Source organism: Festucalex cinctus, chromosome 12, assembly GCF_051991245.1.
Source record: "Festucalex cinctus isolate MCC-2025b chromosome 12, RoL_Fcin_1.0, whole genome shotgun sequence".
Lineage (NCBI taxonomy): Eukaryota > Metazoa > Chordata > Actinopteri > Syngnathiformes > Syngnathidae > Festucalex > Festucalex cinctus.
The window spans coordinates 8,875,630-8,946,864 of NC_135422.1; the positions used below are offsets into that span (position 1 = coordinate 8,875,630).

At 39.2% G+C, this 71,235-nt stretch overlaps 4 protein-coding genes across 10 annotated transcripts in view; 3 read left to right on the forward strand and 1 right to left on the reverse strand.

Annotated features, from left to right (window-relative positions):
• The first annotated feature begins 2,493 nt into the window (after positions 1-2,493).
• LOC144031790 (rho-related GTP-binding protein RhoV-like) lies at positions 2,494-3,404 on the forward strand. Its single transcript, XM_077539214.1, has 3 exons — positions 2,494-2,755; positions 2,822-2,880; positions 2,955-3,404. The coding sequence occupies exons 1-3, from the start codon at positions 2,596-2,598 to the stop codon at positions 3,402-3,404; spliced, it is 669 nt and encodes a 222-aa protein (XP_077395340.1). The 5' UTR covers positions 2,494-2,595.
• A 1,112-nt stretch (positions 3,405-4,516) lies between these two features.
• LOC144031625 (zinc finger FYVE domain-containing protein 1-like) lies at positions 4,517-17,204 on the forward strand. Of its 2 annotated transcripts, XM_077538942.1 has the most exons (11): positions 4,517-5,807; positions 5,880-6,384; positions 7,801-8,015; positions 8,148-8,254; positions 8,338-8,446; positions 8,561-8,658; positions 8,844-8,961; positions 10,418-10,588; positions 10,825-11,005; positions 12,532-12,636; positions 15,625-17,204. In XM_077538942.1, the coding sequence occupies exons 1-11, from the start codon at positions 5,301-5,303 to the stop codon at positions 15,855-15,857; spliced, it is 2,349 nt and encodes a 782-aa protein (XP_077395068.1). In that variant the 5' UTR covers positions 4,517-5,300; the 3' UTR covers positions 15,858-17,204. The 2 variants fall into 2 exon arrangements, with proteins under 2 accessions (XP_077395068.1, XP_077395067.1); XM_077538941.1 differs by having other exon boundaries at positions 8,338-8,658.
• A 468-nt stretch (positions 17,205-17,672) lies between these two features.
• Positions 17,673-42,312, forward strand: LOC144031851 (zinc finger protein DPF3-like). 4 transcript variants are annotated; one of them, XM_077539324.1, is made up of 11 exons: positions 17,673-17,758; positions 27,163-27,323; positions 28,618-28,725; positions 33,043-33,167; positions 34,098-34,193; positions 34,309-34,369; positions 35,463-35,504; positions 35,592-35,726; positions 36,189-36,302; positions 37,770-38,463; positions 39,857-42,312. In XM_077539324.1, exons 1-10 carry the CDS (start codon positions 17,727-17,729, stop codon positions 37,934-37,936), a joined length of 1,041 nt encoding a protein of 346 aa, XP_077395450.1. In that variant the 5' UTR covers positions 17,673-17,726; the 3' UTR covers positions 37,937-38,463; positions 39,857-42,312. The 4 variants fall into 4 exon arrangements, with proteins under 4 accessions (XP_077395450.1, XP_077395449.1, XP_077395451.1 ...); XM_077539323.1 differs by lacking the exon at positions 17,673-17,758 and adding an exon at positions 18,017-18,500; XM_077539325.1 differs by lacking the exon at positions 17,673-17,758 and adding an exon at positions 21,935-21,972.
• Positions 42,313-44,707: 2,395 nt separating this feature from the next.
• LOC144032164 (regulator of G-protein signaling 6-like) overlaps positions 44,708-71,235 on the reverse strand; it is a 33,829-nt gene continuing 7,301 nt past the window's right edge. For 2 of the 3 annotated variants that reach the window (XM_077539871.1, XM_077539870.1), the window contains exons 2-16: positions 56,647-56,746; positions 54,978-55,028; positions 54,798-54,904; positions 53,714-53,765; positions 52,716-52,780; positions 52,156-52,232; positions 51,037-51,118; positions 50,369-50,443; positions 50,174-50,275; positions 49,057-49,229; positions 47,970-48,095; positions 47,676-47,862; positions 46,616-46,705; positions 45,310-45,372; positions 44,708-45,092 (exon numbers count right to left, since the gene is read on the reverse strand). In XM_077539871.1, the coding sequence (XP_077395997.1) occupies positions 45,042-45,092; positions 45,310-45,372; positions 46,616-46,705; positions 47,676-47,862; positions 47,970-48,095; positions 49,057-49,229; positions 50,174-50,275; positions 50,369-50,443; positions 51,037-51,118; positions 52,156-52,232; positions 52,716-52,780; positions 53,714-53,765; positions 54,798-54,904; positions 54,978-55,028; positions 56,647-56,746 (1,401 nt within the window). In that variant the 3' untranslated portion in view covers positions 44,708-45,041. Of the gene's footprint in view, positions 45,093-45,309; positions 45,592-46,615; positions 46,706-47,675; positions 47,863-47,969; positions 48,096-49,056; positions 49,230-50,173; positions 50,276-50,368; positions 50,444-51,036; positions 51,119-52,155; positions 52,233-52,715; positions 52,781-53,713; positions 53,766-54,797; positions 54,905-54,977; positions 55,029-56,646; positions 56,747-71,235 lie in introns of all 3 variants that reach the window. The other variant, XR_013287700.1, reaches the window with a different exon arrangement.

Below are 71,235 nucleotides of genomic sequence, written 5' to 3' on the forward strand. Positions count from 1 at the left end.
TGTATTGCTTTTGCATACAAACAAGGCATATTGTTATAGTAGTCAAACAACATTTGATCACATTTTTAAATCAAAATAGTGCTCACAAATCAAATTTCAATGATCTAAAGTCTAATGTTTTTCAATGAGCGGAGTGGGAAATCAGAATGATCCCATTCGGATTGTGTCAGTTCCGACCTCAAAGCTTTCACGGCAAATGTAAGACATGTTCACCTGATGTGATTTGGAATGACTGCGTTAACCAGAACGACAAACAATTTATCAGAATCAGACATCTTTGTTGTTTACGTTTGCCTCGAACACTTTGAGGGCGGAACTGAAACACTTCGAGTGGGCTAAATCCAACTTCAAACCTTCCTTGAATGCACCATAAGACCACCATTTTGACTTGTGACGTAAGCTCAGAACTGTCAGTTAACTATCTGTACTTTCTACGTGAGATGGCCGCATGATAGAGCACAACAGTGGGTTGAAAAATGACTGTTTTCAGAAACAAAACAAGCGGCACATCTTGAATTTTAAATTTTATTTTTAGAAAAGACTTTGTTAGCCACGTAGCTCAAATAAAAGTCAAGTACAGTCATGAATACCAAGTTAAAGTCAAGTTGACTACTCCATATTTTTTTTTTTTTTTTTTTTTTTTTTAGCTGAGCAAGTCCCAAGTCCTGAAATTGAAGACTCGAGTCAAGTCATGCGACTCAGTCCCCTCCATAGCATACAATGAGGGTAAAGAGTTCTCTTTGAGAGGGGTGGGATGATGGTGGTGTGAGCGTGTATTTCCTGTGTTGGACGTTTACCTTGAATGAAGGAACAGCATTGTAAGCAACAGCTGGCAGGGGGGGGGGGGGGGGGGGGGGGGGGGTGCGGCCCATGGGAGCCGAGCTGGTAACATGATGGGCGCCAGGGGACCCAGATGTTGCCCTCCTACCTTTAAAAGTGTGTAACACCACAGGTGGTGGGAAAGAGTGGGAGAGAAAGGGGCAAGAGAAGTATTGAGTTTGAAACAACGGCCTACAGGAAGCAGAGACCTTACAACACAATGCGCGCACAGTTTCCTGGAGTAGACAGATAAGGGACAACACTTTGTTTAAAGTCATATTTTCAGCCCCAAACATTTCCCGCTGCTCTAAAAGCACATTTTACAATGTGTGCACAATTCCCAACCATATGGAAGTGAAACGACAATTAGTTATCCATCAAGAAGAAACATTCACGTAGGCCTTGAAGACTAATATCCACCACCGTTTGTGCGTCTGTGTGTGACAGGTATGTGCGATAGGTGAATGCCCAAATGCAAATATGCAGGGATCTTTCCACATTCTATTTTTTGGGTTGGAGGGTCGCATATTGTAACAAGCAGTCACGTGTAATAAATAAATTCTACTATTAAATTGTTTAACTGATGTCCAGTAGCAGTTGCTGTTAGTTATCTATAAATAAAGTTGAATTAAGCTGAGTGATGAGTATTTAAAACTGAACATAATATCAGGAATACTGCTAACGTGTCAAATACAATACAGTGAAGCACAACCACCATAATGTAGATGAAGTGTTAACATATAGGCCAATGGCTTCAATAATTGTGAACTAGACAATACATCTATCAAGCAGTGCAAGGGAGTAAAATGCTGATGACTGTGTGGTTGACCAAAGACATTTCAATAATAAATATTGTTTTGGGGAAAAGGGGGCAGAGGTTATGTTATTATGAATTTGTTTGTTGTTACTGTACTGTCTCCACACCAGAGCAACACTTCCCTCTGCAGGCCAAAGCTGGCATTGCATTGTGGAAGTAAAGCCAAACGTAACCAATTTTTTTTCCTTCTTCTTCTTCTTCTTCTTCTTCTTCTTCTTCTTCTTCTTTTTTTTTGTACCACAAGCATAACCAATGATTTGTTTTGAAAAATGCACATTTGTGTTTAAAATATTTTCCTAATATCTGCAACATGTATTACTCATTTGTTGTTCTACTAAGTCATCCTTCATACATATATATTTATTTGTTGAATTAATACTGTTGTTTATCAGTGTACAGTGAGGAAATTTTTCTTGAAAGTGATCTGAGAACCACATGAATTAAAATGTGTTTTTGACCAACCAATCTTATCAGTTGAGGTTTAAGTGAATATAAACCGTTTATTTTACATTATTTGTTATTCTGTTAAACCTTCCTTAATATTATTGATTTATTTGTTTGTTTGTTCATTTATGCGTCCATCTTTATGTTATCCTCACTTAGTTCGCATGTGTGCTGGACCCTATCACAGCTTATGTTATTTATCTATGTATGTATGTATTTATTTATTTATTTATCGATGATGAAAATGAATAAAAGAAACATCTGAGAAATGGTGAAAGTGGGTGTGACTATGCAAATGAGCAGCAAACGGACTCGGACAGTGACTGTTGGGCATCACTCATCTGATTGGCTGCTTTTGTTCTTTTGAAATGGAATTGTCCCGCTTCCTTTTTGGAGGGGCCACTCATGGGGAGAAGACCTCTTCATTACAGTTCAGTAATGTGACCATGCTGTGCGGACTCTTGAGTGGTGTGGGATGCCGATGATGTGTTAGACTATAAGAAGAAGAAAACGTGATGGCTCCTCAGAGGCATGAGAAGTCCGGCTGGCCAAGGGAAGAGTTGAGCTGCCTCCTGGTTGGTGATGAAGCTGTGGGGAAGACGAGCATGATCATCAGCTACATCTTCAACGGGTACAACAGCGAGTACAGGCAGACGGCTTTCGACGTGTTTACTGGTAGGACCATATATATTTTTTTTTAAATTTGATAACGGAACACAGCTGATATTTATGAATTCACAGGTTTGGTTTATGTGAATGGAGTGCAAACACGACTTAAACTGATCGATACAGCTGGACAGGTAAGTACATCACATGGTGACTGTAAAACATTTTCAAAAATGATTTTTGAATTTGTGTTTATGATTGTCAACAGGATGAATTTGGCCATCTTCGCTCTCTATGCTATGCCCACGTGGACGTCTTCATCCTATGTTTCAGCCTCGTCAATCCTGTCTCCTTTGACAACATCTCTTCCAAGTGGATCCGGCAGATCCGCGCACGGAACCTCACGTCTCCCATCGTCCTGGTGGGTACCCAGTCGGACCTTTGCCATGACACGAACGTCCTCGTTCATCTGGCCCAGCGGCGTGCCAAACCGGTAGCACCGGGCCAGGCCGAGAGGCTGTCACGCAGGATCCGAGCTTATGGCTACATGGAGTGTTCGGCTCTGACCCAGCACTGGCTCAAAGATGTGTTTGACTGCGCCATCTTTGCTGCAATGAAACACAAGCACAATGCTGCAAAAAACAAAAAGCTCGGTTTGGTTAAATGCTTTCAGACGTTTTGTGAATGTGGCTGGAGGAGAATCTTCAAATTAACGTGAGGCCACATTTCTTCTTTCTTGTTTTCTTCAACTCCAGTCTTGTCGCTATTTTTGTCGTTCGTGTTTTTGTATGTGTTTATGTATTTAAGTGGAAATAAATGCACTACCGAGCAGCACGTTTAATTCCCATTGTGCTTCTTTTTACTCACAAACATCCCATATCAAAAGAACATGTGGCGTGAGATACTGTAAGAAAATGGAGGGAAAGCAGCAGCAAGCAAGTGTTATTTGGGACAAATGGTCACCTGCTGACACTTTGAAGTGCTTGTTTGCAAGACAAAGGGCATTTAATGTCATCCTCTGTTGAAAAGATTACGTTGAGGCATGTCCTCCAGTCCCTGTTAACTGTTACACTGGTTAAAATGCTTAACTAGCAAAACCTTTTTTTCAAGCAACATTCATTTTTTCAAATCACTATTAGTTATTTTAAGTTATTTTTCATTTATTATAAGGCTATGCATCTTGTTAGACCTATCACCTCTGCACAAGTGATTTTAATTGTACTTTCTTTTTTTAAATAAAACATGATATTTTAAAAACTCTTTAGCCATTTAAAAAATATATACTATTACTAAGGAATAGAGCAGGGATGGGCAAAATTCTTTAATCCAGCCCACCAAAAATTTACATGGTCAATTGTCCTGTAATGTTTATTGCATTAATTTAGCTAATCGTTCCTAAATTGATTAATTACGATGTCATATATGTCATTAACACATTGGCTAGGTGATTTATACTATGTTATACAATCAAGTAAAATAAACAACGGTATATGTTTTACAATACCTTTAATTTTTAAACAATTGTTTGATTAAAATGTAATGAATAAACAATACGATTTGAAATAAATTATTTTATTAAATAAACTAGTTGACATATTTGACAACTAGATCACTTTGTATTTTTTTCAGTTATTAATTATTTAATTGATTCATTTGACATAATGTATGAATGGTTATATATATATATATATATCCTTTTCGAGAGTCAACTATGGCCTGGAGCTGCACTTTCAACTATTGAACTACGGTTCCCATGATGCAACAGCGCCCCGCCCTCCACTGACCCTGTGACTGAAAATTATCTGATCAGCTGATCTGTCCTGGCGTCAACATAACGTAGCTAAAGAAATCTGATGGGGAGGGGACTCAAGAACAAAAACAATGACACGGCTCGGACGGATTTAAAAAAAAGAGGTACACTTTTTTAAAGACTTTTAAAGCGACGTCGTAAGGACACCCCTTCCTTGTTTGATAGTGTCCGCGGTTATCCGAGCTGTTTGACAGCGACTGACTGCAGTTTTGTTGATGTTTTGAAGTGTCTCTCGCTAGCTGCTAGTTTTTGGCTGCTGCTTGCGGGGATCGCTTGCTCCAAAAACGACCGCGTTGATTTAGACAAAGATTCGATACGCACACAACCGCTAGCTTGAAGCAAAACATTTCTTGTTTGGATGCCAGATAATATCGGCCGTGTTATCCGGCAAGCTATTTTTATGACTAAGGGTCAGTCTGATAGGTAGCTTGTTGTTAGCATTATTTGCACATTCATCATAAACAACCAAGAGTTCGTTCACTCAGTTTGCTAACGGAATCCTAAACATCTTTCTATATTTTTTTTCTGTTCGTTTTAATTGATGTTAATGTGCATTCTTTGTGTTTCGTGATAACTTTTATATGCTTGAAATACACGCTGACTAAAGTAACTTATTTTATTGTTTCCAAATCAACCAGCAACTTTGTCAGAATGCAGCTAATTTAATTTTTTGTTGTTGTTGTTCAATTAGCCAGTATTATCACAAGTTTTACTTAAAAAGTGCTGTTGGAAATCGCTGGTGCTACAGTTAAAGCTTTACCAAAAGGCAAATAACTGCATTTTTGAAGTGACAGAAAAGAAACGATGAGTGGGCATGGCTCATCTTCTTCAGAAAAGGGAGTCAATACAAGTCTAACATGTCAAGAGAGTTACGCCTGTGGGGGCTTTGAGGAGGCCTCCTTTGAATGTGAAGAGTGCAGGACCTTGCAGTGTGTTCGCTGTGATCTGGAGCTTCACAGTCAGGAGCACCTCCAGAACCACCAGCGCCTCCAGATAAGCCCGGGCCACATCCCTTACTGTGACAACTGCAAAGGGGTGGACAATGGCAAGCGCAGCAGGTCGGTGGTCCGCTGCCAGAACTGCAAAGTGAACTTGTGCCAAGAGTGTCAAAAGCGCACTCACAGTGGAGGGAACAAGAAGAAACACCAGCTCATATCGTATCTTCCGCCACCAAAACACGTGGAGCTCAAGTCTGTTCAAGCTTCTGTTCAGCCTGCCGTCCAAACCGTTGATGAGAAAAAGTCACTGAAGGAAAAATTTCTGGCAAATGTCTCCAGTTTCCTCCTAGTTGATGAAAATGAGGAAATGCAGGTATGCTGTACAAAAGTAGTGCATCATAGAAGTCAATCAAAGTCTTAATTATTTGATTTTAAATGTTCTCAGATAGAAGATGACTCTGCATTTGTGAAGAAGCTGAACTGCGGCGCCGGACAGCTCCTAAAAGTGGTGTCCATCTTTGGTAACACCGGAGAGGGCAAATCCCACACCCTCAACCACACCTTCTTCATGGGCAGGGAAGTGTTCAAGACTTCTCCCACACAGGAGTCCTGCACGGTCGGTGTGTGGGCGGCCTTCGACCCCTTCCATAATGTGGTGGTCATTGATACGGAGGGGTTACTGGGGAACAGTTCCAAACAGGGCCAGAGGACCCGTCTCTTGCTCAAGGTGCTCGCCGTCTCTGACCTCATCATCTACCGCACCCACGCAGACCGTCTCCACGACGACCTCTTCAAATTTCTTGGGGACGCCTCGGAGGCCTACTTGAAGCATTTCACCAAGGAACTGAAGGCCACCACGGCCCGCTGCGGTCTGGATGTTCCCCTCTCCACTTTGGGTCCCGCTGTGATCATCTTCCATGAAACTGTCCACACTAAGCTTCTCGGTACAGGTAGGAATTCTTAACCTTGCTCTCGCAAGATGAATTCTCGCGGTATTTGTGAGTTCACAAACTCCGGAGAATACATCTTGTACCGCTCCCGCAGACAACCGCCGTTCCCGAGCCGCTGGTGGTTCAGACCAATCACAGAGCGACATTGTGTTTGGGGGGCGGGATATGCAACGATGACGAAACCAGGAAGTCAGACGCAGGGGCTACCAAACAAACCCAACATGGACGAATGGATGCTACAATTATTTCTGTTCTTGCAGAATTACTCACCGTTTCCTTGTTGAATGTTGAACAGAACACAAAATTTTCACCCGTGGCCGTGATTGGTTTAAACAAACGTGTAGAATGTTGCATTGTCCAATCAGCTCGAATTACTGTACAGAATGTCCCGCCTTTTCCCGACGAAATTACTGTGGAGAGGTACCAGATGGAAATGTAATATCCATCAGATGGATATTCATCAGATGGGTAATATCCATCTGGCTATCGCCAGGTTAAGGAATTCTGAGAACTTAGCTTATATAGTCCCCTCCAAAGGTATTGGAATGGCAAGGTCAAGTTTATTATTATTATTTTTTTGTTTTTTGTTTTTTTTTAATTGTCTGCTAAAGGAATTTGGGTTTCAGGTCGAAAGATGAATATGAGACAAAAGTTGAGAATTCCAACTTTTATCTCATTGCATTAGTTATTTATTTGCACAGTGAAACAAAATTATAGGCCTATTATGAAATGTTCCACTTAAAATAAAAAAAAGACAAATACCTCATCTAAATGAAAAAGTATATGTATAAAATAATACTATAATAATTATTATTACAATAAGTAATAATAATAAAACACTAAAAAGGAAGAATAAAAAAAGTGTATACTTGAGTCTAGCGTAAGACAAGAAATGCATTGATTAATAGATTAATTAATTATATTTTGTCTTCATTTCTGTGGCCTGACTGATATGGATTTTTTTTTTTTAAGCTGATACCGATTTTTGGCACGAAAAATTGCTAATAATCTAATAAAATAAAAAATAAAACTAAGAAAATAATAATAATAATAATTGACCTATTATACACAGAATTACACTATTCGCGGGCCGGCCTAGGTCCTATTCACTGCAACTAGCAGGGGTGAACTGTCAATATATATAAAAAAAATAATAATAACGTAAATCTTCGGTTCCCATAATGCATTGTGAGGCGCAATGCATTTAATTGATTGTTATGTTATGGTAATCCTTCTCACACAGTATGTGTGTTTGTGTTATCAGTAGTTGAATAGTTAAACACATTTATGTTTGATTTATATTGCACTATATATTTGATTTAATTTTTTATTTTTTTTAACATACCATGACTTGAGGTTGTGTTTAAACTAGTGACATACAGATCAATTACTTGCTTAACTTGCTTTTTGTTTTAGATAAATCCCAGGAATCCCTTGACCGGCTGCTGTTGGATCGTTTTAAAAAGGTTTCCCGTTTCCCGGAGGCTTTCAGTTCTGTTCAGTACTTGGGCACGCAGACTCTGACCCCGCCCACTGACTTCTGCGGCCTGCAGAATAAGCTGGAGCAGCTCCTGGACAACAACGCCACGCGTTCTCCGCGCACCCCTGTGGTCATCTTTAAAGCTCTGCTGGTAGGGCTGCAACAAAGCAATTACAAAGTTGAACTACTCGTAAACCAGTTTACAACCTTTTTTTTTTGCTTATGTTCGAAAAGTAGCAACTTTGAATTGTTTTGTAGTATTTTCTGTTTGATATCCTTACAGGCGTTAAGCGTGCGCTTCAGTGGGGAAATTGGAGACGAGCTTGTAGCTCACAGTTGCTTTTTCCCTGATGAGTACTTCACTTGCTCCAGCTTGTGCCTCAGTTGTGGGTCAGTGTCTGTTATTAAATCCCACCCTCACTCTCCTCCTGTTGGTACTTGTTTAACGTCCTGACCCGCTGATGTCATCGCAGATCTGGTTGCAAGAACAGTATGAACCACCTCGGAGAGGGAGTCTGCCACGAGGCAAAGCATCGTTGTCGCTATTCTCTGCAGCATGATAATCGCATTTACACCTGTAAGGTAAGTACAGTGGGTTTATATGTTTTCCGTCACGTTCACGCAAACGAGTTCTTTGCACACAATTTGGATGTTAGTATGTCGGTCAAAAAGTGCAATGATTGTTGCACCCCTCAGGTTTGTTATGAAGGAGGCAAAGAAGTGATTGTCATCCCGAAGACCTCAGCCTCCTCAGACTCTCCTTGGATGGGCCTCGCCAAATACGCCTGGTCAGGGTGAGTTAGGAGGGGAAGAATCCGCAGGGTCAGGCATAAATGAGCTTAGTCAGGTCTATTGTCACCCTGCATGAACTTGTGTTCCAGTGACCTTAATGCAGTTCTTGCACAAGCATGAACCAGTGGAGCGTTACTTAACTCCACATTGTCATTTTTTTTTTTTTTTTTTTGGTATTCATGATCAGGTATGTTATCGAGTGCCCCAACTGCGGAGTGATCTATCGGAGTCGTCAGTATTGGTATGGGAATCAGGACCCAGTGGATACAGTAGTCCGCACCGAGATCCAGCACGTTTGGCCAGGGGTAAGAGGAACATGTTGCAGTCTGATTACTGTATACCTCAAATAGTAGCCTTCACTACGAGTGACATCTCAATTGCACGGATGTGTCAAAACAATCACATTTTGAATTCTGAACAATTAGTCACATTTAAATCAACATTGCAATGTATTAGAATACAATTTTTTGGGACACTGCTTCATTTTGGTCACTGGCAGGCTTTATGTACATTTCATTTATCTATTTGTATAGATGGGTTTAATGCTTCAAAGTGAAAAAGGCACATATGTGTTTGTTATTGTTGTAATCTGATTTATATTGATTTGTGTTTACTTGTTTGGTAGAATTTTGTGAAGTCAGCAAGTCAGATTTCATTCATTTAATTTAAGTTAATAATTCATGGTTCATTTGCCTTTATTTTAGCCCAGGACAAACCTTCAACACCAGACCAAAATATTGATATGTAATAAATCAGATTTTGTTTAATGCAGATTATTTTATTGTTTGTGTGAAGATGAATGAGATTAATTCAATTTATTTTTTATTTAAGGCAATAGCAAAAGCAACAAGGTCAGTGTTGTATTTCAACAACAACAACAAAGCAAAAATGGTAACATAGTTCAATTCTGCCTCAAAGGGAGCGGGAAGAAGAAAACATATTTAATCTTTTGCTCACACTCATTATTCTCATTATAATTATCACTTCTATAGAAAATGTTGGTATCATCTGCTAAAAGAATGAATTTTAGTACTTGGGCTACATTAACCATGTCATTAATATAAAAATTAAAGTGTTTTGGCCCCAGCACGGACCCCTGGGGGACGCCATAAGAATGTTTTATTTATTTATTTATTTATTTTTAATGTATGCTGCCCCATGTTGACATTCTACACCCCATCCTTTAGATAACTTTGTAACCACTGTCAACTCCCCGAATTCCATATTTTAGAGCTTATTGAAGAGGATTGAATGATTAATTCTGTGAAAAGCTTTTCTGAGATTAAAAAAATAATAATAGCAGCAGCATATTTTTTTTTAATAAATTGCATTTGTAATTTCTTCAATTGCTCTGATTATCGCCATCAAGGTCCTACTTTTGAAATGCAATTGTCTTTACTATAGAAAAGTTGTACATCAAGTGGTACAGTTTGGTTTAGTACACGACACTCCTGATTGTCGCTATGAAGGCTGGAACCAGATAGCTGCATTAGATTCATAAATAGCAATATATCAAGCAACAGGCCAGTGTAAAACACAATCTTATCTCCAAATATTGAAAGAGACAAAAAATTAAAAATACAAAAATAGAAACGGCTAATTTAATGCAATGACCAATAAACAGTGTATTTCACCACAAATATTTGTACAAATGAAGACTTCCTGTCTCTGCATTTGAGCTAACATTTGAGGAAATATGATAGTTGATGAAGCTTAAATTGCAGGCAGAATTTTGTAGAATTGAATGTCTGTGTCATGCAGTCGGAGGGCTTTTTAAAGGACAACAGCAACGCAGCGCAGCGGCTTCTGGACGGAGTGAACTTGGTGGCCCAGTCTGTGTCGGAGCTCAGTGTCAAGCCTGCCAAGGCCGTCACCTCCTGGCTGACAGACCAGATCGCCCCCACCTACTGGAAACCCAATTCCCTTATCTTGGTGAGCGACCCATAACGGCCACGCCCCCCCCCCCCCCCCCCCCCCCCCCCCCCCTGCCACACGACACCAGCAGCCTTAGTCAACACTTGTTGTCCCGAGGGATGTTTATGTGCTGTTCCTTGCCTGTTACACAATCTTTATGCATGCTCACAAGATAAAGTGTGGACATTACGCCAAACCGACTTTACAAAACAGGTCTTAGTCAATAACAGTGGCTTGTTTATCTTTCCTGTAAGCTGTGCCATAAGTGTCAAGCGGTCTTCCTGGAGAACGACACCAAGCACCACTGCCGTGCCTGTGGGGAGGGCTTCTGCGACGGCTGCTCTTCCAAAGCTGCTCCCGTCCCCGAACGCGGCTGGGGTCTCGGCCCCGTGCGAGTGTGCGATGTGTGCTTTGAGCAGAGAGCCTCACACGCAGGTATAACCGCACTCATTAGTAGGGTTACAAATATCGGCATCGGCCTTTTTACGAATGAATGTGAAGGCTGATGAAGCTAGTATCTCATTGCGCGATGAATGCTTGCGAACGCAGCGAATTTAGGGTTTTCATCAGTAAGATGTTCACAGTTTTTAATTGTCGCAAAGACATTTCGGATATACTCAGACAATTGTTAACTGTCTGCGAAGATCGTTTAAAACCTTTTATGAACCCTGACGAAAACCTCAAATTAACTACATTTGTATTTCGCATGCATTTGTCGCTCAGTAAGATGCAGGGAAGTTTTCATTTATGGATTTATTTAAATCTCCACTATACAAAAAAAAAAAAAAAAGATGCTGACACCTGGTACTCCCTACACGTTTTATTTAAAAATAAATAAATTAAGAAATGATGTTGAAATTTTGTGAAACTTTATTTACAGTAAATTACTTTAGGGAACCATTTACTTGCTTTGTTTGACACATGCTGATGACGAAGCTCCCTGCAATTTTTGTTATAATTTTTAAACAACGCTGTCAATTCTTTATATACTGTATAAAAAAAAAAAAGAAAGAAAAAAAAAATTCAGATTTACTTGGGGGCAAGTAAAGTTTTTCTTCACTCAAAAATTAAGTACATTTTACAAGGAATAAATAAATTAAGAAATTATGTTGAAATTTTGTGAAACTTTATTTACAGTAAATTACTTTAGGGAACCATTTACTTGCTTTGTTTGACACATGCTGATGACGAAGCTCCCTGCAATTTTTGTTAACATTTTTAAACAAAGCTGTCAATTCTTTATATAGTGTTAAAAAAAAAGTAGGAATTTTTACTTGAAAAAAAAAAAAAGCATTTTTTTTTTCTAAAAAATTAAGTGCATTTTACAAGGATCTAACCGGTTGATTTATAAAAATAAAAAAATCAGGTACTCAAGGGTTGAGGAATAAACCCCCAACCTTCAGGCTGGGTGACAGCCACTCTATCACCTGAGCCATACTGCTCCTGCTGTGTGTTAGTATATTGGTGGTGTCAGGTGGAATCCTCGTACCTCGAAGAGCCAAGGTTTTGCAGAAATGCATTATAGTAGCAAACAGCAAGAGTGGCATGGCTCAGTTGGTAGAGTGGCTGTCTACCAAATTGAAGTTCATAAGTTTGTTCCTCAACCTCAACACTTGAATATTTTGGTTTTAAATAAACTGGTAAAATCTACTCAAAACTCTCCTTGTAAAAGTGACTTAGGATTTCTGAATGGAAAAAAACAAAAACAAAACTATACTAGGTTTTTCAAGTAAATATCACTCCACGTTTTTTACAGTATATGTTTAAAATTAAAAGAAAAAGTTAGTTTTTTTTTATTTTAATTTTGACGTATATATTTTCTCTTTTGCTGCAAATGAATATCGGCATGAAATATCGGTTTTTGGTCTCGGTATCGGCCTAAAAAAAAAAGAAAAAACATTGGTCTATCACTACACATTAGTCACCTCACTTGTCCAAGTAAGAATTTTGTCTTTTTGCAGCTCACGAGGAGGAGGAGGAGGAAGGCGGAACACTCGCCAGGAAGGTTGGCGAGGCGGTGACCAACACCATCGGGGTTGTAGTCACCGCTATTGACATCCCACTTGGTAAGTGTTGCCCAAAGCAAAACCTTGAGAGGATTGTTGTGTAACCCGAGTCAGTCACTCTGTAAACATTGCCGTAGCAATGCATTGCCCTCTGGTGGCTGAGACGTATCATCTTTACACTCGAGTAGTAGGATCCCTTTCCAGTTTCATTGCTCAAATATGACCAGCCTGCAATTCTGCACTGATAAGAAATATTTTCATGAACAGACTGCATTTTACATATTTGTAAATGGAAATGTCCCAAATGTCAACACTTTTAATACCAATATGGTCCCTAAAGTCATTAATTGACACACCCTGGAAGATTTTATGTTGCTCCATAGCGTCAGTGCTCAAGCTCGGCCATTTAACAATCAGCGCTGTCATTAATTGCGCAGTCTTATTGTAATCGAGAGACTCAGCAGATGCTCAATAGCTCAGTTAATTTCATTTTAAGGGCCCTCGTTTCAAATTCACTGTCGTCGTACATAATTTAAATGTCACCGATAATGGTGGTTGGAACTGCCTGTGAAACAATTTCTTGTAGTATATTACATTAGGGTGTTTGCTGTTTCGAGTTTCCCACAGGAAACTTCCCATTGCAGTAAATAATTAGCCAGTAAATAATCAGCCATCTTAAATGTATTGTATCAAATATTATAAACCTCTCATTTTGATGTGGTATGGTTCTACACCAATGCAACTCAAAATCATCATCAAGAGGAAATCAACAACCCCAAAATTTAATGGCAATATGTTACATGCAGCCCCACTATTGGGGTAAATATTGCGTTAATGGAATATGAGTTAAGCAGAAAAATCCAGCAGTTTTTAATCAGTATCAGAAGGCGGCCATTTTGCCACTTGCTGTCAAGTGAAAATGACATCACAGTTGCTCAGGTCTCAGATAACAACCAATCACAGCTCAGAAAACAGGTGAGCACAGGTAGACAGGTTTGAGCAACTGTGATGTCATCTTCAGTGGCCAGAACTGGCAAAATGGCTGCCCCCTGAGATGGATAAAAAAAAAAAAAAGGGGGGGTTGGCTTTTGCTGCATACCTCATATTCCATTCCATTAATCAGAATGACGTGTTTACATTCGTGAAGTCACATCCATCCATCCATTTTCTTAACCGCTTACTCCTCACAAGAATCGTGGGTGTGCTGGAGCCTATCATAGCTGGCTTTGGGCAGTAGGCGGGGTATACTCTGAACTGGTTGCCAACCAATTGCAGGGCACACAGAGACGGTGAAGTTACATATAATATATTATTGTCAAGAAATGTTGAACTTGAAGGTTGACTTCCACTGTGTTAGACTGTGCCTTTCTACAAGCACCGCAAACACTGCATTGTGAGTGGTTGTCAAGAAAAAAGATGAGGAAGAGGTTAATAGAACCCAAGTCAAAACTATCCAAAGGAGGTTTTATAGACACCAAGCCTTAAAGGAACGCTTTTCCACTATCAGAAATGTACTTTACAGTATTTGCTGGTGTAGTGTGCGTTATATCAACAGGCCTCCAGTTACAATCCTGAAAGCCAATCCATCTTCTTTACTGAACGCAATACTCTTTTGCACTTTGGAACGACGGAATGAGGACCTCAAATGAGACAGGAAATAACATGGAGTCAAGTATTTCAGTATGACACGCTGCTGCTGCTGCTGGTGTTCTGCCATTCCCCTCAGAGTGAGCCAGCTGTCACAGATGCTACAGATGATGTGCGAAAAAGCCGCCACCATATGGAGATGATGGCAGTGGGACACTTTCAATAAACAAACAGTCGAAAATGATCATGTTTGATGAACACTGCACAAAAAGTTTAAAAGTGGGCAAACAATAGGAAATAATAAAGGAATTTATTATCAATTGGGGGGGGGGACCTTGTCGCTCCGCTGAATTTTAATTCTTCTTTATTGCCATTTATATGCTTTGTTTGAGGAAGGCTGTTTTCTTTTCCAGCATGACTGCAGCCCAATTCCCAAAGTAATAAATCCCTAAAGTGAGGCTAAACAATCAATGAAATTCAAAACAACGTTGCAGTGTAGTCAAATGCAATTTTCAAATTGCTAATGCAATAATAAAACAAAAATAAAACAAAACCTCTGCTATCTGTGGCTCTCATGGTTATCGTAGTTTAGTTTATTTATTTATTTTTATTTTTTTAACATACTTATTATTTTTTTTTATGTTTTGGATTTTTGTTTTTTTAAATTCAATAAGTTTGAATTATTTTTAGAGCAAGTTTTACGATTTTATTTTGGGAAAAATGCTTCGTTTCAGATTAGTTTTTATATAATTATTATTTATATATATGGTGTATTTGTTGAGTGCAATAGAGTAAACCACTTTTCAAACTTTATTTTATAATTACAGATTTACAGCAATACCAAAATAAAATACATTAAAAATGAACCCATAAAGCTTATGTATGTTGCTGAAAAAAAATAAAACAAAGGACTTTTTTTTTTATTTTTTTTAAATATATTTATACTTATTTTTCGTTAGTTTTATAAACGTAAGATGAAGTTTCAGTCAATTTTTTTTGGGTAAAAGCATTTATTTATTTTTTTTTAAATAAAAAGATTTTTATCCATTTTTCCCACCATAATAATCTTGGTGGCTACGCAGGTTTATTGTACCGTTTCGTATTTAGTGGAAGAGCACTGAATTATTCTGCCTGTCACCATTTTTCGCTGGCACAAATGGATGAAAAAAAATATGGAATTTCTCATGTTACACCCGATGACCTCTCAGAGCATGATAATGTGCCACGACAAAGTGGTTGGGAATCACTGAACGAGTCCTCAGTGCTGCCCACAATTGCACAAATGTTCATTATTATATGAGCAGCATGTAGATTAAGTGCTTTTGGACATTTTGTAACAGTTCCTTTGAAATGACTCATGTTTTTAGAACTGCATGGCTGCCTGGATCCAATTCTCGTGTGTCGCATATTGCCCACAGCCTTTCTGTTGATATTAATATCAATTTTGTATGCCCCTTGAAGGCCTGGTGAAAGACGCCGCCCGTCCTGCTTACTGGGTGCCCGACCAGGACATTCTCTCTTGCCACATCTGCCGACGCGAATTCACTGCCAAGCTGTCCAAGCACCACTGCCGCGCCTGCGGCCAAGGAGTGTGCGCCGAGTGCTCCCCGGAGCGTCGAGCGGTGCCGTCGCGCGGCTGGGACCACCCCGTGCGCGTGTGCGCCAGCTGCAACCAGAAAGCCGGAGAACTTTAACAGAGACGATCTTCCTTGACGCAGAAATACTTGGACGCAACCGCTCGCTCCTCTGCTTCCCCAGTGGTTCTGTCCTGTATCTGTGGAGAGGAAGTGCTTAGGTATTACTGTACATAGGACACTTAACAAATTTTGGAAGGTGAACGTTCATGTGGCCTTTGTAGATCAGCCAGAATCTGTGAGTTATTTGACAGAGTGTAATCTGCATTTCCACTCTTGATTATTCAATGTGTATATTGGAACTCATGTTGACACACGTCCTCATTTCTATGATAGATAAGGCTGATGAGCTATTTTTCTACTGTGAGAAAATATTATTTAAAAAAAAATGTATCATTTAAAAAAAATGCTAGCTAGTTGAGCATTCTTAGATTCCAGCCATTCTTATGTCGAGGAGCATTGTTTATTGTATGTGTAATGGCAAAGAGATGTTTTATATGTGTGCTGTGTTGCAACTTTTTAGTTTTTGCACTAAGCCTTGTTTTTTTTTCCCAGCTGTTATAGGCTGTTGCTTACCATGGCCAAAATAACGGATGTCCAAAGTTTTGGATGTATCTGCCGTGCCAAATCATTCAGGTCACTGTGTCCGTGCTGGTATGATATTTATATTTACCAAGTCAGTTGTGGGTGTATGTTGATGACGTAGAACTGTTAGCAGCTTGCAAATGTGTTTATGTTTCAGAATTGATAAAAAAAATTAAAAAAAAACATCAGATATGCATGACAGTGTATGAGAAACTTCTGGCTTTTACTTTTTTTTTTTTTTTAATTGCTCTCTGAATGATGTCATCGGAAATATATTTGCCATTACCAGTATTTTTATGAATTTGACATAATTACTGTAAACCATTTCAGTACAATGTAGTGACTGCCACTTGAACAATATGAAATGACTGAGATGTCATGAATCTGTTAAAAATGTGTTTTGCATCACTACATGTCCTCTTCCTTTACCGAATGCGTAATGTCATGAAAGATCAACGCCTTAGAAATGCTTTTATTTTATTTTATTTTTAATTGAACAAAACAGTCAGCTACACATAGACATATAGGGGACAAAGAAATATAATACTGGTAAACCTGTATCAATACAAATCTTTGCCCCTAAAGTTCTCTGGTTTAGGAAGACCTCATGTGTGACTCTCAAAAATACATTTGACAAAATGTGTCGCGCACACATAATATAACGTTGCACAGGATAGAATAGGAACTACATGTCACATTACTGGAGTTCATTCCTATTAAAAGAATGTGCAATCTGTTGCTTCACATATCTTCTATGTGTTTTATAAAAACGTGTGTACGGATGAAAAAGATCTGACAAAGATAAAAGGTGTCAAACATAAAGTGGGACTCTCCTATGTGTCTTTGATGTGTGTTTTGGGGCGTTGTATGTGTAAAGCCACTAACTGCAGTTCTACGTGGGAGGAGAAGATAGTGTTTGCATTCCTTTCTGTACTTTTCTCTCACCGCTGCAGCCTCAGATAAAGTGAGGAAAAGCATCCCATTTGAGCTTATTGATGAAACCATTAAATAATTAATAATTAGTTGAATGAATAATTAAACACAGCTAACCGTGTGCCCAATCTCTGGCGTGGTTACGTGCTCCTGGAGACCCAAAACAAATGTTCAGTCATTGAAGTTGCGACTCTAGCTATACATTCTGTTGCTCAGTCAGTTGGGTAAAATATATAATGTAGGGAAAACCCTTTAAAATTATTTTGACAGTTTACCACCACCAAGCCACGCCCCATCCGCTCATACCGCACGTCTATTGGTCAACGAATTCATCCCGAGCTCTGATTGGTCCGTTTCCATAGGTTTCCCTCAGAACTGCAAGACTCCGATATTGCATTACATTGTGGCAAAATGGCGGCTGTCATTCAGAATCCACTAAAAGCGTAAGTAATTTAGACGTTTTGGGTAAACTGTGACTGATTACTTTATTACCAACTCGCGTGGTACAGCTAGCTGTTCATGCATGCGAACCTCGGCCGCGAATGTTCGGCCGCTACGGCTGTCTAATTTCATGTTGGTGTACTTCTTGCATGGCAAAGTAGCCTCGGTATAGTTGTTTTATTTTCTCAAGATTTCAACGTGTCGCCTGCAAACGTGACATTAGTTTGTGACGAAACAGTCTTTTCGGAGAATGTCGCCTTCCTCGGCTATATTTTAGTTAGCGAAGCAAAGTGTCGACACGGTGCTTCGCTGCGTTCGGACGAATTGAAAGGCGAATTTTTTTTCTTTCTTTCTTTCTTTTTTTTTTTGTACTCGGTTGCTTTTTTGTCAAACGACGCGGTGGACTATCAGAGTGACATTCCGAGAGTTCTTTCTACTTTTGCAATTTGTCGACATGTCAACTTTGGCTCGTCGGAGCGCAGACGTGGTCAGGAGCCGGCGAGGGGGGAGGAGGAGGAGGAGGAGGAGGAGGAGGAGGCATTTTGTGTTTGCATGCTTGCTGGCCAAATCGACTAAAGTGCCAGCACAGACACTGGGGGGAAAAGACTGAACATTTCTGCCACAACAATATGTGCAATTGTTTGCCTGTTTAGTCCTGCAATGCTACAACGCTCCACCTTATTTCCTCCATATATCCTTTGTTCACATGATGCTTCCCTGTTGCAAATACAATCGAAAAAGCAGGTCTGTTTCTTCTTTAACTATGATGATTTGCACACTGAGTCAGTCCATCCTCCTCCTCCTCCTCATCCTCGTGCAACTAAAGCAGGCGTGCTCCACTGTGCCTTTAAGTGGAGGAGTGCGAGAGATTAGCCTGGTCTGGTCCAGGATCCTGGGCCCATCTGTCAGAGAGATGCTCCAACAGGGAGGAAGTGTTGGGCACAAGCAGGAGAACCATCTGCTCCTCCAGAAAGAGGTCCCCCTCTTTGCTCCTTCCTTCCTTCCTTAGCCCGGAGCTAGGTGGGCCTCACCACACCTCGCCCCGTCACCATTGTTGCCAGTGCATGTTTCCTTTTTTGCCCAGTGCTTTTCCAGCGTCCTTGTGATTGGATTGGGAATCGAATGCATGCGGCTCACACAACATATGGGATGGATGCGTGTCGTATTCGCCAGTTCACATATGCAACTATGGGGGAGATGAGACAGCGACCGTAATTCAACATATAATTTATGGCTGAGTGTGTACAGCCTGTGGCCTGTAGGCGCGTTGCGTGCTGTTCTGTGGTCATTCTTTAGCATGGCAAGTTAACTATGACCTGTATTACCATCGAGCAGGAAATCTCACCTAAATCTGAATCATGGGGTGTGCATTTAATACTAGCTGTGCTGTACTTGTTTTTCCATGGCTGAATTTGAAGCTGTGCTGGTTTTAAAGAATAAAATTCCCCCTTCCTAGTGTATATATTATTGTCAGATGTATGGATAGTGTATGTATGATGGCCACAAACATGAAAGGATTAAAGAAAATAAATACAAAGTCTGGTTGCAAAGGTCACTTCAATGCAACGCAGCAAAAATTTTGAACATCGTACCAAGTGTTCCAGAGAAATTGAGATTTTTGTGTGGTGAAACTGATAATATGGCCCTTTGAGGAATGTTTTTGTGTGATATCGCCTTTTAAAAACTGTCAAAGAATTTTTTTTTTTCAACATTCTCCTCATTTCCTCCATTTTGTCTTCTACTCAGGGGACCCACTTCTCCGGGTGGCAGACCTGTTTCAGTTAAAAAAAATATTCACCAAACATCAAAGTTAGACATCAAAGTTAGTGTCATGTTTTAAATGCTTGCTCTAAAAACTCGATTTAACTCGCGCAGATGGAAGATTATTGGTGAGAAAAGCGGTGTCGGCAGCAGAATGTCATGTATGTAAGCTGCCAATATTTTTTTTCTGAATTTGGTAGATGATTCATTTGAAGTGCTCATTCCATGGCAGACACTTGTCACGTTAACACAACTATGAGAAAATTGTATGTTAGGAAAAAAAATTAACTTGAGCCTACAGCCACATTTTTATAACCAAAAATAAGTAGTGCTAGGTTGTTTTTTTCTTTTCATGAAAAAGTGTGCAGTTTTTTTGTTTGTTTTGTTTTTTTAGAATGAACTCATATGAGAGTACAGTAGTCATACTTTTAAAATCAGAATGTTGCGAGAATAAATGCCTATAATGTGCCTTTATGACAAAACACCTTGTCATGCTATATGACAATAAACTAAAAATTAGGGTTATGACTCGAGAGAGATACAGAAGATATTTTAAAAAGTAAAATTGTATGAAGTTGTTTTTCTAAGAGCAAAAACATAATAGTTTTATTACAAGAATACTAATTTTTGTGAAAGAGAAAAACCTATGATAAAAAATAATAACTTTACGAGAATGCAGTGTTTTTCCCTAGAGTGGAAAACATTTGTCATCTGAGAATTAATTGTCATAGAAGATCCAAATTCCTATGAAAAGTAATCAAGAAAAAGCATACCGGTAGTGTTAGTTTTAGTAGAAAAAGAATTATGCTAAACGGATAGTTATGTCATAAAAAATGTGTATATGATAAAAGTAATACAAATAAGTTTTTTTTGTTTTTGGGGGGGGGGGGCTTTTTGTTGATTGATTGTCACCATATCAATAATCACATTAACCTAAGTTGGTGTTAATGTGACAAAATTTCATCCTTTGACAGACATTCTCCAAATTGTTTTTTCTTGTAAAATTGGGACATATTTCTCTTTTTTTTACTGTAGATTAACTTTATTGTCATTAAATTGCAAGAATGTTTAAGATATTGTTTAAAATAATTTAAGTATATTCTTTCAATAGTTCTCTTCACTGGCCCCAATGCTCTTCCGTAGGTATTTTATCCTAAAATTATTAGTTCTGGTCATACCTTGTTACTATAAAGTGAACATAATGAAGTGTTTTAATCTGCCATTATAAGATTGTGGTTTCTGACTTCATTTCACACTATAGTTAGATTTATAATTAGTTGCACTTGACACTAATTGGATGTTGCTCCAGAGGGCCAGCGTGACCTTAGGAAAATTCACTTAAGGGAAATGGTTTAAAATTGGGCTGGAGTATTGTTGGGGCACCCCCACCAAATGTGAAGTCTTTTGTTGATCGGAGAGGACAATAATTGTTGGAATCTGATTAAGATGGCGCTTTGAATATTAATTGAATCAAGTTTAGCTTCTTTTCTAGTAGACATTTTTCGTGGGCCAGGATAGCACGTTTTCCGGCTAGTGACATCACACCAGGCAGATCCCGCCCATATTATGTTGCGTTTCAACCAAGTGGCAAAACTCTGTTTATCTCACCATTGTTTGCTTTGTAGCTGTAAAAGCAGTAAACCCTCATCTGCTTTCACCTTTGGGTGTGTAGGTATTACGGCTTTGTTAAATTGTGACATCATAGTGGCGTAATACTGTGTAACCTGTCAGTCAGTCCAACAAAGTAGAGAGTAGATGATTCGTACCGTTTGTGTTTGTTCTTCTTGGCTTGTTGTTTTACTTCAAGAAGAGAAAATCAAATGAAAGTTGATTTCAATAAATGTTTACAATATGAAAAGTGCCAACGTACAGATCACTTGGCGCCATACAACTTCAGATGATGTAATCTGACACAGTAATCAAAATAACATTACAGAAATTCTTCATTTTGTCCTCTTGGCTTGTGGCTGATGAATTGTAACTCATCAGGGGATACAGTTGGATGATTAGCCGTTTGTCTACCACGGCCGCCACAGATTTGTTTTTGCCTGTCAGAAGACATATTGCCATTGTATTTGGCATTCAAATGTTGCGTTGGTAACATACTACGGATCGCAACCTAGTCCTACAATAGTATCACAGTCACTCATGTGTTACTTCATTTGTATTATCGATTGAATGTCGTTCAAGCAGGCAGTTAAATGTTTCATTCGAGCTGGTCTTTTTATTGGAACCTGATTGTTTTGCTGAACTACTTTTACAGGGGGGGGGCTTGATTTACGACAGTCCCGACATTCAAGGTTATGAACGGTACGTGCTGAACTATTTTTGCAAAGCGGTATAAAGATATGTTATTGCTTTGTGCCACATAAATTACACAACTTTGCACATATCCATGTGAAAAAAAGTTAGTGGAAAACGTTTGGAGAAGGATGTCGTCAGACGCCACAAGAAGGTACGCTCACTTACTGTTGTAGTTTCCATTTTTAAGTGCTTGAGTATTTTGTATTCACTGTATGGTCTGGAAATGTTTTTCAAACAAATCTTTACAGCTACTATAATATTAAGTAATGATTACTGGTACATCTAAATGTATTAAAAATTGTTGAATAAAAATCATATGCCAGTAAATGTTAAAAAAAAAAAACACTTCCTAAACAAGTGTTGAAAACGTACAAAGACTGAGATCAATTTTACTGAATTGCTGAGATATAGAGTGAAAGATGAAACGCTTTTTCACCTTCTGTTGTTGTTTTTTTTTGGACGGGGCTTAAAAGGGGCTGAGCATTGCCGCGTGGAATATATTGTGGTTGTCCGCAGCCGTTTACGTAGGGTGACCAGATGTCGTGCATTGGCCAGGACAGTCTCTGTTTTGAGTCTTGGAATCCAAGTCCCATCAGATTTCGCCCATCCCATTGTGTTGTCTTGAGGTTACACATCCCGTTTTTTTTTGTCATGTGTATGTCAATCACACCAGTTTTCAAAGCGATTCATTTGATAAACCCATTAATAGGGAATTTAACTGTTAAATATCTTCCTGTTTTCTTCCACATTCAGGTTTGTATTGTCATCTGCATCTAATCGCCAGCAGGCGTTATTTCCGTCATACCGGAATTACAACTACTTCGCGTTCATGTATAAGAATTATCAGAAATGTAGTCCTAGTGTCCTCTGCGGTTGCTGCTTGCTGATTCGACCCAATGCACACTGAGCTTTAGTTGCCGAGACAGAGCAAAAAAGTTTGGCTAATGGTGACTGCATTGCCTTGTTTAGCACAGTTGAACTGTCAACCATAGCAATTAGCATTCGTGATTGACCCTCCCTGGTTGCCGAATAGGATACAGCACATGTCGGCCATCTTCCCCCGTTGATGAAGACTGACTGTCATGTTTGGGGTCATGCCAGGGTTAAGTTTGAGTTCATGACCTGTTAAGTTGGATCCATGACCGTGAGGTCAAGTGTCTGTTATGTACTGTTGTAACAAGTGTCTGTTTTGAACTGATGTAACTCGCATCTAATTTCAACTGGTTCTAGGCTATGTGATGTTATGTGATGTCAAGGGCTATGTGATGTCAAGAATCTTTAATCCCTTTACCTGGTCAACAGCCAATCAGATAATTCCATGTCAGTCCTGTTACCCACATGTCTAGCCACAACCAATCAGATTGATTGCTTGTCTATATAAGTGTGTGTCTTTGTCGGATTATTACTTCTGTTACCACTGTCCTCTGTGCAACTCTTTGTTTCCCGTCTAGTCAAGTTTGTTCCACGTCTCTCAATGTGAATAAATAGTTAAAATCTTATTTGTGTCTGCACTTTGGGATCCAACCTCCAGCCCATGACAGACTAGCAATTTGGTGATAATTTATTGTATGTGTAATTTTCAGCGAAATTGGCGCATCCCGGTTTTAAATTTTGAAAATCTGCTCGCCCTGCATATGTCAACTGTTCACTGTACTGCAGTGTATCCACAATATCTCCACCCTTTAGGCATTGTGTTTGTGGTTGCAGCTGCACTGCGACGGTAGTAACATGGTGAAAACAAGTGGTCTGGCTTAGGTCTGTTATTTTGGGAAATTTTGTATTTGCAAGCCAAATTGTAAGGAGCTGTACTGCCGAGCGGTAACATGTCTACGTTGAGTGAGTCATGTATGCTGTTCACCGACGATGTGGTGAAATGTGGTCTAGTTCAATCCTGTTCACTGTCTTGCTACGTTTCCTGTGATTGGCTGTGTTGGTGTGGTAGCTGCTGCTTCCTGTGAATGAGCTGTGCACCATTGCAAACTTTCTAAATGAAGTACGACTTGTCCTCTGGGTTGTGGGTTGCAGTTGGATACGTCTCGCTGAAGAGTCTCCACGGCAAACTAGAAATGCAAAGTGACATGCAAAATGAGCGTTGACACATTGTCACATTACGGGCGCAGCCATGTAACTGCGGCGGACTGTTGACAGGAACACATTGATAGCGGAGGCCCTACGCTTGGTTGTATGATTAGCTTTTGTTCCATTTCATGCACACGCTAACTGTATGATGCGAAGCTTGTGTAGCACATGCCACAAGCGGAGCTGGAAGGCTCACTTAACCACACCAAATTGTGGCTTAGTTTTGACACCGACAGGCTCATGGAAGTGGAACAAGAAGAGATTGGGTTTTGATCCGTTTACTTTAGTTTTTCACTGAAAATAAAATGCTTAAAAATGTAGCTATATAATTTTAAAAAAGTCCATTCACTTGATGAGTTTCAAAGGTCAATCCCAAGTTTGTACACAACTGTGCTAGTAATAAGTTGGGATGGACATGAGAAATGTTATTTGTTGTCAATCATGTTGACTTTGATCAGTCTACAATATTGTGTTGTCTCTGCCTTGAGGTGGTGGAGGTGTTTTGGATGTCAGTGTTTGACAGCAAACAAGAGATGGGAAAGTCATTCAAGTTCAACTGTGCTACCTGGGATTGCTGGGGAAAAAAATGAAATGAAATTCCAAGTAAATACACTTTTGCAGCAATTCCCGATACACTATGAGAAATTAGAGAGACCAATATTTTTTTTGGGGGGGCCGATACCGATTATTAGTAGTCAAGGGGGCCAATATTTTCACTAAATGGGAAAATATTGGTGTAAAATAAAAAAGGTGAATACAAACATAAACACTAGCGCCATATTTTTTCTATAGAAAATAGTTACATTAAAATGAATTGTTTACTTATCTTAGTTTTAATTTCAAACAAAAACAGAAGGTGCAGAGCGATCTCATGGTCAGCAGCGTTTCTTGTGCAATTAACTGAAAATGTAAATAAATCGTTGGCTGAAGTTAACCCCGTTTTAAAATCGATCAAAAAGGCCGATGCCGACATTTGTCAAAATACTGAACATCGGCCCCGATAAACAGGCTGTTCGATAATTGGTCTATCCCTATTAGAAAGAATTTATCGCCAACTCACCATGTGACTCGATTACAATTTCGAGATTGACGATGCAATTCAATAGTAAAAGTAAAAGGGGAGCAGCTATGACCCTGTATCCTTTTACATGGACCAGAAGGATCTCCTTCATTCCTGCTGGGGACTCTATTAGAGCAGCTTGGACCAACCAAAATACTTGTAACTAACCACATATTTATTTTCTCAACCCATCCGGCAACCTCTCCTCCTCTTGAAACGCAGTCACTGAGCCTGATTAGTATCCGACGTTCAACTTGAGTGGTCTCAAGAGCTGCTTCCATGTGGCATGCCCTTTGAGTGCGCCTTCTAAGCTGAGTCCACTTCAGGGACCATTTACAGCTGGTGTGCGCTTTTGTAAGCTGATATGTCATGTCGCGTTCCATCACTGATGTGTGCTGATGTCGAGGAATGGCAGTGAAGGGCAGAGCCTGGAGTTTGATGTGCATTTTGAGGAAAATGTCACATATAGAGACGCACGTTTGAAGTGTCTTGATTGAAAATGAGCAATTTGTTGTTGTTGTTATTGTTGTCACAGGAAAGACACACTAAAATAATAGTGGACCACCACATACATGCAGTTCAACACGCAAATCTGCATCTTTCTCGCAGATTCTCCCATTTTTTATTTTATTTTTTTTTAAATGGCTTTTCCTCACGTTTTACTTGGAAAATAAATTGAGTTTTTATCAGTGTTTTTTGCAACAATCAATCGATTAAATATTTATATTTTTTCCATTGCTTTTCATTGGGCGTCAATTATACATGGTTTTCACTAATCGCCAGCCGACTCATTGCCGAACCTCTGCAAATCCACTTTATATTTCACCATCCTGGATATTATTGTTGATGATTTCTAGCATGAATTCTAGGGCAGTAACTCAGGATTATTTTTATAAAAGATTTTCGATTAATCGACGAATCAGATAAAATAATAGTTTTAATTTCCATCTCAGTATAAAAAAAAAACCCCGCATTATTTAAAATAAACAGTGCAGAAAATATTTAAATGATTCGTTTACTGGTTTGGCCTGTGTCATTTTGGAAAATAGGCAAAAATATTGATCATTGATTTTATTTTTATTTTTTTCAACACAAAGAAAATCAGTCTTATTAAGGAAGTCAGAAATTGGCTATTTATTTATTAATTTTTACTGTTAATTTTTGAAAATTTAGTGTTAAAACAGAAATGTTGAGGATTTGATGAATTGATGAGGCATTTGCCTCATCATTTGGGAGGTCTGACTGTATAATTGGACAAAAAGTTTTTTGTTTTTTTTTTTTTTTGTTTTTTTTTCCCCCATCATCTTGAAATCTCAGTGTACCTGTGACTGTCCACTTGGTCGCCACAGCCTAACACACTGTGGCTTTGTCCGAGCCACGATGTATCAGCCTTTTGTGCGGACAGCATTCTTGACACGACTGTTCATCTGCTGCACATTGTCTTGTCGGGAGCAAGGTCTGGAGGCGGAGAAATGGTGGAGGGGGGGTGAACGCAGGACAAGCAAGCCTCCCGCCTCCCCAGGTCCACTTAACGATTCCAGACTCGACTCGCAGCCGTCAGCTCATTAGTTTGCCTGCAAAATGGCTGCCTTCCTCATGTTGTAATTGAAAACACGTGGCGGGAGCTCATTATGCGACGACCGTGCCGAGATGCCATGTTGCAACTCCGGTGACCACGGTTTGCCCCGTTGGGCTCCCGCACTAGACAACAGACGAAATCGAACGCAAAGTACCTATTCACGAGCCCCAGCGTTTAGCCTCCATCTTTTGACATAGTTAAATGAGAACCTGCCCTTGTGCGCGCCACTCGGCCGAGATTAATTAAGTGGGCTAATTACCATAGCAGGCATGTGGCTGAGATTGAGGGTTTGACTGTGAAATATCCTTCGCCATCCCACTCTGAATATTAACACTGAAACGCTGAGGGACAGCCAAAGTCTCAGTGGTGCTCAGGAAAGTGGAACTAAATCTGAGGAGTCTTAACGGCTCTCGTCACAGGAGACACTTCATATAAGCCGGACGGGAAAGGAGCCAATAACACGCGTGATAAATGGTCATTTTTCGATGGACAACCAATTTGTAATCAGTAGCCCAACTGGAAACAATTTGTCATTTTCATGCTAGTCATTAGCCATTGTTGTTGCAACTGCATGGTTCTTTAAAATATCAATAATAGCATTGACTTGAATTTCTGCTCATCAGGTTGGGTGACCAGTTTTATAAGGACGCCATTGAGCAGTGCCGCAGCTACAATGCCCGCCTGTGCGCCGAACGCAGCGTGCGCCTGCCGTTCCTGGACTCGCAAACCGGCGTGGCCCAGAACAACTGCTACATATGGATGGAACGTCATCAACGCAGCCCAGGTGGAAACATACACTCGACCAGCTAACAATTACTGAAATAACGAGTGCACTTGTGGTCACCTTTATTGATAACAAACGTAGACATCATAAAACCAGATTCTCACTCAGTGGAGATCAAACCTCTGTCAAAATCCCCAAACATGTCTGACTTCTCTGACTTGTCTGAGTGAATAAATCGTGCTCCAGTTAGCAGGTGCGCTTTGCGCCGATGCAAGTGGACCGCAATGGCTAAATTGAAAAATTGTATTCAGATCCTTGAGACTGGGTGATAATTTGATTTTTATAAATTAATCACATTGCTGTAGTTTATGCACTGCTTACACTAAAAACATGCCTGTGAAAAACAGATTTTAAGATCTATACAGTATAGTGACTATTCAGACCAGGGTTTGGGATGTTTTTTTTTGTTTTGTTTTTTTTTTTTTTTATAATACACATTAACACATTACAACATAAAACAAAGATAATGACATTCAATGCAATTAATGAATTCCTGTCGCAACGTAGCAGACAAGTCCACGACAAAATTTAGCAGTAATAAATTTAATAATAATGCATATAAAGTATTTGTGGAGACTGGGGTCAAGTTGTATTTTACAATTTTAAAAATACCGAATTTCACAAGTAAAAATTTGATATCTCTTAATATGAAAAGAAAAATGCACTGAGCTGTCACCGGCTAATAAAGGCAATTATGCCATCTAGTGGCAGAAAAATGACCAACACAAATCGACATCACACTCGTTTTCTTACAGTACAGTACATCTTTTTAATTAAATTTTAACTGTTTTATGAATTATGAAATTACTGTATGACTAAAAGATGAAGCCATATTTCTTCATTTTTTTTCCACGTTTATCTTAACAAGATTATGAAAACTTGGAAAAAAATTATTGTATGTTTTATTGTACCTTTAGAACAGATATAAAATGTGTAATTAATCGTGAGTTAACTCTTGAAGTAGTAATTATAATTAAAAATTTTAATTGCCTGACAACCCAAGTAATAACATAAGCTGATTACGTATTGAATTTTCTATCTGTTGGAAAAAGGACATGAGTATTGGAAAACAGTCAAATGTGAGTTTTGATCAATTGTGCTGACATAATAAAGTGAACAATTTGTGGCTTCACGCAAACTGCAATCATTTGCAGTCTTGATGCAGAGGCGTGCTTTGGAGAGAGTCCCCAGAATTATTTAACACCCACCACCAACTTTTAAAGAATTTGTCGTTAGAGAGGTCAGAAAAGTCGCCCTGAAAGAGTTGTGTTTCTTGTGCCCGTTGACCGAGCAGGGGTGGCGGCCGGGCAGATGTACACGTATCCGGCCCGCTGCTGGCGAAAGAAGAGACGGCTGCACACCGCCACCGACCCCAGCCTGGGCATCTTTGGTCTCAAGCTCGGTAAGTTTGTCGCCTGCCGAGATGCGCTTCCTCTGCTTTTCCCATCAGTGATGATGTGGAATAATCTCACCAAAATTCCGCTGTCGCGTTGCATCAGGGTGTACGGCAAAAGTCATTTTTCCACAGGATGAACTATGGCCATGTTTACCCGTGTTTTGCGTTCAGGACACCTAATTAGATTTACCGCTGCTGAGAGCGCAGAGCTGGTCCACTGCAGAACGTATTTAATAATAAATGTGGAATAAAGTCAGGCCTTCTCCTGGGTGTCTCTTGAGACGTTACATTGACCCTGCTCCTTGATATTCTCCCACTATTTACTCGAGCTTGTTTTTTAGTGCGGGTATCTCCTTTTATCTCCTTGTGTGTCTTGCAAGCAGTTTCTTAGCTCAATTAACTTGTTTGTGCTGTCCAAGGCTTGCAAACCCTTCGGGATGTTTCACTAACAGAAACATTTAACTCAAAATATTATGGTATCATTTCACTTTTGCTTCCTGGTAGGGGTAGTGTATCAAATATATCTGATCCGTCACAGTTTATTCTTGTCATTCAAGTGGCAGTTTGATTTCCTGATTTTCTTCAACAATCTGTACGTATAAAATAACAGTACAGTACTGTACATTGACAGTGCACATGCTGTAAACTACGACCATGCAGTTGTAGTTGATGCTGGTTTTCTTATTGATTTTTGCTCATGGCTATTACTATGTAACTTTTTGATAGTATCTTGTGTATTGAATGTTTATGCGTTATTTAATACATTACTTAAAAAAAAAAAAAAAAAAAAAACTGAGACGACAGCAGGCTGCAATATACAGTGCCATAAAGAAGTATTTGCCAACTTCTGAAATTCTTATTTTGTGGCATAATCATCAAACAAATGTAAACATAAAATGCAGTGTGATGAATGATGATGGTCTGGGGCTGCTATGCTACTTCAGGACCTGAGTAACCTGCTGAATATAAGTAGTCTACACACCCCTGTTCAATGGGTGTTCAAATTTTTGTGCTATTAAAAATGAGACCAAGAGCAATCATTTGCAATCTTTTTTTCACCATCTTCACCTATATCCTTCTCAATTGAGGACAAATTGAAATTTTAATGTTTGCACATGTCTGCAAACCTTTTTATAACAGGGCACTGAATTAATTTCACGTTAAACGGGAGCATGTCACCATTTAGAGTGCCTGTGATAACCCCAAATAAGTCCAAATGTTCAAATCTAGTGGACTTTTTGTGATGTTTTTTTTTTTCCCCCTTCCCTTTCCTACACCAACTGCTATTAAGTCGGAACTGTATATAATTCCCAGCACCTTGACTAGTCAGTTGACGAAAAACAGCCACTGTTCATGATTCTGCCACCTCCATGCTTCACTGACTAATATTTACATGCAGTAAATGTTTGGCTTAAGGTCAAAATTCCAGTTTTCCGAAACATTCAGGAAAACCTGCTTACATGCGTGAGTTAGTCCCGTATACAGTACATCGCAATTGCAATACACCGATTTTTTTTAAAAGACAATGCACAGACGTCATGTTGCAAATAATGTAATTTCTGTTTATTACTTTCTATCATTAATAAAATGCATTATATTTATGTCACTCAGCACACCTAATAAAGCAGTCAGTTTCCAAAAGTGTGGTTCTGTGCTCCATCTGAATTTGTTGTTTGTTTACCCCTGCTTGCGTATATCCGGTGATTTAATACATGCACAGTTTATACAAATCGTGACGTTTTTGTCGGAGAGACAGAAAATTGTGAAAACATCGCGGAGAAATCATTGTATTCAAATTAGGCACACTTAGGTAGTGGCAACGTAAGATGGCCGCTGTGCATGCAAGAAGTTCCTGTACTCAAAAGATCAACATTCCTTGCGAATTTATTGGAAATTGATTTAAATGTATTATTTTATATTAAATGTAAATATAATAATTATATTTATTAATACATGCATTTTAATATGAATTATGTTTAATATAGCCAATATTTGAGTGTTTTTTTTTGTTTTTTTTGTTTTTTCCGGTGTTATTTTGATGATGAACAATTTTGTGTTTCTGCCAAATTATAGCCAAAATGCTAAAAATGTGGTTTTATTGGGCCATAACACATTTTCCCACATGTGTTTGGGAGAGCAAGTGTGCCTCTTGCCAACCTCGCCCATGCATAGTCTAGACATGCTGAAGATGGGAGATTGTTGTCACATGTACTAGTGAATACATGCCAGCAATTTGCCCGGCTCCTTCAATGTTACTGTGGGCCTCCAAGCCGCCTCCCTGTCTAGTTTTCTTTTCTTCCTCTCTCTTTTCATCAGTTTTGGAGTGACGTTCAATTATTGGTAATATCACTATTGTGCTATATTTTTTCCAACTTGATGTCTGATTGTCTTTAGTTACATAGTACATTTGACGTCTTGGGAATTCACAACTCTCAAGTTCAGCTGAGGTTAGTCCATTTCATGGTTTGTAAGTCGAAAACGAACCGGAGAGATAGCATCTGAACTCGGCCTTTGTTTCCCAAGCACATCTCACTGTTGCCTTTTGTTTTCCACTGAGACCACCCCGCCTCCCCTCTCCCGCCCCCACCCAACTGTGTGCTGTGTCAGGGAGAGCCCGGCAGAGGCGACGCGCGCACATTGATTCCACTTGTCGTTCGGGATGCTAAGCACGGCGTTGCATGCGGCCAGAGGTGGATCAGCACAAGGAAGCCGCCAAAGTTGCGCTCCGGCTAGCGAGCTTACTGTCGTGCTGACGGCGTGGTAGTGACTCGGGCTGCATGCACAATCAGCCTCCGCGCTGCAGGCTGCTGCCGGCTCTATTTTTAGCCCACCGGCTCCCATGGGTGAGTGGCGAGGGAGGGGAGGTGGGCCCCTGTCTCGTCGCGGAGAGTTGAAAGTCAGACACAATGGTTGAGGGGCTGCAGAGGAGTTATGTGTCTGCTCCTCACCTATGAAGCCTTCCGTCGCTTGTGCTGCAGGAGGCATGTCAGGTGAGGGGGGGTGATAGAAACATAGCTGAAGTCTGTCCTCTTCTCCAACATCCAGAACGCACACAACCGCATCGCCATCACTGTGGTGAAGAGACTTTTCAAATCAGAATGCACCATGTCGGTCTCCAAGCTTTTTATTCATTCTCTACCTGCCTCCTCCTACACAGTTTGTTTTGTTGGAGGCGAGATCTGCATGATGTGCTCAAGTCCAAGTGATGGATCTCGGGGGGTCCCCGAGCCAGCACAATATCCAACTAGTGCAACGTTATTGACAACGCCTTTTCTTCTCGGAAGAAAATGCGCAAGATGGTCGTGAAAATGGCGACTGTGACTCACATTTGTGTTGCAAGGGAAACAAACAATAGCAAACAGATGTAAAAGCAAATTGCTACTTGCTTTTTTAAGTGGAGTGCAGATTGAGAGAGGATTAACAGAAACATGCTCACTTGCAGAGTTTGATTGTGCAGCGTGAAAACTAGTGCTGTCACTATTGAATATTTTAGAATCAATTCATCTATCCATTATTCAGTCATTAATCTGATTCATTTTAATTTTGCATTAAAATATATTGCAAAAGCATTACTGTTTATTAACTGGTTATTGGTGGTATTTCGTACTTCATATTTGTATAGTGATTTTTTTTATTTTATTTTTTTTAAAGGTAAAAGTAAAAACACGTTTGCAAATTTCTTATTTTGATTAAAGGGATACTTTTACTTATTTAGCCGTTTTTGGCAGTCAATATTTTGCCTATAATAAATATTTTCATTATTTTTCATGTACAATTAGTACCTGTAAAGACACATTTTGCAACTTGCTGTCAACTGAAAATGACATCACAAAGGCTCAGGTAGCCAATAACAGCTCAGCTTGTGAGTGTCACATGACCAAACCTAGAAAACAGGTTAGCTGTGATTGGTTACCTGAGCCCTTGTGATGTCATTTTCAGTCGACAGCAAGTTTCAAAATGTGTCTTTAAAGGTACTAATTGTACGTGAAAAATCATGAATCAAATTAATTATAGATAAAATATTAACTTTTTATCACTTTAATGGGCTAAATAAGTGAAGTATCCCTTTAAATACAGAAATAAACATGAAAAACTACAGAACAAAATGACCAGGATTTGGACATGAAAAAAACGACTATTATTATTAAAATTATGATTAATTTGATAATCGATTACTTGTTGATTAATCAATTTTGACAACGCCAGTGAAAACATAGCCACAATTTAAGATTAGCGTGAAAACTTAGTTGTAGTTTAGATTGTGCTTGACATGTTGCTGTTTTTTTTGTTTTTGTTTTTTTTTTGGTTTTGTTTTATGTGCAGATAACGGCCTCATGTCCAAGGACACGTTGCCCACCCAGAGCACAACGCTAGAAGCTCTGCTAAGAGGCGAAGGTTTAGACAAGAGGAATTCCAGGAACGACGAGGAGAGTTTGCTGGAGATCCAGGTGCTTTCATTCACATTCATCTGGTGTGCTCTTATGTATTTTATTATTATTATTATTATTTTTTTTTTTATTGCCATAGCTCAACAGAAATCTAAACATCGCGTTTTACAAAAGGTGCACAGCATTCTGCCAAAATCAACCCTTGTTACTCGTGAGGAAAAAAATACAAAAGTGAGAGCAAAAAATACAAAAGTGAGGGTGGTGAAGCTGGCGAGAATCTCAATAATGGAGATCAAAAAGTCAGTGATGTCTCTTTTCCTTTCCACAACAGCAGCTCGGCTCTCTTTTGGGCAGTCATTTTGAAATCAAATAGCAGAAAACACACACTCCATTGAATGCATCAGTCAGTGAAGCAATGGAGGAGAATTGGAGCTCTTCTGTTCTGTACACGGACCGAATTGCAAAATAGCCAAAATCCACAAATAGCTGACACCTCTCTCAAAATGGCTTATAATTTCCTATTTAATTTTCTTTACAATAATATGTTGTGTGCACAGCCACTAGTCTAAACTAATTGAATAAAGCCTAAGTGGAATATCAATTAAGCAACAAAATCCACCCATTTTTGTCCATCTCGGGAGGCGGCCATTTTGTCGCTTGCTGTCAACTGAAAATGACATCATGCCTGCTCAGGTAATGACCAATCACGGCTCAGCTTGTGAACGTCACATGACCAAACTCGGATAACAGTTGAACTGTGATTGGCCATTACCTGAGCAACTATGATGTCATTTTCAGTTGACAGCAAGTGACAAAATGGCCGCCCCCTGAGATGGCTAAAAATAGGTGTATTTTGCTTTCTAATTGGGTAGATGCCACAAGTTCCGACTTCCGGGTTTCCACACATCAGCGGCCACTGCTGGCCGCATTCCAACACTTGCACCCCCAACCAACCTGCATCATCCTCATGTCTGATCTTCCTCATGCCAGAGAGTTCTGGAGGCAGACGCCGCAGAAGATGCTTTCAATGACGACGACGACTACGAGGTGGACACTCCAAAGAGGAGACACCGGGGCAAAGGAAGGGTAAATAATTCAATTCGAGTAAATACTTTCAAAGTGTGCAATTCACAACCATGCAGGCTACTGCTTTTTTTTTTTTTTGTCGAGGTCAAATGCGTGGTTTCATGTTTGTTTTTAGGGTCGAGGTTCAGGCCGCAGGAAGGCTGACCTGGATGATGACAAGCCATATGTCTGTGATAGTAAGTGGTGCACTCCAAAGGACAGACTATTTATTAAGTGTAGGGGTCCAATAAAAGGTCTAGTACAGTGGTGTCCAAACTACGGACTGGGGGCCATTTGCGGCCGGTCGTCCATTTTTTAGTGGCCCGCGACATATGCTAAAAATGACATTTGACCCAGTTCAAATAAAATAAAAACAAAAATGTTTGGAGATGTTCAAAGTAAGAAGGGAGGGTGTCGAAAAACACAGGTGCTATTAAAGGTTATTTTAGTTAACTAAAACTAACGAAGAAATTAAAATAAAAAAAAACAATTTTAACGAAATAAAATAAAAACAAAGATGCTTTTTTTAAAAAGAAAACTAACTGAAACTTCATTTTATGTTTACAAAACTAACTAAAACTGTAATTATAGCAAACATGTCCTTTGTTTTAGTAATTAATTGAATGCATGAGCCTTTGGGGATGATTTTAAATGTGATTTTTAGTAGATTTATTTTGATATAAACCGGAATAATGACGCCGCGTCCATCGTGTTTTTTAAATATTGCGCACAAGTAATACACATTTAAAAAACAAAACAAAAACAAACTAAAACGAACACTGAAACTAACCTAAAACTAAGCATTTATTAAAGAACTAAAACTAATAAAAAAATATATATATATCAGAACCACCCCAAAAACTAATTGAAATTAACTATATTTAAAAAAACAAAACTCAAAACGAAATAAAAACTAAAATGAAAAATTCCAAAACTGTAATAATCCTGCTGCCATATTACAAATAAATTGGTTTATATACTGTAGCATTTTTGTAAATATGCAAAAGCACAAATAAATTATTTATACAATTTTTAGGACTAAACACAATTTCTCTTCATAACATTATGTGGCCCTTGCGTCCTTCTGATTTTCTGTATATGGCCCTCAAAAAAAAAAAGTTTGGACACCCCTGCTCTAGTATGTGTACAATAGTCCTCGTTGTTGAATTGGCGATTTTAGCCATAGTAGGAGGCTCAAGTATCCTTGGCATGCAAGTTGCATGTGGAAAATGGAGCTTCCATGACATGGCTAACACTTGCTAAGGCCGTTTTCTTTCTTTTCTCTTCCAGACAGATACAAACAAAGGAATAATTCCAAATCGTCAACCTCAGGTAGTTTATTAACTCCTGTGTCTTTGCAACTTCATGTGTGCGTAGATTGATGAGATTTGAGAATTCCTCGTTTTGCGTGTGTTCCAGTCTATGCGAAGCGCTATAGGAGCCGTACGGGACTAAGCTACCACTATACCAATTCCCACCTTGCCGAGGAGGACCGAGCCGGGGAGAGGAGCTCCGTGCCGTCCCCTTCCGTGCAGGCCGCCGACAGACACAAACGTGAGCACCGCCGTCGTTAAACGAGTTGCCTGAGTCTGTCGCGAAAAAGGTTTGATGCGTTCATCTTTATTCTGGTGGTAGGACATTTACATGTCCTCTGGCGTTCCACAGGGAACCAATGGGAGAAATGTTATTGACAGTCTGCTAATGACCTGCCAGCTCTTAATCACAATTGTAACAATCAAAATGTCTGCAGATAGGCAAGGCAAGTTTATTTGTATAGCACATTTCATACACAAGGCAACTCAATGGGCTTTACACAAGGAAAGACAACACACAGCTTTTTCATGTTGAGGGAAAAAAAAAACTTAGTTATCAGCATGGTATCGGCCGATACTGCAAAGCTGGGTATCGGTATCGTATCGGTGGCCAAAAAACGATATCAGAACAACACTAGTTGTTAATACTTCTAAAGCTCTGAATGATTTTTTATTTTATTTTTTTAATAAACATTTCTCGCAGGTCCAAAGGTTCCACTCGGGACCAGGATTCCCAACAGATACTGTGAGAAATGTCAGAACGCCAACAAGAAGTTTATGAAATCTGGCGCCCCCTGCACAACCTGCCAATGCACAAGTGAGTTTGGCTCGTTTGCTAGTCTGGTTTGACTCTCGAGATCCCACTGTAATGTACTTATAAGTGCATATATACAGCTAGCTGTCCCTCGCGAGTGCTTGCCCAACCATCAAGGTGTGTAATTAAACCACCGAGTAACACTCATGTCCATAAATATTGGGACATCAACACAATAATGTGAAATGAACCCAACTTTGTACATTCAAATCAGGGGACCGGTGTAGAAATTGCAACAGTTTACAAGAGTTACAGTTACAACAGTAAGTGTCCTTCCCGCTTTTTAAGGGACCAAAAGTAATGGGACAATTGCCTGCTCAGCTGTTTCATGGCCAGATGTGCACGTATGTTTGCCAATGGAACTGGTTCTTGGGTGACTGCTGACAAAAGCAGCAGGATGAATTTTGAAGTGTTTTGGCTAATATTGTCTATGCATTTCAATTGCCAAGTCAAATTATGATCTGAATCCAATTGTGCATGCATTTCACTAGCGTAAGATAAAACTGAAGGGAAAATGGCTCAAGAACAAGCAGGAACTGAAGACGGTTGCAGTAGTAGCATCTAGTGATGTTTTTGCGTTCCAGACTTCAGGCTGACTGCAAAGCAACCCAAGTATTAAAGAGTGAAAGTTTGAGTTAAGATTGTTTATTAGTCCCATTTATTTTTGGTCACTTAAAGAAACAGTTGTTCTCAATTTATTTTTATTTTTTTGCACATTTTTCATCAACCCTGAGGTGTCGCATAAGCGCAAAATATTAATAATAATAATAATAATTATTATTATTATAATTATTATAAATAGAATGTAATTATAAAATAAAAATACATTGTTATTAGTAATACATAATTAAACTATTTAAAAAATAAAATATAATTATAAAAAATAATTATTAATAATAATAACAATAATAAAGCTAAAGCTGCTGCCCCTGCGACCCGACCTCGGATAAGCGGTAGTAAATGGATGGATGGATGAATAATAATTAGAATAATAATTATAATAAATGTAATTATAATATAATTATAAAAATAATGATTATTATTAACAAAAATGTTTAAAAAATAAAATATAATTATAAAAAAAATATGAATAATAATAAACCCTTGTAGAGATGAGTGTTAATTCAAGTTAGCACTTTAGGACTGTAGTTTGTGGTGTGATTACAGTTGAGACTATTAATATATAAGCGGAGACATTTTTAGGGTCATGTCAATTACTTGTGGTTTTCCACAATATCGAGCAGGGCTGTATAAATAATAGTGGGGGGGTTACTGTATTTAATTTATAACAATATAAATGTACAAGATTTGATCGTGACACTGACAGCCCTAATATATTAATTTGCATCCAACTTTCAATTGGGAGGTTTTAGCCCGAGTTGTACTAGTTATGACAGAGTGAAGGGACGCCGCTTCTCTTTGTCTTCTGATCCCCTCGGACTTATTTTGCTCCTTTGTCCCGCGAGCCAGCTGACGGCGGCGAGGAGAAGGAGGATGGCGGCGGCAACGTGGGCGGCGCCGAGGAGCTGTTCGCCACCACGTCGGAGAGCGACGCCTCCACCTTTCACGGCTTCGAGGACGACGAGCTGGAAGAACCCGCCGCTAACAGCAATGGATTATCCAGCCGACACAGATAGACACGAGCCTTTTCCATCTGCAAAAAGGAAAAAAAAAACATCTGGATTCATCTCTGGCAAAAATCTGCTGCTTCTCCTTTTTTTCTTTTTTTTTTTTTTACTTTTTGTTTGCTGAAAGCACAACGTGATCGCTTCAGGACAAAAAAATATAAGTTGTATTTTATCTACTGGACATTAATTTATGACGTTTTATTTATAAATATCTATAAATGAAGTCAACTAATGACTTGCAAAACTTCCCTCCCCCCCCTTTTTGGAACAGAAGGAGCATATTAATGTGTGAACAAAGAAAAACAAACACTGGAGCAATGAAAAATTTGAACAAATTAACCTTTCAATGTTTGGAGGCTTTTTGAATGTCATTTAAGAGCCTTGACTGGATCTTGCTCGGACCTTGTTGCGCTCCGGGACTGGATTGTACTTTGAACCATGAAGGAAGCAGGCAACGGACTCGCGCAAGCAAGCCAATGTTTGGAGATGGAGTTATTTATTTTCTTGATGGACACGAGCCGCTTGGTGATTGAAAGGTAAGATGGCGTGATGGGAATCAATCAGCTTCTGAACACTCTTGCTCATACTTGATGCATTTTTTTTCCCTTTACTTTTTGTACTTGAACATTTTCATCAAGGGATACATAAAATTCAATTCAGCTTGTCACAAAACCATTTCAATTTGGTTGGGTAAATATTTTTGATACAAAAGGCATTGCAGTGTAGTCAATACTAGGAGAACTACATTATTATTATTATTATTATTATTATGTTGTGCTGTTTTTTCTTGGAAAAATGCAATTATTCTTGTAATATTATGATTTCTTTAGTCCTAACTTTCTTTACTCAAGTCCTAACCTTAATTTGCGTACATTCATGACTTTTTTTTTTGGTAATTTTTTTTTTTTTTTTTTTTTTTTTTTTTTTTTTTTTTACAAAGGCACTTTCAGTAGTAGTAGTAATTACGTTTTCTCTTATGACTAAAAAAAATTAGGTACGTTCGAGACCACTTTTTTTTTCTGACCCATACCAGTATAAATACTCATAAGTGATGATACTCAAGTACTGATACCATTATTGCATTTAATACACAATAATGACAATTTTAAAGAAAGTCCTTGTATGTTCCAATATATCATTTTCCCCTTAAAATAACATGAAATTAATGGCAATTTTCGAATCTAATTTCCATCTCTGATTGTAAAATTGACACAAAGGAGGCGGCTGATACTGATATCAGCGACTCCGTACCAAATCTTTGAAATAAGGACTTTAGTCTTGTTGGATTTATAATACAACTTTTCTCAGAATATTTTGCTTTTTCCCCCAAAGAAGTGATTACAAATAATCTTGAAAATATGACTTTGAAGAATGTAATACCAAAAAGACAAATTAGTCTCATAATGACTTTTTTTTATTTTTATTTTTTTATTACTCTGCAAAAATAAACCATAACAACTGGCGCTATTTTTTTGTTTCATAGTACATAATTGGAACTTTTTTTTTTCTTTTTAAAAGTTCTTTGCCAACTAAACTGTAATGTCAAGCATAAACCAGCATATTTGTAGTTTGGCATTTGCAAAATTGTCTTCAGTATTAGGTGATTTTGGGAGGAACATATCCTTCATTATTTGCTGAAAAACTCACCTATATGCTGTTTTTTCCCCTCAGTCTATATACTGTCTAATGTAAAAAAATAATAATAATAATAATAAATAAACATAAAAAAATAGTACTATACTTCCATATTGTGGCCAAAGAACCTATAAAGGTTTCATTTCTCAGGGCTTTGACACCATCTTGTGGTTATAGGCAATTACAAAAAAAATTTTTGGGTGCACATTAAATAATCGTTTTTGGGCTATTGCAGCTCAGTGTGTTCAATGAAAATGTGATGTGTTATCCTAACTTGACTTTCCTGTGTTGTAGGAGCACTCGGCACAGGAGAATCCGAGGTAGTAGATTTAACGAGCCTTCCTGAATTTGGGCCTAAATGCCAGGAGCGGACGGCCCAACTTGTGACTTCCCTGACGCGATACCCTGACCATGTGAAGAACTGATCTCGTCACTCTTAAAAACTCTTGGGTCAAATAGGGATCAACCGCCGCTTGGGTCAATTTGACGCTAATTTTTGGGTGATACATTTAAGGCAAAAAGTTAGGTCAAATAACCTGGAACACCCACATTTTTGGAGTTGTTTAGCACAAAACCAATTTTTTTATTTTTTTTTTCTCGGTCAACCTGAGGCAGACGTGTTTATCTCATCCGCTCGAAAAACAGTGGGTCAAAAATAATTCAGATTCAGTCAAAAAGAGTGACTTTCGGGTTAAATACATAAATAACCACCAAAAAGTAGGTTTATTTAATCAAAAAAAAAGTTGGGTCAGTTGAATAGCCCATAAAACAACCCGATGTTTGGGTTGCATGTACAAAACAACCCAATGTTTGGCGGGCAAATGATTAACCCACAAAATATTTTTGTGAGGATTGCATATACAAATCGTTTTGTGGGTTATATTGACCTAACGATTTTGGTTAAATAACCCAACTTAACTGGAAAAAGTTTGGTTATTTAAAATGTTAGGACAAATGAGTGTCCACAAAATAACCCGTTTTTGGGTGGTGGTTTGGTGGGTTATTTTGACCCATCATTTTTGGTTTAAATAAACGACCTGACATTTTGGGGTTGTTTATTCATTTAAACCAAAAAACATGGCTTAAGTGAAGTGCGCAAATCCAAGTATTTGATGCCCACTATGGTTTTGATAAATAACCCAATTTGTGTAATTTTTGACCCAACTGTTTTTAAGATTGTTTGCTGATATCTGTGCCAATGAGCTTGTTGGACTCATCGTTCTCACTAATTATATACAAACCTCCAAATTTGGTAATTTGGAACAACATGACTCTTAAAAATGGAGTTGTCTTGGGTCTGTCCCTATTTGACCCATAATTGGGTTATTTTTGACCCAACTGTTTTTAGAGGGGGCTTTGGATCAGAGCCAGCTTCATTGAGGACTACAGCAAGACTAACGAGAAGGCCTGTTGACTTGTCGGGCCTGGACAAACCCCGCCCCCGTCCCCCACCCGCTTTACTCCTATACCCCCACTGCTGCCTGTCCGCTCGTGCCGTGTGATTGCGTGCGCTCCGTGTGATCCGATGTGACACTAAGACGTCATTACCCTCATCACTGTGCCAGCCTGCCGCTCTGCACTGCAAACCAGCTCTTGACAGCCATAGCCCCGCCCCCAACCCCCACCTTCATCCTGTTTGGACCAATAGCCCCTCCCCGCAGCCCTCTCCCCCAGCCATCGAGTTGGTGCTTAACTCCACCATGAATACAAGCTGACCTCTGAACCTTTCTGCTCATCGCTTGACTTGAATCGCCGCGCCTCCTCGCTCCGCTTGTACGCGTTTTTTGTATTTTTTGTTTTTTTGGGTGAGCGGTCGCGGGATACCTCTGGCCACCAAACTACTCAGGCATCCTTCATTAACACTCTGCTGTTGATTGTTCATCCTCTGTCGTCACAAGCCAGAAACGTGATTGTATCGAGCTGGCACAGAGGGCCAATAACGCCGCACACGGGTCCCGTGATGAACGAGCGCACGCTAACAGGAACGCTGCTGAAACACATGCAATAATTCAGTTGATGTGCTAGCATGTGCGTGTGTTCTAGGAAAAAAAGTGTAGTAGTGTGGTCTTTGTCATTATGCAATGGAGGTATCGGTTGGGGGATGGGCATCGGACATCATTACTGGATAGTTTTAGTGGAGTGAAAACCATCTATTTATTTAAAAAAAAAAAATGTTTGCATTATATGATGGCTTGTGTCCTAATTTTACTAAGCTAACTAGCTAGCGATCGCTAATTAGCTAAACGTCGCTAGCTCATATTAGTTAGCTTGCTAGCTCTTATTCTCATAACGTTGAGACTTGTCTCGAAAACCAAAAGGTATGTTACAACTTTTCTAGTATTAGGGAATCACTTTTTTTTTTTTAAGCTTTCAACTCTATTAATTGCATCACAAACTGTTAAAATCCTCATAGCATTGGACTTTACTTAAAATGTTCTTTAAAAAATAAAATAAAATAAAATCTTGGAACATGACGTAGTTCTAGTATTAACACTTCATCCTCATAACATTAAGATTTTTGTAATCAGACCAAAAAAAAAAAGTTCTAAGAACTTCATCTTTTTTTCTTTTCAAAACAACTTCTCAGAACTTACTTTCTGTATTAAAATTCTCTCAGATTTTGATCATGTAATCCGGATTTTATTTATTTATTTTTTTTTAACCATTTTCATAAGTTTAAAAAAAATACAAAACTTTTGAACTTTAATTTCCTTGTATTATTAACTTCATATGACTTTCTCCAAGGGGGGGTGGGGGGGAATCCTCAACTTCTTATCAATTTCGTCCCCCTCTTAATACTGTAGCATTCAAATTGTGCGCTCCATTTTGACACAATTAGAATCTGTGATGACTAGATGCCCATCCCTTGAAATTGAAAAGTGTCACTTCCATGTCAAAGCACCCCCGTCATGGGACGCCTCCACTCTCCACAGTCATCTCCGCACGTGTGTTTATTCAGCAAACCGAAAGCCAACACGCACAAGCTGCTTCGACGTCACCTGCTATCAACGGAGAAACTCGAGTGTGGTGGTCAAAGTCCTCCGCATCAACTCTTGAATGCAAACGTCATCGTTACCTCGATTAAGACACAGCAATAGCGCCCCCCCCCCCCCCACCCCAAATGCCCGCGCCCACCCGACGCCCCCTGGTGCTGTGTGAAGGGCAGTGATGTGTGTTTGTGTGATTATGTTGGGAACGGAGCCAAGAGGGGATGAAACGGACAACACAGCGTGGTTGTTTCATCTTCTGCTGTAAATACATGTCAAAATGGACACAATGAAGTTCTTTGTTAAACTATTTTTATTCTGGAAAAATAAATATAAAAAAAATGGTCATATTTTGTCTTGTTTTTTTTTTTTTTTAATGTTTTCTTGAAATAAGGAGACAATAGTGCACTTTTGATGTTTAAACTATCCCCAAAAAGCATGATACATGTTTCACAATGCACTACAATTGTTTCTGAGATGTTGCCGATTTATATAATACAGTAACCAGATCATTCAATTCTACCACTGAAAGGAAATTCACAAATAGAATCAGTTAGTATAATGTTCCTTTTTAATGTTTCTTGTTCAGTGTGATGTGTCACATGATTTTTTAATTTTTCACCTATTTATCTCACCTTTATCATTTATTTTACATTTATCATTTATTCAACACTGAAGAGTCAGGTAATGTGAATGTCCTATGAATAAAATTAATTTAAACTTAAAATTGCAATCTGTTTACATTAGATACAATAAAGCCTCAAATAAAGGCTATTAATAAAAATGATTGCAAATTTTTTCACTATTAAAGTGTAAAATAAAAGCTACTAAGTTTCACTGAAAATAACATTTCGAAAATGTTTATGTTAAGAAATGAACAGGCAGATTTGTTAGAGCATCCGAGCAATAGAATGACAAATATCCATAACGTAATTTTTTTCTAATTTGTTTACTTTCATATAAGATATAAAACAAAATGCAAAATAAAATCTAAACATTTCCACTGAAAATAACATTTATATTTATGCATATGTTGGGGGAAAAATTAACTGGCAGATTTGCTAGAAAAGTGGTGTCAAAGTCCGGTCCTCGAAGGCTTGAGTCCTGCATGTTTTAGAGGTTTCCCACGTTCAACACAGCTGATTCATATTTAAGCTCATCATCAAGCTCTGCGGGAGAGCCTAATAATGATCCTGATAATTGAATCAGGTGTGTTGGAGTAGAGAAACCTCGAAAACATGCAGGACTCAGGCCCTCGAGAACCGGATCTTGACACGTGCCTTATGTGCTGACAGTGCATTAATATTGGTTTTCTTCTGCTTATGTCCACTAGGTGGTGCCAAAGCATCTCTGGGCCCTGGAGAAGCTCAACTTTTATTTTTATTTTTTTTTTATGTTCAGCTTCCTGTGAGTGCAGCTGCGTCATCACTGACAGTCCCAGAAAGTATTCAATACATAAAAGGCCTTTTTGAAATAACTTTCCTTTTGATAAACAATGTAATATGGCCATTAAATTGTAAAATGAGGTGTTAGTATTATGAAGTGTTCTGCTATAAGCGAAGTACGAATCTCGAAATCAAGGTGCATTATAGGTAATTCAAGGTGCATTATGGGTAGTTTATAGGCAAACCAGCTCTGATAAACGTTTCAACCGCTGGAAAGTTTGATACAGATGTGCCTTGTGTATAATTGCTCAATAAAAAAAAAAAAAAAAAAATGCTGTTTTTTTAATTTGCATAGTGTGTGGTTTACTGACATCCGGTATTTTCCCCCTCGTGCAAACTTAATGCGCACTTCGCTTATTCTTTAATATGTAACAAATATTGTATTTTGCTTAAATATTTCATGATTATTTTATCTAAATATGCAAGAGCAGATGCTCAAAGTGGCAGCTGGACAAACTGGGAGAGTTTTGTAGGTTGGTGGGCGGCAGTTCTCTCCTGCAAATTCACAATATAAAGTTTTATTTACTAGCATTCATGCTATTCACGTCTATATTCATACAAAAATTTAGCGCACTACTATACTGAGGCAACAAATTAGACGTGTATAACATTGCTATGGAAAAAAAGGTTTGTAAAGATTTTTGTTGTAGTCTGGCAAATTTGGTGCAAACAGCATTCACAAGTCTTTATTGCTGCAAATCAATGGACCCATGTTAGGCAAATGAAACAGCCTTTATTTATTTTCCAAATGTGCTTTTATTCAGACAGCCATACACAGCATACATTGATATAAAATATAAATGTATCCGCTTATCCAACAACCAACCCATTGTGTAAGGAGGCTCCATTGCCATGTCGTCACGTTCGACTTCCCCTCGTGTCAGCGTTCACGTCCCATCACCGCATCCGGTCTTGGAGTGCATCCCGGCAGGCTCGGTGCCGCGCGAACGGCGTCTGAGCGTTGAGTGCCGACGACCAGCCCTGTCCCGTGTCGTGTCGTCGCCCCTCATTGGGGGGGCTCACCCTGCCCTCCGCAAACAGAGTCTGTCAGGATGACTGCATCAGGCCCGATAGACGTTTGCCTGTCAATGACTTGCCCTGGAAAAGCCATTGGAGATAAGATGAATACAATGCACATGATCAAACTGTTGAAAAGTTTCAGTACTTTTTTTTTTTTTTTGCTTAACTTACTGTTTAAAAAAAACAAAAAAAACATTAACAAACTGTCTAAATGCAGGTCACAGCGTAAAATGGTGATAGCTGACGCAGCCATTTTGTGCCAAGCGAGTGAACGGCCTGCCATCAGACCACTTACCACACTGCGCGTGAACTTCTCCAAGGAGGTTCGGCGGCCTTGTTCAGGGTCTGCGGGTTGTTGCTATAGGAGGGGCATTTTGGGTTTGGGTCAAGGACAGGGGTCGATGAGATGGGCGGTGATGTTATTAGGTGGGGGGGTGGTCAGGAAGTGCAAAAATGAAGTGGTCAAGGACACAAACGGGGGTTGGGTGAGATGGGGGTGGCAGGAGCGGTGTTGCGACAGAAAGGCTGGCGTGAACACAAGTTGCTAGAAAGATCCACATTACACTACAGCAGTGTTCTACAACAGAGAGAAAATTGTATAAGCAACAAAACATGACATTTTTCAAAAATAGGAGAAAAAAAATACTATCAAGAGTGATTACCAAATTTGGTCATAGACATCCTGAATTATGAAATGTGACTTGATACGGACTCAATTACAGTGACATGACATTTTAAAATTAGTTACGCTTTTTAAATTAGCTAAGAAAAACAAGCACAATATTCATTTAAAAAAAAAAAAAAAATGCAAGTAAATGACTTGACATTAAGACTTGATTTACGATCAGATGCTGAAAATCTGCTGAATTAAAAAAAATTATAAACAGTCAAAATGCTAAATATTGGTGTAATGTATTAGCCTTGACTAACAAATTCCGTTCATTTAGGGCAGCTGTAGCATAAACCTGATTTTATTTTATTTACTCGTCTTAAGCACGGTATATATGTTAATAAAAATACATAGTACGTATCAAATACATGAGCAGTGCAAGGAAATATTTTAGCTAAAAATCATTCCTTAAATATATCTAATAATTACTTGAGCAATATTAGAAACGGCTAAGTTTTGATGTTACACAATCCTCGACGCTTTCAAACGACAATTTAGGAAATTTTTAAGTTCAAAGTTTTATTGCCAGAAAATTGTAATAGTAAAAAGCTTTATTTTCATAATTGGCACCAGATTTTCCACTTTACCGCTTTATTGGAGCCAGTACCATTGACAAAATATGGCTCCCTGCCCTAAATGGACATTATCAAAAAGTAATTTTAGTTGTTTGATTCTAAAATAACATTTGGAGATTTAAACTCTTAGAAAGTTTCCACCCAGTAACATTTTATGTACACTGGCGTATCTCTGCAGTGACAACTTTTAATGGCTATTAAAGTTTTAATGATCAGTTAATCACTGCGCTACATTTCATGATAGTTTGCCTCACTGGTGGTGACTTCTGACTGCGGTCGCGTAAGTGAGAGAAGCAATCAAAGCTGACGTGAGCGGGAAATGAAAGACATCAAGGTCGGTCAAGGTCACAGCTCACCTTCTTTCTCGCAAGCAGGAGGTCTTGGTAGATGTTGGATCGCAAAAAGCGTGCATAGCTGTCACTTTTCATTAATGTGAAGATGTGCTCCTGAAATGGAAGAGGAAGAAGGCCGTCACACGGGAACAGGATCTCATGAAGGATGGACCAATGGAGACATTTGGCTGCCTCATGAAGACAATTGTCCAATTCAATCTACTTTATTTGTATAGCACATTTTATAAACAAACGTTTCCAAAGTGCTGGACATCGAGATCCACACACACCATCATACAAAGTCTAGTAAAACCAATTTAAAAAATAAAAAAAAAAAGTAAATAAATACTAAAATACATTAAGTAAAAAAAAACATTAAAAACAAACAAATGTGAATAAAATTAATTAAAAATAAATTAATACAGAAATTAAAAATGAATATATTGTTATGCCATCCTTGTGGCGAAAATCAATTAATCATGCCTGTAAAAGACTCAAGTCCACCATGGTGCAATTAAGGTTGTTAAAGGCCCAGTCTGCCGTTTTCACTCAGGAAAAGGCACTTTTTAAATACACGATTTAAACAGACAAACGTCTTCTCAATTTACAGCTCTGGGCTTCTCTTAAAGTCTGGTGGTGATTTTGTCCTGAATCTCTACCTATATTTTGCCATTTTGTGTTTGCTTTGTAAACAGCAGGATGTTTCTGTGGAAAGAGTGTTTATAACCCTCCAGCCAAAAAAATAATCCATGCGTGCTGTCAAGTTGCCACGGGAGTGTCGTCACTCAGTCGACAAATTCACCCGGCCCAGTTTGCGACCCGCCACTCCCTGCTCTGCGATTGGCTGGAGGGGTATAAACACCGTCTTTCCGCAGAAACGTCCCCGTTTACAAAACAAACACAAAAATGGCAAAATACAGGATGTGGGTGGTGGCGGTTTAGGACAAAATCACCACCAGACATTAACAGAAGCCCAGAGCTGTAAATTGAGAAGTAGTTTGTTTAAATCCTGTATTTAAAAAGTGCCTTTTCTTGAGTGAAAACGGCAGACTATTTTGTGTGAGAAACGTGTCGTGGTCATCACCTGAGCATCCTCAAAGCTGTAGCGTCCAGGGTCTTTCACATTTTGGCTGGTGCGCTCGTAGCTGTGAGAGTCCAGGTTAATGGAGCTTGGTGCTCCCTCGGCCAGAAACTCCTGCCAGATCTCCTGCGCACGAGAAGGGACATCCTGCAGCGGCTGACGCTTCAGATCCTGCACTGCCAACCAAAATCTGAAACCGGAACAAAGGGAAACACCAGACCCGGCAAAATTACTTACCGACTAGTTTAAAAAAAAAAAAAAAAAAAAGTTGGTAAGTTTCAAAGACGACCATCTCACCGCAAGTTCTCCGAGCTGAACTCCGACTCGAGGAACTTCAGGAACTGGTCTCTTCCTGCTGGGTCTTTTAGCGTCTCCTCCAAGGAGAAGCCCCACTTCTTCACTCGCTGTTGGGTGGGCTCATGACTATAACAAACAGACCCCGAAAAAAAAAGTGCGACAAACAAAAAGGAGCTCATTACTACATTTAGCAAGCCAGTCTGTCTGCTTTACAGTTGAAGTCAACCTTAAACATTTCTTGACAGTATGTTATGTGACCTCACTAGTCTAAACATGACATTCTGATTAATATTACATTTGTTGTATATGAGTTATGAAGCAAAATTCTGCCTTTTTTTTTTTAATCCATCTCAGGGGGCGGCCATTTTGCCACTTGCTGTCCACTTAAGATGACATCACAGTTGCAACTGTGATGTCATCTTCAATCAACCAAGTGGCAAAATGGCCGTCCCCTGAGATGGACAAAAATGGATGGATTTTGCTGCTAAATGTAAATAAATAATAAATGTATTCACTTAATTATTTTTCATGAACAATTAATACTTTTGAGAACAAATTTTACCCCTTGCTGTCGACTAAAGATGACATCATATATACTGAGGAAATATGGAACAACCACTTATGACAGCCGTTTTCTGGGTTTGGTCAGCAAACTAAGCCATGATTGGTCATTACCCATCTCCTCAGCACGTGTGATGTCATCTCCAGTCAATAAGTGGACATATGTGTTTTTAAAAAGGTATTGTTCATGAAAAATAATGAAGTTAGCAAATTAATTCTGGAAAAAATAGACTACTGATGAAAATGGCTCAATGAGTAAAGTACCCCTTTAAAAGGTAACTGCGACATCTCAAAATCAACAGCAGATTTTTTTTTTTTTATACTCGCTGGTAGACTGCTACATCAGGACCAGTGTGCTATTGTATGACCCTTTTATACTGAGTGCAGTGTGAAAAGGGTTCAGCCAAGGCGGCAAATTCATCTCTGAAGCCCTCTAAATTAACCAATTGGAAGACGAGATGCGCTGTGGCAACGTTTAAAGTCGACTGGTCTGCTCCAAACCCTCGCAACTCCACTTCCATTATACCTTGCCTCCAGGTCCCAGAAGGTGGCGTCGTCACTGGTCCACGGGTTGGAGGGCTCCACGGCTGACACAAGTGGGTCGTACTCCAGGAACTGTTCAGTGTAACCCATGAGACTGTCGGCCACTTTGGAAACCTTCAAGCAGTGTCGGCCCAGCTGGATGTTGAGGAAGGAGATCTGACGGAGAAGAATGTTCGGGTTATTATGTAGAAATTATCCCATATTTACTCTTTTATTACATAGAATTAATTGTAAAGCATTTATTCAACATTTCGTTATCTGTTTGGAGCTGCTTCAAGTGTATTCAACCTAAAAGATTGTAAAAGATATGTGGTTAAAGGATGTCTGCTAGGTTTATGACTGCTGTATTTGTTGTCACAATGTTGCAATTTCCCCACCTCCTTTACTAACCATTTGTTAGCAAACCCCAATTAACTCATTCACTCCCAGCCATTTTCACAGGAGCAATCCCGTTTTGACTGATTTTGCAAGGCTCACAGAATATTGTGTTCAATTGCTATAAAGGCATGGAACCTACCAAAAGAAAGATTAGTCTCTTCTTTCATCAGGGAGAAAAAAAAAATTATGTTTCTATCCGTTTCCGTTTTGCAGCAATTAGCATTAGAAGAGAGATAAGTTTCATCAGTTTTCACAAATCTATTTAAAATTGTTAGTAATTTAGCTTTTTTTCTAGATGGCCATGGTTGATCTCCTTTGCTCTGCTGCCACCTGCTGGCCTTTTCTGTAATAACTACCATTTCTGCAACAGTTCTTTGCAGTTGAGAGGCTGCATCAAAGCCTTCTGTTTGCTCGAGCATTAAAAAAAAACAAAAAAAAACGTATAAATAAGTCTTTGGGACACTTACATTAAAAAACGTATTTACATGTTATTGGGAGCAAATGAGTTAAAAGACAAGAAATGTGTCCGATTGGGCCAGAGGCATGTGATCTGCACACATCTCTCGCCCATCTCTCCTCGTATTACGAGTAAAAAAGGCCTTGTTGTCTCATTTTTGTGTCCGTCTCCTCATTTGTGTATTTTTAAAAATGTCAGATGGTGTTTAAACTTGACAAAGAATAAAATGGATGCTCAGTGATGAGGACCATCGATTAGCATCTACCTCTTTCTCAAGATCCTCTTGGGTGAGCTTTCTGGCTGGCGGAGAGCTGATGTGGACCGGACTCGGCTGGCTCTGGCCCTCATCCGCCACCCCGTAAACCGACTGGCGAGGCCGTGGATATGAAAATGAGATTTTATTTTTTTTTTAAATGCCAAAAACAAACAAAATCCTCCAACTAGTTTTAGCTCTTCTCACCTTTTTCACCCTGTGTGGGTTCTTCTCTCGCCGACACTTGCGGATGTCCATCTCGGTGGTGTTGACGCAGCCTGGCTGTGGAAGACGGGTGAAAGCGCTTCCGAGTTAGATCGCCGTGTTGCACTGGCAACGTGCCGGCAGCGTGCTCAGTGTGAAGCAGTTTCTGTTACATGTCTATTGATATCATTTGAACAAAAATAATATTTGAATAAAGCACAACAACAGTTGAATCACTACAGATGAATTTTACACGTCAAATTTGGCCTATAGCAAACAAGTATTACTCTGGCCAACCAATCAGAGGACGAAAAAATGTTGATGTCATTGTGCGCAAGCTAGCTGGCTCTGCGAGATGAATTTGGTTTTGAATCTAAGAACAAAAAAACTTTCGTTAGTTTGCATGTTTTGTTGGGAAAATTTGATATCCATAAATGTGGAATCTAGTTAAACGGTCCAATTTGGTCAATTCAATTCATTTTTTTGTCACTTATCTATATAATAGTCAGTCCCCATTTGGGACTACATGTAGTATTTTTCCAAATGATTAAGTGTTGAAAATGGATTTGCTCTGTCAATGACAAATGCTACAAAATAAAACTGTTGGGAATAAATCAAGCCAAGTTCCCCCCGTTCTCATTTCAACAGTTCAACTTTTGGGAGTGACTCACCACTGGCCGATGGACATCCCAGAAGGCCCTCTCTTGGCTATCCAGGACCTTCCTGTCTGCCTTGTCCTTCTTTCTGTCGATTCTGATTAAAAGGGGGAAAAAGGTATTTAGGGCTAAAAAGTGGAAGTTCCCCACTACATTCATATGTTGTTTTGCAGGACCTCCTTATTACCAATAGCGTTACGGGATACCGTTTACGACAGTTCTGTTCTTATGACATCCCGGTTGCATCTAGTAGTGGACAATAGTGGCCATAATTTCAGTAAATATTTTTAAGACACACTTTCTAGGCCATACATTGTAAATGAATCATGACGCAAAAAAAATAAATTTAAAAAAATCATTCATCGTTACTCATTTTGTTAGCTAGTTCATTGCTCATTGTTCATAATCACTAAACATTACAGGTCAAGTCCATTGGGCTTTGTGGTTTAAACTAGTGTGCCCAGCAAAATCTCACTCACAACCATAAGTTCCCTACATGAAGACATGAGACCATTAATTAAAAAATAAATAAATTACAAAAAATCCATCTACATATGCAAATGTTCTATGCCAGTGCTGTTTATTTGCTCTTGATTCTTAGTCATAAGTGGCAAATATATGTAAAGTATTTAATTTTTAAATAACCTACACTGACTACTGAAAAAAGTACCAGCACATGATTAAAATTGGGTGTTAAAAAAAAAAAAAAAAGAAAAGAAAAAAAGAGGTAAAATTGTGCTAGATTATGCGATTTTGACAAAGTGGTTCTGATATATGGCTTCACTCAAAATGATTTTGGGCCCTATACAGTGGCGTTAAAGAGTTATATAAAATAGCAGTCCATCATTTGCAAAACAGACATGTTCGCAAAATAAATAAAAACAACAACAGTTGAGGTTTTTTTTTTTTTTTTTGCAATTTTACCATAAAGATGGAAAAATGTGCTTGCAGATGCTATGCAATAGAGGGCAGTGTTGTGAAAAATAACATCAATCCTGTGGCGTTGATGAATATTTGTGGTGTAGTCGAGGAACACGACTGAAGTGAGGAAACCCAAACATGCACGCAGCCACTGGATTACTTTGCATTTATATAATCGCTCCACACTGACGCCTCACATCAGAAATGACTCACTTGACTTGAGCTTCAGCCTGCATGAAGATGAACTCCCACTTCCTAGCGAAAGCCCTTTGAAGCCGGGCAAGGTTCTCCTGCAGGATCCAATCACACAGCGTGAGGGAACATCTGTTCACATGCCTTAACAGTGCTTCTATACTGGGATACGTCTATCCAGCAAGTGTATTTAATGCCATGTAACCTCTCTTGAAGGACAACGTAAGCATCTGTCATCAAAGCAGTTATGACCCCATTACAAAGAGAAAACACTTGGAGGACCATCAAGTGGGTGTTAAATAGTGAGCCTAATGGGCCTGCAGCCGTAAAGTGACCTGGATATGACAGAGTGGAAGTGTGCTGGACAATACTCGCAGAATCAGTGGGAATATTACCGCACACTGGAGCGCGCTTTTATGATAATGACAGCTCAGTAATTCTTTTGCCAGTAAATAACCACACTTGTTGCTCCTAAAAATGTACTAAACACATTTGCTAGATGACATGAAAGCTAGTAATTTAATAATGGCATTTTCTGGGAAGTGCTCTTAAGTGTAAAACGTCAGGGAGCAAATACTTACCGCCTCATAGTCGGCGAGCTCCAGCCTGGCTTTGTTCTGCATGGTCCGCTTGCACAGGTAGATGGCTGCAGAAAGAGGGCATAGGAGTTTTTTTTTTATTTTTTTTTTTTTTTTTTAGAAAACTAGATCGGGTTCTACAAAAGAATGCTATGCACAGAGTTATCATGGTGATATTTCATTCTATAAAATACATCGTCAGGACATCATGTCTGCATTTCTTCAAGTGAGAGAAGTCTGTTTAGTTCAAAATTCACAACATCTGTGCTGTGATTGATGCCTGCCACCTTTGGCATTTAAGCTCAGCACATCCTTCAACTTTCACACACACAGCAAATGCCTAATTTAACATGCAATTAATTTTCTGGTTTGCCGTCACTTCTTTAGAGCGTGTTAGATTTAACACATAATTAGATTTGACCTTTCTACTATCTATGATCTTCCTTATCTATGGAACACTTACTAGTTGAAACAGCCAGTTAAGACAGTGGAGTCTCACACACATGTACATCCTTTGTGGGCGTGGCTAGATAGACTAAATACAGGAATCATTTTGGGCACAAGGGGCAAGTTCAAAGTTTAATATCAAATGAAAAACAAAATTACACCTGGTGCATTTAAAACAATCTGATAATATGCCTTTTAGTCCACTAGCTTAACGCTAACACTAAATAGCCTTCATGTTGCAGGGCAAATTGATGCAGCAACATAACATTGAGCCATATTCTTTCTCCTCTGCATAGATTGATAAAGCACAATATCATGGAGTGTTATTTTACCATGTGTTGCCAATACAACAATTTGATTTAGATGACATTGTGAAATTAGCAGTTAGTCGAGATTTGACGATAGATTCCAAAGCAGTCCTTTGTGATCGAAAAGAACAGATTACAGTCCAATTTCACATTTCAACCGTGTTATAAACAAGAAGTCCTTGTACTTTTGTCCATATAGTTAATATTAAAGTGGCTCTTATACAAGTAGGTGCACACGTGACTCACCATAGTCCGTGTTCTCGGGCTCCCAGCAGTTTGAAGGCCAGAAGTACGGAGACTGGAAACAGATGGATACATCTTTGTTTTTCTTCTTGTATAATCAGCATAGCATTCTTTGGAGTTGAGGCAAACAATCGTTTTCTGCAATATGTAATTTCCTCCCACTTCTACATTTGTCTGCTAACGTAACTCAATTTTTTTTTATGCACCCCGTCATAACTGAAGTGGTAGCTATATTCTCCACTATCCATATTTAATTATCTCTTGCAACCGATGTTACACACACGTACATTCATTCCCAAGTCTATTCATAATTTATTGCTCCTATCTAGCATGCATTCTTAATAGCAGAGCGGAATTAGAACTTGGTGATTTTTTAACATCTTTCAGTTTGCACTTTTTTGGTTGCAGTTTGTCAAAGAAGGAAATGGATGACCATTTTCTTTGTTCTGATAATGAATTCACAGATCAACATGATTTTAATCTGCATTTAATCTAGTATCTGTTAAAATAGCCAGAAACGGATGCAGATCATAAATCCATGTGTAGCTATGACTTTCACTGACAATCAAAGCCCCCCCCCCCCCCCCATAGTTCAAAGCACACTCACTGATGTGCACTGCTTGTACTTAAATAGCTGCAAACTAGCTAGTTTGCTATAAAGTATAGTCAGTGATGCAAAGTTAGCAACTTTTCAAACCCCTCCAGTAGCCTAACTATAATTACCACTAAGAAACAGAACATGTCAAGAATAATAAGCAACAATTAATTCTCCTTATGACAAAAAAAACAAAACAAAAAAAAAACAAAAACAAAAAAAAACCTGATCACAGAGTCATTCGTGATAAAAATTTCCAAAAGATGATTGCCCATTTTGGGCTTTAAGAAATGTTAGTCATGCATGATGTCATAGCAAGGAGCAGGTGGAAGATAATGTAACAAAAAGCTCAGCACTTCCTACACTGGATCAGGGCCGATTATTTGTGCCAGTCCAGTACTGCTGTGACCCAGTCAAAGTTTCAAAATTCAAATTGAATAGTAAGCTAAGCACAGATTGTCATGATTAGCATTACGCAACGAATCCGCTCACCTGAAAGCGGTAAAGAGTTCCGTCATCTTTGAGCGCCAGGACGTGGTCCGAGATGGGGAAGATGTAGCCATGAGCCGCAATCAGACTTCCCAAGTGGACGGCCTCAACTGCGGAGTCAAGCGAGGCTTTAAAAAGCGAGCGCCATCGTGCTTGCGTGTAATGACTTTGCCGTGCACATACCTGGATCGTCTATAGAGAGGTTTTTCATCAGCCACTGAACAATGTCCGCACCTGTTCAGAGGGAGACCTTTGCGTTAACCGGGTCACGGCACCACGTCGGAAACCGTTTGAATGAAGGTTGCAATCGAAAGAAATTAGCTTTGGTTCCAGGTCACAACAGTCTAAAAACGGACGATTCAAAGGACTTTCAAGCGCGGAGCAATAGGGGGGGGGAGAGAAAAAAAAAAGAAGTTATTTTTAAACCCCTAAATTCATATTTTCAATACAAAAGATAAGAGAGCCTTGGGTGAGCAAGAAAAGTCCCAATAAGATTCAGAAAATTAATTTTTGTGAGAGAACATTATAAAATTTACTAAGGTATATGAAGATGCACACAATGCTAAAGATATATATAAAGATTTATATAATACAGCTAAAATTATTAAGTTTATAAAAAAATAAAAATAAAATTAAAAAAATACGGGCACCATTTTTCTTTGTCAACCAGAGAAATCCTACAAGTGTGCTGTGGGCGGGGGGCAATTTGATATTTTGCGGCCCTGTGAAGAGATTCGGCGACGAGAGCAGCCATTTACAAGAAAAACAGAAGGCAGAATATATATATATTTTTTTCCCTGACCTGTCTTGAATGCACAGAGAAAGTTGCGATGCTTCAGAAAGCAGACGTTATTAAATTCAACAAAATAAGAAAAAAAGAATGTAATGCCATAATGAAAATATATAAATTAATCTTATTCATGTTCTGAAGAACCGCTAATGTTCTGAACTGTTTTTAAATAAAGATTAAGATTTGATTAGTTGTATTTTTTTTTTTTTTATTATAAACACTTGATCTTCTTTTTGAAAACGGTTGTAAAAGAAAATGTAAATGTATCATAATTTTAATATAACTCAACTGTATACTGAGTTGAAAAGTTATGCACACTTTGATCATTTAATTCAAGTGGTTCTTTCGAGGAACACCTCATTTAGGTAGCACCACACTTTGAGAAACACTGGCCAATTGGGCCGTGCCTTCTGAAATCTGCCTAGCAACAAGTGGCTGGACTTCATGTGACCAGAAAAGAACACGAGTGATAGCCATTTGTTTTGATTTAATAAATAAATAAAACTTTGTATTTGTATGCTCCAAGACAGGAACATGGCGCAAAAAAAACAAAAACTGCAGTTTTCCTGGTATATCCTACCACATTTTTTCCACATTAAAACTTTTTCCCCACTTTTTCCCCACCATCGAAACATGTATTAGCTTTCTCTGCTCCTGGACAGCATATTATTGCTTCATGTGCTCGGCAGCGGCATGCAGAGCGAGATTGGAAGGCCGTCAGGGTGAGGAGTGACTCAAACAGCCAGGAGACAAAGATGATTCATGCAAGGGACACATGAAGGATGGCGGCGCCTACACAAAAAACAGCAGCGAGGCAAGTGGCGGCATTACTGTGCGACAAGGTCAGCGGCCTACTACGGGCGCTCTCCTCACTGACGGAGGTCTTATGGGCAACGATATCACAGGTTTCCAGCTGTGACAGCGGCGAGCTAAATGAGCCCCAAAAAGGTCAAGTTTACTTTGCGCACTGCGACTCGTATGTTTGGCCACATCTATCATCACATGACCGAGGGCGGTGACGTGTCACTGATGCCGAACATGTACAGAATGTGTTGCGCTCACCTGATACCACACTGGGGATCTTTGACAAGAAGCTTTTGACAGTCCGGATGGAGACACCTCCAGATTTCTCATCTTGTATTCTTGTCACAATGTCTTCAATCTGTGAGGAGGTCAGCATGTTATATAGATCAGGGGTGACCAATTTAAATGCTATAAGTGCTACTCAGGGTACGACCTTTTTTTTTTAAATTGAGGCATCGGACCCACAACAGTGGCTGATAAAACCCTCTTGTGACTATTTTAAGATAAGGAACTCAAATATACAAGAACAGAAAATTGCCATTAATTTCATGCAATTTTAAAGAAGTAAACGAACATTTCTTGACTACGTAACTTTACTAGTTAAAAACATGACATTCTGATCAATATTACATTTATGCAATATGAGATATGCAGCAAAATCTAGCCGTTTTTAATTCATCTCAGGGGGCAGCCATTTTGCCATCTGATGTCGACTAAAGATGACATCACAGTTCAGGGCTCAGTCAATGACCAATCACAGCTCACCTGTTTGCTTAAGCTGAGCTGTGATTGGTTGTTAGCTGAGACCCGAGCAACTGACATCTTCAGTCGACAGCAAGTGGTAAAATGGCCGCCCCCTGACATGGATACAAACGGCTGGATTTTGCAGCATAACTCATTCCACAATATTAACCAGAATAGCATATTTAGACTCGTGTGGTTGCATAGAACATATTGTCAAGAATTGGGGTGGGTTGACTTCCACCTTAAGTGCTATACTGGGATATAGTTTTCACTGACCTTGACCCAAACCTAAATGCATTTAGAATTAACTAGGACAGAACAATTATCCTCATGTGTCAAAATAGTTGAAAGTCCTCCCAGAAACGTGGAAGTCCCAGCAGCCTTTTCCTTCCATTTTTACTTCCTGTGAAAGTAACAGCCCGACCTCGTGCTTTTGTCCATTTAACGCACTTAAGCTGTATCAAGTTGAGAAAGGTCGAGTGACGAAACCGCTGCCATAGGCGCGGATCAACATTACACAACTAATGCCGCCAGAGCCCCAAACATTCCACGACCGGCATCCAAAAGTAGGCAATGCACGTCACAAAGTCACAAAACAAGGAACACACTCCACATGGGACCAAGTGACAAAGACTCAAGGACGAACGTATTGTTTTGAAATCAAGTTTGTAAAGATGTGACAGGTCAGGTCTTTGAACTGAATATTTAAGAGCACAAGTAAACAACTGATGTGCGACATCTAATGGCCTTGTACTCGAAATCAATGGACATCAAAAACAACCGGCTTTTGTCACCGTTGTCAGGAAATTGTTTTGCTTTTTTTTTAGGGCTCATTGGTAACTTAAGCAAACTTTAATCCACAGAAGCATTAAATGCAGTATATGGATTCAACACACATGCAGAGGACTCATTATCAAAACTCCATCACAAACTCAAAATGACCGAATGATCAAAATGTCCCAAAAATCCTTTCATGGACGTTTTTCTAGTAAACAGTTTGACAACTGCACCACCAGCATCTAACACTGACATCATTTGGGATCAATTCAACTCCCAAGACAAAAAAAAACAAAAACAACAAAGCAAGATGAAGTCCTTTTGGCCTCATGTAATAATGGACCTTGGAGTTGCGGCGCCGTGAGAACTCATTATCTGCCTTCAGGATGTCGGCACGCGAGAAACATAGCGCCCAGTTAACAGGAAAGGGCACCTCCTATCTCTTGGATGTACGCTCTAATGGCAGCTGTGGAGGATCTCTGAGAACAGAACATGGCTGAGAGCGTGCGATAACGTCTTTTTGTTCCTCGCTGTAACCATTATCTGAAGGACACTTGTGTAGCTTGAAAGCGTATATATACACACACACACGGTATATTTGGATTTGTGTGCAAATTGGTATAAAAGGCACAGAGCTTTAAAAGGAATAGATCGTTGTGCTTCTATATAGATGAAAATTCAATAGGGTTCATTTTTTGGATTCATGACTATTTTCTTAAGTGCTTGTCCTCAGTGGGATCACAGGTGATCCGGAGCTTAAGTGAGCTGGCAAGAGGCGGGGTACACCGTGGACTGGCTGACAGCCAATCACACAAAAAAAAAAAAAAAAAATGTCACCTGCTAAATCTATATTTGGATCTTAATAGCTAAAAAGGAGATAGTGCCGGCTTCGTCTGGATCCAAGGGAACAAAACGATATGAGCTACAAAATGCACAATTGGATAAACGAGTGCCAATAAATATTTTGAACGAGCATCGTTTTAAAAAAAAGATACTTATATAGACTATAAATTCCTACTGTATAAGTTACTTTAATTGTATGCGTGTAGCCTACTTATGTCATGACCGTGTTTTTCCTGTGTGTTATTTGGGGTCAGGGTTATGTTTGGTCATGACCGTACGGTCAAGTGTCCGTTTTGTACTGATCTAACCAGCATCTAGATTCAACTGGTTTTAGGCTATGTGATGTCAAGAATCTTTAGTCTCTTTACTGGGTCAACAGCCAACCAGATGATTCCGTGTCAGTACTGTTACCCACATGTGTAGTCACAACCAATCAGATCACTTCACTGTCTATATAAGCTGTCTGAGAAATGTTTTTCAGATTATTACCACTGTTCATCTGTGCAGCTCCACAGCCCAAGGGGGCTTGGCGTCTCATGATTCTCGATGCACTCGTTTTTCGTTTAGTCAAGTTGTGTAAATAAAGAGTTAAAACCTTATTTGCGTCTGCGCTTTGGGATTCAACCTCCAGCACATGACAATTTATGTATTTAAAATGTGGATTTTCCTCACCATCCAAAAGGGAAGGTTCATATTTGAAAAAGCGTAACCAAAGTTGCACATAAATATGCAAATGTGGTTATGAAAACAATGCTCATGGTGGAGGTAATACACTTGATTAGGCTTTATTGCTTCCTCATCTTTTATTAATTCCATATTAAACAGCCCATGCTTTGGTGGTTTTATACTGTTATACAGTAAATGCATTTTGTCAGTGAATAAAAAAGTGAACCCATCCTCACAAATGAAATATGCTGAAGAAGTTTTCAAAACTTGATGGCAAAATGGGTGTTCAAATTCAATTTTCAAAACTTCTATTAGCATTAGCACTAGTTTTTTTTTTTTTTGAGTATTAGTATAAACTCATAATATCCACATGAACCTCAAATGGCTCACCTGTTTTCTTTATTTGAGCCATGATTGGTCGGGACTTGCGCAAGACACTTGTGATGGCATTTTCAGTCGACAGCAAGTGGCAAAATGGCTGCCCCCTGAGATCAATTGAAATGGGTGAATTTTGCTGCTGAATTTATATTCCACAGACGCAAAAGTAATCAGAACGCAATTTTTAGACGAATGGGGGTGCACGGAACATTTTATTGAAAAAAAAAAAAAGAAAAAAAGAAAGAAAAAAATAATGTATAATAAATTCAGATATTTGTTTGAATAATGTGAAGATATGTTTACTAGAACTATCACTTAGTTGTACAGATATAATGAACAAAAGTGTTTAGCGCTATTTCAGTTTGTTTGTACCGCGAGAGCATGTTTGTTCATTTCAGCAGTTATCCAGTGTAAATGTTACTTATATTATAAACATTTTACCCATTTCTCCCACTACCACGTGGAACTTCTCGTCCCTGAAGGCCAAAATTCACAGAACAGCTTGGTGTCATCATTGACTTTTCCAAGTGTGACCCTATTTTCTGCCATTCAGGCTACAGTAATATGTTGGAACGCACAGCATGACAGTATTTGCTCAAATGTCTGTCATGCAGTGTGAACCATGGAGTGAGTGTGTGCCGCCATGATTAATAAACAGTTGACTTTCCCTGAAGTGGACCCACACATTGACACCACCAAGCGAGGAGGTGACGATGGGCATGAGCCTGCTGCCCGTCTGTTGAGCTGAGAGCTTTCCTGGTTAGCTTGCGCGCTAGCGGCTAGCAACTCTCTCCATGACATTGAAAGCTTTGACAATATTCCAGACACTTTGTAGTTCAAACATGTACACAAGTGTGGACATAAGAAAGATGCTACATTAAGTGGTATTTGACTGACAAATGAGGGGGGTGTGGTTTCAGCATTTTCAGTGGACACAACCAGTGTTCAAGAAGAGCTAATCTAATAGCTTGATTTTTCAGCCTTATTTTATATACTTGGGCCCAATCGTTCAAAATGTATGGATTAAAAATATATTTGGAAATTCCTATTTTTGCTAGCCAGACACCGTAATCTATTTGATTTTTATCCCAGTTCCTCAAAGCAAATATGACGTACAACACAATACGTGCTTGTCTTGTCCTGCACAATACTGCGACAAGCAGAATGTCCCTCTCTTTTTGATGAGGTCAATGATGCACCTGAGCCAACTGACAATGAAGACATACCTCCGAATTTCTCTCAGGATGAGTCGTCATGCAGCAAGGGATGAGATTGTCAAGCTACTTTTGGAACAATTTATTTTATTTTTTTAACTTCTGTAAATATTGAGGTTTCAATTGGACTTGAGTAACACTTTGATTTTTACAACTTTTGAGAGGCTCATTGTTTTGTACTGTTATCATCTGTAGTGCTAGGTACAACAGAATTCACCTATTCAGATTTTTTTCCGACCAATATTTCATTTTTTGGGGCAGTGGGAGTACCATTTTTCATGGAAAACTCTTAGGTTTATCCCTGTATTTATAATGACAGTCAATTAGACATATTTTCACTATTCACTGGGACATATCCTCAATTAAGTGTCTACTGTAGTCTAAATTTCATTTCTATGGTTTGAAAATCACAAATAAAATATGAATTAATAAATTGAAATCTACTGCATGATCAATATCATTTATTCAGCCAGTCAGAATTTTATTTAAATCTAATTTTGTTTCCGATATCCACGCCAAATACAAATTGCTGGGATCAAAATAATCCAGATTCTTTTGAATCAAAGTTGCCCTAATGCTGCTAAAATGTTTTAAACAACAAAAGTGCCGTTTTGAACAACCCATTTTCAATTGATCCAATTCATTATCTAAAATACGATCAAATTGATCTTGGCACGACAAAGCCTTGCCGATTATTTGAATAGTTTAAAAATGACAGTTTAACACTCTTATCCGTGTTGTGTCAAATTAACAAGATATTTATTTTCACTTTAGTGGGACTTCAACATTTAGCCAACAAGTGTACTAAAGTTTTCCCCCATAAAGCATGAAATGTACGTTGCATCTACAACTTAATGGCAACTGTTCAACTCTGTCATGCCATTCTTCTTGTTTTCCCGAGTGCCATTTTGACCTCTGAGACATACTGGGTGAATAATGAATGTGTTCCAGCTGGTGTGTGATGCTCTGCAGGGTGAGGTGAGAATAAATCCCCCTCCTAAAACCTGACACACAGCTTTGGGTTGCCAAGTCACGATGAGAATCTCCGATAGAGCATAGAGCAATGCGCATCACAACAGATTGAGATCCTTGCGAGACGTGTGGGGGGGAAAACAAAACAAAAACATCCTATGTGCACCATCAGAATACAGTGACTACATACACAAATCTTGCCGTCGTGCATGGTAACCACAAGTGAAACGCCATCCAAACACTTCCTCTTCACTCATCCATGATCCTTACGAAATTGCCATCACCACATGAACAAATAGGCCACCAAAAGCTCCGTTTCTTGTCCACAATCAGCTCCTGCCGCTGAAATGTTTTCTACACTACAGTGGAGCCAATAGCTTTCATTATAATCCCTGTAATCATTTGTCACGATGGATTGTCATAGCACTAAAGTTAATTGAGTGACTGCAGCTGGGGAACAACAAATCCCTCAAAACGAGGAACATGATTGAGTTGTTGGTTGAAATGTGACCAACATATTTCAGACAGACACCACTGAAGACCATCGTGCAATAGATTTAGCTAAGTGACATTTGTACTTGCGAACAAGACAAGTACCAATACTTTGTTTCACTTATATGATTTTTTTTTTATCATCATTATGAATGTGTGCTTAACTTGAGTACAGTAATTAAAAACTTTTGTACATTTACTTTCTCAAAATATATATTTTTCCAGCCTTCCTGAGTGGCATCATTTAAGTTAACGGAGACAAAGTCTACAGTGGTTAAAATAGATTGTGTGACTGCACAACAAATTTGGAGACGCAATATATTATCTATGACCTTAACGGAATCAGATATGTACTCCAAACATTTGTGGCAAATAATTCCAGCATCAAAACCCCGAGTTGTCAAAACCACGAGTTCCTGGCATTCAAAAATTGTGAAGTCTGAAAAAGTTGTCAGCTAATTCAACATTTATTCTTTCACAATGTTAGCAAAGCTATGAGAACACATTTTGTTAGCATAAAGGCTAACTAAGCTAACACTAGCTAGCATGTGAGTTTTGCTGGACCAAGTTGTCAAAATGGATGTTGTATACTTTCCAAGTGCGAGCTTAAGTATTTGAATTAGTACTTCGACCACTTTTTACAAAAGTACATTTTGGCTTTGAAGACAACGGTGACTCGTACACTATTTTTTTGTAGCTCATGCCGCTAGCTCAAATGCTTTCAGTAGTCCACCTTGGACTATTTGTGGAATCAATCAAATCAGGCGTGTTCTTCAACTTTGTACACACATGGCAAATAAAATAAATTATTGGCTTTCTCTCTAGTTAACTTATGACCAAGTTGTGTTTATCATCCAGCAGTTGAAAATTGTCAAGTCGTTTTCAAATGTAAGAAAAAAAAGCAGTCGAGAAAATAAACTGATGCCTGACAAACCAACCCAAGTGCAAATTATACTCCAACACTAGTACATCACAAGTTTAGATATATTTTCTAAATTTCAGAGCTTTTCCCTCATGTCCATCCTTCACATCAGGCCCTGTGCATGATCCCAATCTTGATTGCCCACCGAGTTGGAAGCTCTTCTGGAGTGCAACGCCCCGAGATTCCGAATTGTCCAGCTGGGATGCTGCGCCTCACTTTGAACCAGACGTGTGTAAATATTGGCTCAGTGAGTGTTGATGAGGACACCAGTGGCTTGTCTGGGCCAGTTGAGGATCCCCCAAAGAGAGGGATTCAGATGGATGAGTGTTTGTGTGCGTCTATGGCAACTCTGTGATAAGAGGAGCCAAGCAATTAAAAAGTCTGTCAACTTACAGCGCCGGAACAGGCAGCTGGTGAGTTTGACTAAACCATTGTGGATAAAGCTTGATGTACAGGATTATAAATGTCAACTCAGTCCCTTAAAAAAAAAAAAAAAAAGTCAAGTGATGAGCAACTTGTTCCGAGCGAAATACAAAAAACAAAAGCAGCTAATCGACACGGGTGCATGGAGTCACCTTGCTGCTGATGAGACTCAAGGAGGCCAGAAAAAGATGTCTCACTCCCCCCTCTCCTATAATTGTCTGTTGTTAGCTACTCCATATGTTGCTAAGGGCTTGAGTGGAGTAAAAACAGGAGTCTGCCCTGATAGTCCACTCAGAAACAAAGTGCCCTGCGCCGATACGAGAGGATGAAGGGGTGGTGGGGGGGTTACTAATAAAAGAGCAGCTGTCTGAAATGAAGTGTATCAGCGGCGTCCTGATTTTGCGCCGAGCACCATGAAGGGGGGGGGCTGGGGGTTGCCAAGGGCCTGTCAAAAATGAATCACCACTAGCAAAAAGGTCATTTGCTCGGGTGGAAGCGAATCACATTAGTTCACCGGGGAGATTGCTTACTCAAACGAGCCATGCAAAAGCAATTTCCATTCAGTGAGGGCTGCTATCGCCTCCAACACCTTGTCGGCCTACTGCATTTACAGCACCTGGGAGACTCGCCGAGCTTTACATCATACATATGCTGAACAAGTCCAACTACTGACGTAAACGGAAAGAGGGAGACGAGCCGTGGGCAGGCGTGTCGGGACACCTGGTCATTACACTCTCGGGAAGTGGAACATGTGGAAGAGAAGATGAAGTTGGTCCCTTGTGGGTTGATTTCTTAAACCTGTTCAGGGTTCAGATTTGAACCCTCACCTTGTTCAGCAATGTGAACATTAGTTAAAAGGCCAAAATGTCCCCTACTAGTCAAAACATCGTTTTAATTCATCTCAGGGAGGCGGCCATTTTGCTTGGACTGAAAATGACATCACAGTGCCTCGATCAAGACTCGACCAATCACAGCTCCTGTTTAAGGGATTCGGTCATGTGACTAACCTGATACAGCATTCCGACTTCAGCTTTTCACTCTGACGTCAGTCAATTTATTGGAATCTGCCATCTTTGTTGTTTACGTTCGCAGGCAACGCTGTGGGGTTGGAACTGCGGCAATCTGAGCGGGATGAATCCCAATTCCCACCATCCTCTAATGCAGCACGAGCCCTTCAGCACTGTGATGGCAGTTCCAGTCAACAGGAAATGGCAAAATGGCCACCCCCTGAGATTGATAAAAAATTGGTGGATTTTGCTGCTAAAATTAGGATTCCACAAAGGCAATATTAACCAGAATCGTGTTTGCTAATGGGGCTGTATTGAACATCATTTAAAGAAAAATGTTGACTTTGATTCTCCTTTAAACATCACATTTGCTGCATCTGATATCACAATCCATTTATAGACAGTGAATGCCTGCATATTCCCTGTTTGACACTCAAATTTGCCTATTTGGAGCTTTGTTTAGACAGAAGTAGTCCCTTGTCACCTTTTGTGGCATTTATAGGCAATTACGGTAAAGTACAAACAGTTTTCAGGGGCTGTCAATTACTAATTTGTGCTACTCGTGACAGGGCTTGGTCCCTATCCACTGTGAAAAGTCAACACTCTTTCAGAGACCCTGGAACAGGACAAGCAAGAGGAAAATTCTCCCGAGCACAAATGGGACAAGACGGCAGACTGAATCCATGACAAAGCAACGGCACTGCAATGCTCGCTGTAGCTAGCTAGTCGAGAATGCTGAGATGGTCGATATAGGTCCATAAAAGGTCAAAAATGAAAACTCGCATTAACACAGCCATGACGTGAGCTTTAAAAGTTCAGATGTCAAGTGATATTTAGGCCAAAATAGAGCCACACCTACCAGCAGACAGACACCAGGTGGCGTTTATTTACTAGCTTAATTTATTCAACCAGTTCACCGTCTGAACACAGAGGAGGAAGAGTTAACTCGCGTTACGCAACACTGACGCCAGCCAGGCGCTTCAATGTGAAGAACAAAGTCGAGGAGAGCGCGACAGCGTCGGCCGACAGTGGATAACGCCGAGCTATTTTGAGGACGCTTGGAGGGAAGATGCTCACAGTTGAAAGGCGCTATGGGAGCCTCACACTCCGCACAAGTCGCTTTATCTCGTTGCCAATTTAGAAGCATGACTGCTCGTCTGAGCTAGCCGGCTCGCGCTCGCCTTTAGAAGAGCGAGAGGCAACTGGAATTTAAGTTCCACTTTCCAGCGCCCGATAAGTCTTCATTTTGAGACTCCTGGTGTGATATCTGCAGGGGGATTGGTTTGAGGCGGTGGCATCTCAGGACCATCCGTCTGTCGGTGATGTTCATCCCTCCCGTCGACACTTCCTGTTAGTAATTGGGTTATAGATGAGGAAAAGGGAAGTGCCTCGCCTATCTTTGGTGGTGAAGCACACTGGAGACATGGCATTCAACTGCTGTTTGTGTGAGGAGATAGTGAGCAAGAGTTTGCCTTCGTAAACGTTATCAGGTTGACACCGCAGCTGAAGGCAACAGTCTCACATGTTTTTAAAAACACTTGTCCTTTCACATTGTTACTTCAGAATTGTGAATTTAAGCTATCAGCATGAGCAAGGGTAGCCAAAAAGTGATTTAAAACGCACACAAAACGACCTAGGCAATGACGACAACAACAAAAATAGGCACTAACATTAAACACTGATGCCAGCTAGGGGGCTGCAAAATACCATTCCACATGCCAAAAATGTGGCCCAAGCTGCAGGTTTGAGAACTTGTTCTACATTAAGCATCTCCTGCATGCTCACATGTAATCAAGCTCAGGTTCTCTTGACCTTTCAACAGGCATGGATTACCTGCCATGGCCGGCGGTGTAAGGAAAGAAGGAAAGGACGTGCTATTACTTGCTGTGGTCTGACTGCTGCACACACGACAAACTTGACCTTCCTGTTACCTGTGCTTTTTCTAGCCAAGAGGGGAGGTATATTTTGCAAGTCATTGCTGCTCATTTAATAATAAATGCGTGGAAATGTTCATACTCACAAGTTGAGCATATGCACAAAGGTTAGACAGTCAACTCATTAGCAAAAGGTTTTTCAGTTTCAATATTTTGTGGATCTTGGGTAAAAAGTTTGCTTTTTTTATTATTATTATTTTTTTTAAAAGATGTTTGAAACCACCTTTTTCCCCCCAGACTAACTGCCAATGTGGAATAAACTGACTGGCGATTACGTTTGAAAGCTTATTTGGGAGTACTCTCGCAAATACGTTGACATATGTTCACAAGTACGTTCAAACATACTTTATAAAAAAAATAAATAAAATAAAAAAAAAACAATGCTACTGTAAGCATTGGGGGAGCAGGGGATTTATTTATTTATTTTTTTAAAGCATTTGGCGCACATTATACCAGTATGTTTGAAAATTAAGTAAAAACCTAAAAGCATTGTTTATTTGTAACAGTCGATTTGTTAATACATCGAAACGCACTTGCCCGTCAAAAATGTTTACTTCACAATAGCAGTTCCCTTCAGATTAGCCGGTTTTCCTCCTAACTTGTTGCTAAAGTTAAATGCAACATCTGAATCGCTAAACAGGAAACCCCAAGTGTGCACTTGTAAACTAGCTGCATACATGTCAGCAGGAGACGGAAAACACACACAAAAAAAAACGAACAAGTATCAAGTAGAGTTTGTGATTTTTAATTTTAAATATACCCTTGACAAAATATTTTCGATTCTAAATACTGAAAAGCAAAAATATCACTTGCAGCTAGTTGCGCTGACTGGTTAACATGACTTCTCGTATAAACTTTTGGCAGCATGTCCTGACAACATAGCATGCCGGATGTCCTCCATTCGCATTCCAAGCAGCACCATGGTGACCTAAACCGGACTGCACCGCTTTCTGGAAACACCTCTCACCTGATGAGGATGTTTTTTCTTCAATTTTAATATCTCTGAAATTAAAGGGCGTGTTACCCGCTGGATGACAGATTTCCAATGTTGGCAATAAAGTCACGCTACCTCCAATTTGTCTGAGGTGATATAATTCCGGTGGTGGGTCGGCATGGAGGGAAAATCTCACCTTCAAGCGCCGCGAGGCCGCACGCGCGCACACTATAATACGCTTTGGTGTGCACGGTCCCTAAAAGGACGACTCGCGTCTCCCCGCAGAGGCGCCGGCCTTCATCACGCTGTCACCCTCGCTGTTCTCAGCCCATTCGTCTAATTACCATCCTTTTATTGCTGTTTAATGAAACTGAACCGAGCCTGAAGTGGTCCGGGCGAAGCCTGCTCCATTTCACAAACCCTCCAAAACATGGAATCGATAAAGCGCTACACGCGTTTCAAGGCATTAAAGGCCTGGCTCGCTGCTAATTGATTATCTATAATGTCAACAAAGCAACCCTGAGCACGAGCTAATGCGCGGTTGGAACAGAGCGACCACATTTGGTTGCGAGTCGTGAGAGCCAAATGTGAAGCCTAAAAGCCAGAATTTGCAACAGCCGCCGCCACACCTGCTTCAATTATTCAGTCCGCTTCCCACAAATGGACCCGTCGCTACTTTTCGTCCAATCTCATAATTCATCCAGATGAAAAGTCGACGAATAAGAAGCCTGCTGTGATCTAATCAAATGTATTCAAACAATTTCAATTCATTGCCACTCATATCAGACTGAATTAGTAACAGCAATGTAATTGTGAGGAACGCGAAACTTGTACAATGCACCAATAAAACAATTAGATGTTAGCAGCAGGTAAATTGACACAATCTGGTTCCTAACATGCACCATCCATGCGCCTGATCCTACATATTAAATCCCAGTATTGGAGAGGGCTTAAAAATGACTCACGCACGTCTCAGCACAAAAAAGAAAATGAAAAAAAAAAAAAAAAAGTTACAATTTCACCTGCCTCGTGCAGCAACACTCATAAAAAGCAAAAGTTTATATTGAAAAACAAAAATTACATTTTCAATATTTAAAAGAATTTATTGCTTCATGGATTACTCAACATTGTTTGATACCAGTGATAATTTCATCGACGAAAAATTGTCAATTTGTCCCGAATTTTTTTTTTCAAATGGGTTAAAAAAAAATACAAAAATAAAATACATTGAACCAAACAGTTGCTGCACTGAGAGGGTTTGGAAAGTGTGGTACAAGTACAGGAAAGTATTAGAATTAAATACAATTTACATTTAAAGTATGAAGTAAAGTCAGTTTTTTTAAGTTAATTTACTTGAAGCACAGTTTAGTTGTATTTAACTTAGGTATAATATAATACATCATTACTGTATTTCATTATGCATGTAGAGACTTTTTTTACGACAATTTTTTATAAAAAAAAATAAATAAAAAAAAAAGACAAAAATTTGCTAAATTAATAGTAATTTTTCCTCAGCATTTTGCCTGTTCTTGTTTCCAGCCATTTTTGCATCAGTCTCACTCCGCCTCAAGCACCACGATTTATTACTTTACATCTACACGACTCACTCAAGTAAAGATGGCTTGTCTGAAATTATTGTCCTGTTGCTTGAAAAGGTGATGAAACAGATGGAGGGATTAATCAGGTTTTTACGGGACGACCCTCCAGTGTGTGCACATTAAAATCTAACATATGCTCCACAAACTTTAAGAGAAAAGTGAACGAATCTTGCAATGGAGGATTTATATAAAAAAAAAAAAAAAAAAAAAAAAAAAAAGTGGTTATAGATTCGGCCTCTGCCATATGAGTTATTGATGAAACGATTAGTGGAAGTAGGCCCAACGGGAAAGTCTCCAAGGACATATCTGATTAGCAAACTGAAGTAGTCTGCGGAGGCAAATTAAGTACTGTGTGGATTTTTCATGTATCTGAAGAGAATTGTTTGACAACTTCGGGGTTGATTTGTGGCAAATTCAGTGTCATGTAGCAGCCTAACCACCAACTTTTGCTGTTCAAAAATTGCTTAAACTGAAAGCTAACACTTAGCATTTTTTGTTATACACAACATTAAAAATTAAATACACATTTTGACACTATAAGCATGTTCTGAGGAAAACTTTGTTTCCCATCCCAAGTTACGGTATTGTACACAATAAGTGAGTCCCATTGTCACTCTGAAAGTGGTTTGAAAAAAGAAAGAAGAAAAAAAAAAAAACTATCTAGTTCACACAGCCAAGGTCGTCTCATTTTCATGTGTGGCGGCACAACTTAACTGAGCAAGACTAATTGGCAAATGGGTGGCCAGGTCAAGGATCCTATTCGGGATGCAGGTCCATGTTCGGGAGGGCGGCCACTTTGCGCGGGTCCGGCCTCGCCGGCTTTCCAGCTCGGCAAGGTGATTAACAATTGTTGACCTGGTGACTCATCCCTGCTTCAGCCTTGGCCCGCAGACCGTTAGGGAGTCGCAACACGCACGCCAGGACACCGAGGTCCAACAAAACAGCTGCCACTGAGTCACAGCTTCACTTCTAAGTCGGCTCATGTCTACCTAGCAACTGCCTTCAATACGTCACTAGATGGCAAACAAGATTAGGCGACAGAACTAGCAGGCTAATTTCTACCTAGCAACACCATGAGAAAATGCAAAAAAAAAAAAAAAAAAAAAATGATGACAATCGCATTAATCTTTCATAGCATCCTTTTGAATGTGTAATCTGCGGTTGCAGGGCAAAAGTTTCGATTAAGTAAATAAACTATAAATCCATATAGGCCTACATTAATTAAGGCAAACGTGGGGAAAAATGCAAAACAGGCTACAATTGATTTTTATGTACAGACACTATTTTTAGTGAACCATTTCCCCGCACCACAAGTACACATTGAATTTGTCTTAAAAAAAATAAATCTAAACTGTTGTCAAAAACTCATGCTAAAATTAAAAGGCATTTGCATTAACTTAAAAATTATTACATTTAAAAGTAACTGCTTACTCATTTATCAAATTTGTGCGTTTTTAAAATGCTAAAACTAAAATTGCATCAAGTCGTTTATACTAGAGCCGTCAAAGGATTAATTTTTTTAATCAAATTAATCATATTTTAGAATTCTGATTAAACATTTAAGTTTTTTTAATCTACATTTTTGCCCGCCAAATTTGAAGCCCACCTGCTTCTACATTTTATGTGATGAGGACGTCAACATTTTTTTGATCCACTGCACTCATCCTCTTTCTAATCAGTTAATTGCATAATTAAAAAATAAATAAATAATTTTAAAAAAGACCAATATTTTGACATGAGCCTGCATCAAAGCCTTCTGTATGCTCTAGTATAAACAAAAGAAAACAAAAAAAATGTATAAATATGTATTTGGGACACTTAAAACATTCATAAAAACGTATTTATACGTTTTTGGGAGCAAATAAGTTAAATGTACTGTACTGCAATGTAATGTAGATGTACTGTAATGCATCTGCTGTCAAGTTAAAGGATCATCTACAGTC

What these genes read in the sequence shown, in the direction of transcription:
- LOC144031790 (XM_077539214.1), top strand. Translation starts at nt 2,596, where the DNA reads ATGGCTCCTCAGAGGCATGAGAAGTCCGGCTGGCCAAGGGAAGAGTTG. An exon ending in GGCTTTCGACGTGTTTACTG is followed by an intron (nt 2,756 to 2,821) that starts GTAGGACCATAT and finishes ATGAATTCACAG; the next exon opens with GTTTGGTTTATGTGAATGGA. An exon ending in TGATCGATACAGCTGGACAG is followed by an intron (nt 2,881 to 2,954) that starts GTAAGTACATCA and finishes GATTGTCAACAG; the next exon opens with GATGAATTTGGCCATCTTCG.
- LOC144031625 (XM_077538941.1), top strand. Translation starts at nt 5,301, where the DNA reads ATGAGTGGGCATGGCTCATCTTCTTCAGAAAAGGGAGTCAATACAAGT. An exon ending in AGCTTGTGCCTCAGTTGTGG is followed by an intron (nt 8,255 to 8,337) that starts GTCAGTGTCTGT and finishes ATGTCATCGCAG; the next exon opens with ATCTGGTTGCAAGAACAGTA. An exon ending in AACCCAATTCCCTTATCTTG is followed by an intron (nt 10,589 to 10,824) that starts GTGAGCGACCCA and finishes CTTTCCTGTAAG; the next exon opens with CTGTGCCATAAGTGTCAAGC.
- LOC144031851 (XM_077539323.1), top strand. Translation starts at nt 18,463, where the DNA reads ATGATGCTTCCCTGTTGCAAATACAATCGAAAAAGCAG. An exon ending in ACGTCATCAACGCAGCCCAG is followed by an intron (nt 27,324 to 28,617) that starts GTGGAAACATAC and finishes TTGACCGAGCAG; the next exon opens with GGGTGGCGGCCGGGCAGATG. An exon ending in CAAGCCATATGTCTGTGATA is followed by an intron (nt 34,370 to 35,462) that starts GTAAGTGGTGCA and finishes TTTCTCTTCCAG; the next exon opens with ACAGATACAAACAAAGGAAT.